A 72,089-nucleotide genomic window follows, 5' to 3' on the forward strand; every position below is an offset into this window, starting at 1 on the left:
TTAAACCTCTATTATCCACAGAAGGATATGTCAGTGACCATCTGTGGATTCAGAGTGAGATTTGTGTCACTTGTTTCAGGACTCTCCCTATTCCTTTCTTGGAGGAGGTGAACTGTTTGTTTTCTATTACTGTGGTACAGACCATGCATGGCCCAAAGCAACTTGGGGAGGAAAGAGAAGGCTCCCATGTCCCAATCACAGGCTATCACTGAGGGAAGTCAAGGTAGAAACTCAAGGAAGGCAAAGAAGTGAAGGCAGGAGCTTCAGCAGAGACCACAAAGGAACACTGCTAACCCTGAGTCTTCATGGTGGCACCTCCCGCATCCATCATTAACAGAGGCCGCAGGTTTGTCCACAGCAATCTGATGGAGGCAATCCCACAGTTGAGATTCTCCCTTCCCAGATGACTCTGGTTTCTGCCAGCACAGTTGGGGAAATCTTTTGGGCAGCAGATTCCACCTTTAACTTCTCTAGTAGCAAAGAGATGGATTCCCCAGAGTGGGAAGGTGTCCTAAGAATGGTGTCCTAGCTTGTCTGGCAGAGTTCAAATATTTATACTTGTGTATAGGGTGCGTTCCCTTTCTCTCCAGAATTGGTTTAGATTATGGTGGGGGATTAGATAATTCTGACAAAGAAAAGGAAGCTGACTGGCTCCTGACACAGGAGCTCCCCTGGCAGGAGACTTGAAAGGTCAAGAGGGAGGGGTGATAAGTCTTTGACTTGGAGAGGGAGAAGCAAAAGGAAGTTGGTCATGCTAAATGTTAATCTACCTAGGGCCTCTTTTCCCTTTCTCTGTCTGCTGTGATCTTCTTGACTCCCAGTCTTTTGAGTATTCTAGAAGTCTTTAGATTTTAGAAGGGGAAATCTAAATCCATACATAAGGATTTGGAGGAAGTGTGGGGAATTTTATGGTCTGTGTTTTCCACGGTAGCTCCTTTGTGTGGATGTGCTATCCATGTGTTGTCTCAGGATGCCTTCCCTATTAGCTGTAGCTGCTCCGGTTTTACAGTCATCCTGTAAATCCCTCACTGATTCAGCATGTCTGGGTGTGGGACGTTTGATTAATGTAGTATGGCTACAGAGAGCCATGTTCTTGTCTGAAACACAGCAATTAGCAATTTCAAAGGATTCATAAAAGTAAAACATACTTAATTCCTTCAGTCAGTAGGGAATGAGAGAAGGTATCATAAAATACTCAGCTGACTCCAAAAAATCCACACAATTTTACATTTGCATTCTTTCTGGGATCTGGCAGTGTTCATGCACATCACCAATGCACCTCAACTCTTGTGAAGACATGAATCGGGATGAGTTGATGCCATGGAAAGCTATACTTTTCACATTCTAAAAAGTCCAGTGGTCACAAAACTCCCCTTTCTTTTTTCCCTACAAAATAATGTAGAACATGGAAGGACATTATCCCATTATCTGAGGCCTCAAAACTTTCAGTTGTTTACATCAAAGGCCAGCACCATTCCTTCTAATGAGGGCCGTGTGTGGAGGTGGGTCTTCAGGCAGACTTTCTTTTTCTGTTTTGTGTGAGAACCTTGGTTGTTAGGACCCAGAAGCCCCTTGAAGCTTCAAGACTCTGTTTATTGACAAGTCCACCTTACAAATCAGCAGCACCAACAGGCAGTCCAGCCAGCCATAACTATAAAAAGATTTAGTGTCTCCAGTATGGAAGAACTTTGTACGGACCATGAACAATTCCAAGAGCATACTTGTACAGGGTCAGCTGACTCCGTTTTTCCTAGTTAAACATAATGTTAACATTTTTAAATTTATTTTTATACTGTTCTTTTTGGTGTCTTTCTCCTGTATATTCATGCCCTCTCCTGTATATTCATGCCCTCAGCTTAAGGTCAACTTGTTATTTTTGTTCCTGTTTTTTTTTTTTTTTAACTTGTTCCTTCTCTATAATCTTGTGATTCAGATGTCATAAACTGTTTCCATTGTTTTTTGGTATGTTACAGGAAGTGTCTGACTATAAACCCATAACATGTACCATTCCTGGGATCATAAAAATAACTGTAAAATTCCACTTTTGCAATTACTTGCTCGCTTGCTAAGAAGAGGTTTCCCTGCCTTTGGGTCTGAGTTGATTCCTTCTCCTACTAAGAGAGACTACATGATTGGCTGGGCCTCAAATAAAATGTTTTTTACCTTGCAATATCTTAGTGTTAGATCCTGGAATTCGGCACCATAGCATGCTGTGCAGTATTTATAAGAAACAAGAAAAGGGCTCCTAATTTTGCTAGTCCTCTTAGCTCAGGTGATCTGTTTGGTTCACTGGGTTATCTAATCTATTGTGAATTTTAAAGTCAGAGTCAAATATAGGAAAATCCATTCTATTTAGTGAATGGAAATGAGAGCATGACCACTCTTAGGTATGGCCGAGGAGGTTTTTTATTGTAGATATGAGGGAGAACAGCCAGGAAAGTCCAGACTGAACGTTGTCAGCAGTAGGTGGTGGGGGAGGGGGGATAAGAAAGGAAGAGAGAGGGAGGAGGAGAGTGGGCAAATGGATGAAGAGAGGAGCTGAGAACCAAGAGAGCATGTGTCCAAAATGGCTGAGTTATATAGGAAAAAGAAGCTAGTTGGGGAGGAAGCAGAAGGCCTGGAGAGGTTTAGGGCAAGGGTCAAAGGTGAGAAGTGCTGAGAGTCAGGACTTTGTAACAGGCACTTGAGATGCTGGGGGAGTCTTTGGTGTGTTAATAGGCTCCTAGGTTAGCCCCTTGTGCTAGGTCTCCTTTCAATCAGTTGCAAGCACTCATCAAAATAATTTATCTTTGTGATAAATATTGGGCAAGAAGTAGAAAACAAGGGAATAATGATCAACTGAATCAGATTCATTGGCTTGAGAAAGTCACATTACCATATTAAATCTCATTTTGAATTTAAGTGTATTTAGTATTTATTATCCTAGAAAATTATTTTAGCACTGATGATTTCCCCTAACATTATAAAGGCAGTTAGTGCTGGCTATTTAACAAGTATCTTGATATAACATGTAAGACAGACTTTTTTTTCCAAGTTGCTTCTACTAAATCCTTGAAAACATAAGTGATAAATCTGTAGTAAATATATAGATCTATTTCTTCCCAGCTGTTAAACAGAGTTTAAGAATAGATTGGTGCAGAAGTCTGAGGACAATTTTATTAGGGAAAATCAAACAAGCAAACAACCCCCACAAACAAACAAACAAACAAACAAAAATACAAATCACTCATGTCAGGCAGGCTTTAAATATCAGCTGCTGACCAAGAAAGGACAGAAGAGGAGAGAAGGTAAAAACCTCACACCATTTAAGCAAGCAATGAGGTCAGACATATATATGTCAGATAAGCACATGGAGACAAATGACAAGAGTTGACCTGACCAGCCAATCAGATGGCACCAGGAAAAGGGGCCAGATGTCACGGACCAATGGGACATGGGTGGAGGGTATAAAAGCACCCCCCAATCCTGCAATAAATGAGTCTGTTTCTACTTCTCACCCAAATCCTGGAGTCTGTGTTGTTGGTTCTGCACCTTCTTACCCCATACCCTCAAGGACCATCCTGAGGGGCCAAGGGCTAGGGTAACACTGGTCAACGTCCAGAAGAGATGTTGTGCCATTCTGACTCAGCCTCCCAGAAGGCAGGCAGACCCAGATGAAGCTCATGGTGGCTTCTCTGGGGTGGGGGTAGGGGTGGGGTGGGAGAATGGGAGAATTCCTGGGAAAAGTATAGCCTCTCATTCAAAGGAAAATTATTCGATCTCTAGCACAGCTTAAGGTGAGTCCTCTTTCTTAGGGGTGGTCTCACGACCAGTGATTGACTGGCCCTAACGGGAATGTAAGGTCTTCACTGTGGTCAGAGATTCTATTCTCTTGTCTAGTTGTTTTAATGGGTTTTCATTGCTACCGGAACTATGGTTTGAATGTAGCTGTGTCCCCCAACATTTCATGCTAGAGGCTTCAACCTCAGTGTGGTGGTAGTGGGACTTCAAAGAGATGGAGCATAGTGGGTCACTGGAGCGTGTATTCTCAGAAGGGGGGAAGGTCCTCCTTGTCTTCTTGTTCTGAGATATGATCTTTCCATCTACAATCCCACCATTGCTATCCATGTGAGAAAGAACAGCCCAGGTGGGTTCTGCATAGACCACTATGCTCTTTCCAGGAGCCAACATTGTGAGCTAACCAAACCTGTTCTTTATAGTTGGCCTGCATCCTCATAGCATGAAAAGCACTAAGAAAAAAAGCCATTCCGGAACTCGCATTCTCCACATGGCACAGCTAATGTAATAGTGTCAGAAGTGCTCAGTCTTTTGTTATAATCCTCTATGTCGTGTGCATTAAATTTGGGTTGTGTTGCCAGTAAAGAAGACAGTTTATTATGGAAGAATCAAGTCATGCTTCCCTCTCAAAGGACCACTGGAGACAAACATTAAAGGTTTTTGACTCAGCACCTAAAAAACAGTAGACTATTTAACTTCGAGGGTAGAGGGTTCTCCCTTGTAATTCCAAGCAGAGAGGAACTATTTGTCAGTGAGGTCCCGGAGAAGACTATATCTGCCAGGCTGTTGCTTGCTTTTCAACTCTCCAACTATATGCTTCTTTGAAAGTCACAAACATTGAACTCAACCATATCCGCTATGAACACAGCATTCCAGAATGTGAAAAAAATATCGTTGGTACTTGTTTGGGTCTTTATGATACAAATCAGCTCAAGTTTACCAGTGCAACCTTTCTCATTTCTCTGCCATTGTGGTGCAGCAGACACTGCGCTCATTAGTGCCAATGTAACTCTCTTAAATCTCTTTGTTGTTCAAGCAAAAGCACAGATGGATGCTATATGCACTGAATCTTGGGTAACACAAATATTGTATCCAGTCTACCTATAGTAGTAATCAGTCTACCTGTAGCAGAACATTCTACTTCTTTTCCACAGTTTTGAATTTTTCTTACTCACCCCACATATCATCAAAAAGCATTGGAGCTTCTGCAGTTTACTTGATCATGAGGGACCTACTCAGTGAGTCTTTGGCATCACCCAGCTCTAGTGGTGTTCAGATGATTCAAAGAATCTCGACTACAGATACATCCTGCCTGTGTGATGTTTGAGTGGTGGGAGTTTCCTGGTCCAAATTAATTCCAGAAGGATTCTCTACTTGATGGTATGGCTAAAATTTATATGGTGGCGATAAGCTGTTCTATAAGTTTGTCAGCATAAAGCTCTGAACTAGGAAACAAATTAATTCACTCTCCACATATCCCAAAAAGCACTGCAGGTGCAAAAAAAAAAAGGTGGGGAAATGGGAACCGATTTCATATTATTTGCAAGGTAATTCAGGTCACACTTAAGTGCTCTTCAGGTAAGATATGACACACACAGCACACACCTGTGTAAACCCTTTATTAAAGCAACAGACTACAGGATGGATCACAAGCCATGGGTTCTTTTTACTACAGTGAGATCAACTCCTATCTTAGTCACTTGTTTATAGCTTTAAATTCTTTCCTATTTCTTCCTGGTAACATCTTCCATCTCATTTCTCATTTCCAGTTTAACAAAGAATGTTCAGAATGAGTGAAGCACAGTAAACCAAAAAGAGATGTGAACATATTCTCTGAAACCAACTCACTGTTCATGGATCTGTAGTATTAGAGATACATTTTGAGGCTTTTATAATTGGTTAAATCATAAAATTATTTTTTCCATAATGTTCTTAGAATTGTTTACTTTCTAGCTTTATTCTAGCTATTTTTAGTGATTGTAGTATTCTCAGTGGTAGCCCACTTTACATGCCCATTTTTAAAGAAAAGAAGTCATTTAAACAGCATCCTTCATACATGAGATTTTCCTTGTATAATAATCAAACACTTGTCTTCTGCAAAATATAATAAATAATTATGTATTATTTGATTATTTTACCCACAAATGATTTGTTTCATCAAAACCTGTTAATCTCTGAAGAAATCATAAAAGGGTCACTAGGAAAATGAACTTAGTTATTGGTTTGAAGGCTTTATTGGTGAAATTATTAAAATCAATATCTTAAAGTTAATAGATGTTCAAAACCGTGTGCATGTGTGTGTGTAAATATGGAGTTTGAGTGGTATTTAAAGACTACCAGTAAGTGTTTAAGAAGCAACAGTAGAAACAGAAACTATGTAGGGGGTTTCTAAGAAGATATGCTAAGACATATGAGGAAAGCAGTTGAATGTACTGAGAAAATATTGTTTTAAAGAGACTTTGATGACCATTTCTTACCAAATGAAAACATTGAAAAGAAATCCCTAGTTCTTGTAACCACTGGGACTGCCATTTAAAAGTTCTAACAGTGATAAACATACTACTTCAAACCATGTAAGAAAAGGTAACTGATTTGATTTTCTAGAACACTTCTTCCAGTGCCACATGGGGATCCCCAAAGACACCAACAGTAGCTACACTAAATGTCCACCGTGTCTGTTCAAAACATGCAAGCATTCATTCATTCCTCATGCCCTACCCTTTGTGTGCAATAGAACTGAGCAGATGCCGCATCCCCAGTGAACGGCACCCGAGCCTGGGATTTAAAGCCCTCAGCCTGTTAACGGGATTTACATCAGCCATAACTAGTTCATTTCTGTGCCTTTCTCACTGGCTCTCTTTTGCCCTTTTGAAGGATGCGCTCAGTTCAAGGACAAACAAGATAACGAAGGGAAAGAGAGTCTGAGAGCCACTGTGTAGGATATCAGGCCTTTCAATCTTCCCTGTGAAAAAGTAATGTTTGTAAGCACCCCAGACATTCTGGCTGTAATGACGAAACAGTGTTTGGCTTGGGTGGGAACATTCAGGTATTTCTAGAGCAATTTATATACATTATGTATCACATATATCACATTTGGTTCCTAGAGATTTTAGTCAAGTATTAGTATTTCTTTTTGCCAACTGTGATGTACAAAAAGATGAGAACAACAGATGTGCTCTAAAGATATGAAAATATAAATATATAAAACAAACCATTATAAATTACATAGATTTTTTTCCCATATAAAATTTTGGGTATTTTTCCCATTCAGAATAAATACCATCCAAGCTTATAGATTATCTAAGAGAATTAAATATGCATATGTATGTGAATCATTTTCAGAATTTCAAGAAAAAAATTGCTAGAGGTATAACCAAGATGAGTCAGAAACCAGAAACTGATTTTTTTTTTTAAAGAATGACTATAACAGATCCAAAGATTGGGATTAAATGTTGAGTGCTGGGACTGAATGTTGCACTTTTAAAACTGCCCAAATGAGTCCGTTTTGCACACACATGCACGTGTGTATGGTCAATGGGACTCCATGAAGAATTCTAATGTGAATGGTTCACTTTGGGGAGAAACTCTCAGTTGAGTTGTTATGAGGTCTTCTACATTTCATATTCTCATAAGAGGCTATTCTCGTTTTGGGAGGTTTTGCAGAGGGATGTACAGAGCATAGAATCTGGATAGAGAAATTCCATGTGAAGCCAAGCTCCCTTTAAGGTAGAACATCTGATGCCTTAAAGAGGGAGGTTTGAAAAAATCATCCCCTTACTCTCCGTCCCACTGCAGGCTAAAGAATCCAAGTCAATCTGGAACATTCTTTGGTCATACCTCTCAGCTCCTGTTTCATAGTAAATATGCGTCCTTTAGCTTACTCTCCTAAATCAGTATCTGTATGGAGTGGGTTCCTTGCCCTGCAGTTTCCATGGGGAATTCTATACATGAGTTTGGATGGGTGAGAGCTGAATAGAACAGAGGTCACATATCATCACAAAACATTCAGTAGTTAGTCCCTGTTGGTACTCTGGGCATATATAGCAAAAGTGAGTATTTGTCACTCTTCATGAAAGTCATAAACTGTATATTCTAAGAGCTGGGAATAAAAGTTTTCCTCAGTGTAACCCTGTAAAGCCCTCATCCAGAGAGCCCCCAAAGAAGTCGTGGCTTCTTATGGCTGCAGGCTACAGGTTTCTTTATGTAACCATTTGAATTAGGAGCCAATAAGGAATTTCTCATAAAGGGTAAATCTGACCAAACTCCAAGTCTTGTCAGATTTCTTTCCATACAAATTGTCGATAATCTTGTCCCGATCACTTCTGCAGACAATCCTACTACCCTCACTTACAGACACACCTGCTGTGAGCTCAGGTCACACAAGCGCCTCACCTAACGTACCCACTTTTGTCCCACTGACTTAAAAGGATCATTACATTTTGAAGACTTCCCACAAAACCCTTAGGGAGCTTCAAGGGCTATCTACTCTACCGACCGGTACCAGCATAGTCTGAGAAAGCAGTCGTCTATGGCCACTTCCTCTGATGGTGATTACCTGGTCATTAAACATCTGGGTCTGTTTTGATAACCCATGCAGCCTCTGAAGTCACAACTCCATCGTGCCCACCATATACTATGCTGCCTCTGATACCTGTTTTAAAGCTTTAGTCTTCCTTGTTTGTATTTAAAAATAAAATAACAGCACTCACCATCCTTACTGAGATTAAATCTAAATCAAAGAAGAGAACCTCGTAATTTATTTTTGGTGGGGAACGATTCTCAGTTTTGGTGAAAATGCTATGCTCCTTCTCATTTGAGTAAGTAACACAGCATTAAAAGTGGCTTGGTAACCCAGAGATGAAAGCAAAAAAGTCTTTAAAATAATCATGATACTCAGAGTTCATTCCACTTTGCCCTGTCTTACAGAGAGGGAAACTGAGGCCCAGACTTACCAAACAATCTGGTTATTGGCACAGTCAAGTATTAAACCTCTGGATGGCTGGTTTGTCTTTTTTCTCTAATATCAAGCTGCCTTACACATACTGCATTTTAGTGGGACAAATAATTCAATCATTTCAGGATAAAAACCATCTATTTTCTTATCCTCATCTTGCAATGACCAACAAGTCAAGTGTGTAGTCTAAAGGGGACCTGGTTATGCTGTTCACAGAGCCTCTAGTTGCTGCCTTAAATCTACTGCAGAGCTGACCATACCCTATGGGTCGTCCAAGGCTTAGTGGGAAGCTGACACACTGTACCTACAGGAAATCACCAGACACCTCTGTCTTTGGAAGCAAATCTTCCAGGGAAAGAACCTGTCTTCGTTTGGTTTTACACCTCCATGTAAACCACTTTCATGAGTGCTGACAGTAGAGTTAAGCGTTTACAATCTTGCTGTACACCACAGCTGAATGCTCTCAGAACTGGACAGGTAAACATTTTTATTTGACTCTTAAAGTGCTATCTAGGGGCAAAGTTTTTCTCAGTTTTACAATAGCAGCTTCGTTGAAAACAAAAAGTATATGAAAAATAGATGTGAGGTTATTAATATTTTTCAAGAGAATATTAAGGAAAAGAAAAAGGAGTGTTGCAACTACTTTGCAGCATTACACATGACTTACAGATGTCAGCCGTGTCAGTGACTGACACCCAGGATTCTGAGGTCAACCTACTAAGGGAAAATAAGGACAAAGGTGACACAGAAGATTCCAGCAGAAAGAGCAATTAATATTAATATAATAACTACTCCATTAGAAAAGAATGGCGAAGATAATGAAAACGAAAAATAAAGTGCAACAAACCCATGGTGAGCATTTGCTACTGTAGCAGACCTGTAATTTTCAAAGGAAAAGCAATGCAGTACGCGTTAGACAGGGTTCCTGAACTCAGAACAGCTTATGACAACAGTGTACTCTTGGCCAAAAGGGCATTACCAATTAAGGAATTTGGCAGAGAATGACCTCTACAACTTAGATCACACGGACAGACCCCTGCTCCGTCTTATCAGTTCTGTACCCCAGCACTCCAGATTTTTTTTCTACCGGGGTGATTCCAGTCACATGAGCTCCATGCAGGTGTCTTCCCTCTCGCTGGGGGAGGGGGCATCACTCTTACCTAAGGGATGAGCGTCTCCTGGTAAGGCTTAGCGGCAAGTGCATACTACATTTGTATTAAGGAGCAGCCCCTGATTTTCTTGATATGCATAGCTTTTCGGAGTTAAGATTAGACATGGCTTTCGTAAATAATGCAGGTGTTTCTGTCACATGTCACTGCTGGTTCTGTTGTTTCTAGGTGTGCTGGTGGCAGTTCTCGTTCTGGTGCCTCTACAGGTGATGCCTCCTCAGATGTCAGCTCTGTGGTCGTTATGTCTGTGGATGGCTCTGCAGTCTCTGGGGAATGTTCCTCCGATGGTTCTGTCTCCTCTTCATCTTTGACCTCAAGGTTTTCTCCCTCCTGATCATCCACATGGTCCTTTTTGGACTGGGGGTGAACTGAAACCTTGATGGCAATCTGCTGAGGCTGTTCATGCAATGACGAAGCATCTGAGTCAGCTGTGGGGGACTCACTTCGCTTCAGAGAGTTGGGGATTGTGTATACCTCATCCCTATCTGGGGCTTCCTGGCCTTCTGGGGTATGCCGCACAAAATTCTGCCCCTGCTCCTCCAGCCCAACCACCTCCATGATCTCCTCCATGATCGTCCTGCAGTTCATGATGAGGGGAGGCAGGGGCACGCTCCTGGCCAGCTCTTCAATGTACCTAGCAAATTCCATGGTCTTGAACTGAGTCACTTTGGCGAGCTCTAGAGTTTTGGCTGAGGTTATGATGGGGATGCGTTTCGCAATCTCGAAAGCCTTCTGCAGCTTCTCTGCGCCTTCTGTCCTAAAGAACTCATTGATGGCTTTCTCAGTCTTCTTCAGGTGGCTGCTCATCATACACAGGCGGGTGATGTTGAGGATCATGACGATGGTGAAGGCCACGAGGCACACAACCATATAGTACACACCCATGTCTCCGGAGGTAAAGATGACCCTCAGGGTCACCGTGTTGTTTATAGTGCCATAGATGTTAGACGCCACACATGTGTATTTGCCTCTGTCTGAGAAAGACACCTTGGTGATGTTCAGGAGGCCGCCATCCAGCATTTGCCATTTTCCTGTCAGGAGGGAGGGAAGAGATTTCAATAACGAGTATATGATTTCCATAGCCACATAATCTTATGCCTATCTAAAAACATCTAAGGGGGCTGATGACAATGTCTCACATGTAACAGACGTGCCTGCGGTATACTTGTGACACCGTCCCATTCATGTCTTCTGGGACATTTTAAGGAAGCACTAATATTGGACCTATATTATGGGCAAGATAACTAAGGCATAGTTGACAAGTTTATGAAGATTACCTATTTAGCAGTAGTATATATAACTAGATCATGGATGTGTACTTGAAAAGCTGTCTTCTTTTTCCTTCCCCTGATTCTTTTTGTGGTGACAAGGTTCAAATTCAGGGACTCAAACATGCTAGGCAAATGCTCTACCAATGGGCTACATCCCTCGTCTCGAGTGCCCCACTGCCCCATATCACTGACAAATTTACGTTCTCCTTTTGTTGTTGCCATCAATAATCCCCTCATTCCAATTAGTTCTGTCTGTATGTGGGTGTGGGGACATTCGCTGGAGTTCGGGCAGTCTACCAGAGGCAAAGTCCCATAAGGAGTGGAACTTCCTTAGTAGACAAGATTACCTATTGCTAACTACAAGCTATAGTGTAGAATTCCAAATCTTGGTAGTAAATAAGAAAAATAATGCTGAAAATGAAGTGATTTTAAGAATGAGTACCGTGAGGCTTTCTACCTGGACTGGGAGCAGATCTTCACTGAATCACACTTTATAGGGGAGGCTGAGGCCTGTTGGAATGGAGAACATTTAGGTTCACCATAAAACCTGGAAAGAATCATTAAATCATAATCGTTTGCTTGGGCAACATATTTGGAATCGATATCATCCTTCTGTGACTTCATAAACATAATTTATGTCATGAATTTTGAGATGAACCAACCAGAGAAGGTGGGATCATTTAACACAGCTTTAAGTTATCTACTGTTACCATGAATCTGACTACTTCTTCTCATCACAGTAGCAGCTTTAACTTGCAATTACGTCTAATGAGGTTGGGACTAGCTCAACTACTTCTAATGGCAGGGCCCATGCCTTATCTTCACAAGTTCAAGTTCATTCTTAACTTCTAGAGCTTGTAAACAGCTGGGGTCTCAGAGGACTACTGTAATCCACAGACCACATGAAGCTCAAGAAGAAGAAGGACCAAAGTGCGGATGCTTCAGTCCTTTTTAAAAAGGGGAACAAAAATATTCATGGGAGGGGATATGGAGGCAAAGTTTGGAGCAGAGACTGAAGGAATGGCCATTCAGAGCCTGCGCCACCTGGGGATCCAGCCCCACCCCCCATCTCCACCAAAACTAGACAATATTGATAAAGCCAAGAAGTGCTTGCTGACAGGAGCTTGATATAGCTATCTCCTGAGAGACTCAGCCAGAGCACGACAAATACAGAGGCGAATGCTAGCAGCAAACCAATGAACTGAGAATAGGGTCCCCATTGGAGGAATTAGAGAAAGGATTGAAGGAGCTGAAAGGGCTTACAATTCCATAAGAACAACAATACCAACCAACCAGAGCTCCCAGGGACTAAACCACTACCCAAAGAGTACACATGGACAGACCCATGGCTCCAGCTGCATATGTAACAGAGGATGGCTTTGTTGGGCACCAATGAGAGAAGCCCTTGGTCCTGCCAAGACTGGACCCGCCCATTGTAGGGGAATGTCAGGGTGGGGAGCTGGGAAGGGGGAGTGATTGGGGAGGGGGAACACCAGTATGAAATAAGGGGGAGGGGGATGGGATAGGGGCCTTATGAATGTGAAACTCGGAAAGGGAATAACATTTAAAATGTAAATAAAAATATCCAATAAGAAAAAAAGGACTGCTGTATGGGGTTTCAGATGATCTGGTGTCTTCTAAGCCAAGGGACATGTATAAAAAGGCTAGATTCACCAATGTGGTTCTTTCCTGGGGTCATAGCACGTCCTGTTGCCCACTGTGATGACTCTGGCAGGAGGCCCCCACTAAGATGCTGTCAATCTTTGCCTTCTGAAAAGACAGGTGCAAAGGTTGGTTCCTGGGGTCCCCAAGTAACCCTGTTTAACAATCCGGCCAGTGAACTTCCCCTAAGAGTAGAAAAGGCTGGCTTAAAACGTCTAGTGATTTCAGTTTCTTGTGAATTCGCACATACAGACAAACCCAGCATGTGGTCCACGATAGCCTGACAGTCGTCTATTCAGATGCAGCTAAGGTAACCTTTCATTCCCCAAGCATGAATTTTAATCTTTCTGCTGAAGATTTAGCTGCATATACAATGACCGGAAACCAGAGAAACTGCTGTATCTATTTATTTTCCTGTAGCATGCATGTTTCATGTGGACTACAGCAGGGACAGGGAAAGAGTACCCTAACATGAACAGTTTATTCAACACGAATGTGCTGGGTTTCAGAGACTAGCCTTGGAAAGTGTTCTTATATCATCTGCCTTCTTTCTGTTGGACATAGGATGGGTGAGGAGAGTCAGAAATGAGTAGGTCAGTCTGCTTGTCTCCACTCCACCACTTTTCTACACCCATTACCTGGAGAAATTATTATAAACACAAAGCTTGCACTTGGGGTAGGAGAAAGCAGGAGTTAGTAAACTAGGGACAGAGATGCCTGATGGAAGTTAAAGCTTTCTTCTCATACTCAATAGGCTCAGTGAAATTCCGTCCACTTTCACAGGAAGAGAAAATGCAAAGATACACAGTAGCTACAAGGGGTGTTTTCCTCTACTGAGTATTTTTAAATGTTCTGAATTTGACCTTTATACTTTTTCCAGACATACTTAAAGTTTTCTACTGACTCCCATTTATCTACTCTTGGGCCAAGCAGTTAAACTCCGACATGCAAACACTTTGAAAGTGTCTTCCTGTGCTGTTAGGAGGAGTGTAGTTTGGTGTCAAAAATAACCTCTTTTGTTGCTCTCTGCAGTTGGTCATGGAGAATGACTGCTTACAAATATATATTATGGTTTGTAACTCAGAACTCTGATTCCTTAAACTAACGTCTCTTAAATAATATGTCCAACATTTAACGATCTCATTTATTCTTTTAAAAAGCATTTATTTATTTATTTATTTATTTATTTATTTATTTATTTATTTGTAGGTATATGAACCTACACGAGTTTATGTGCGCCATATGTACACGCAAGAAAGCCAGAGAAGGGAGTCTAGTCAGGTCTATGGAGCTGGAGGTACAGAGTTATGAGTTACCATGTGGGTTCTGGGAACAAATCTAGCCTCTCTATAGGAGCAGTAAGTGCCCTGAACTGCCAAGCCATCTCTTCCAACCCTGTTTGTCTTCAAACTTTGAAGTCCAAACACATATGTATGAAATGAGCATTATGATTTAACCCTAAGAAACAACAAATAGAAACGCATGTACTGTGATCCCCAAAGAATTTGATATTTCACCATTACTTTAGTTAAATAACAGCTATTTCCTTTCCAACCTAGGACACTGACACATCATTCTAGTTCTTGAAACCAACAGCATGTTTGTTTTATGAAGTCAGGTAATACCAATGCCACTTAGGGTTCCAACCATGTATCATATCATAAAACAAACACATGATCTAGAGTAACATTTTGCCACCAGGCCACAAAGAAAGTCAAAATATCGGGAGCCTATACACACATACACAGGCATGCATGCACACACAAACACTCATGCACACACAATCACATACATACACACAATTAGAGATAAATGAATCTGTATATACACACTTACACATACCACATATGAACACCCATGTATACACATGTACACACACACACCTTCCAATGCTTAAGTAAGATAAACTCAAGTTCTGCTCCTCTGATCTTAAAGGCTCAGTACGTCTTCATTTCTTTCTCTTGCCTGGTGAGTCACTGTTTTCTGGACAGTGTGGCTCCAAACTTCTACTCAACCTTGGTTTACCCTCTGATTAGTGAAAAATAATCTACTTATGATCTACTAACATATCGAGACCTGCAAACCAGAAAGATGCTGTGAATTATGCTTTGTGGTTCTCCTCCATCGGGTTGGACCAGGATCAAGAAACATCTCCACAGGGTAGCTCTGCAGCTGGAGTCATGGTGGGTCTTGTCTCTGTGCCAGAATGTTCCATCCACCTCCGTCTGTGAGAATATCCTCCCTGAGACCTATTCTGGAAGGGCCCCAACTTTGGCTGCCAGACCAAGAAAGTCATAAGAACACCCACAGTGACTGTCACAGGAAGTCCTCGGTACCATGAATACGAAGTAGATGCATGCACCAGGCTGCTGCTGGGTGGTTTAAACTGTAGCTGGTGGGAATGTCAGAGCTATGCACTGAATTTTCATGAAGCGGTGCCACTTCAGTGCAATAAAAACCTGAAGTGTCAGCAGCTGAAGCCAAGACAGCTCCACAGGCAATGCTTTGGGTGGCAATAAAAGGGCAGGCTGTTAACGATTACTTACCTTCTGAAAAGAAAACAGAAGACCTAATGTCAAGCATTTTCCCAGTACTTGTACCGAGTTCCTTCTCTTACCCACTTTCTGTGTCTCGCTCAGGTTGTAGCCCCTACCCTCAAATTCCAAATTCTTTCCCTCCACTGTGTTTCTTCCCAGTGCTGCCTTGCAAAGTGACAGCACCTCTGAGGCTTCAGGCTAAAATACAGACACACTCATTATTATAGATTGGTGGTCACTGAGCAGTCTGTCACTGTCATCCTCCAGGAACTCCCAGTCACACGGACATCTCTCACGCGTGAATGAACGCGTTGTGACAACCTCTCCTTTGCAAAGAGAGGAGCTAACAGATGTGGGGTTTGAGCTGGGCGGAGGGTGTGTGCTGGCCTTCACAAGGATGCTGACATTTTCATAAGGGCGGTGATCTGGTTCATCTTACTCACTCGTTCAGTCAGCGGGATGGATATCACTGAATAAACTGTGTGTGCGCCAGGCTTGGCACTCGGTGAGAATATGAAGATGAGCAAGACACGGATCCTGACTACCAAGATCATCCAGTCCGCATGGGGGAGGGCTCCAACAGACAACTCTAGCACTGAGTGCAGTGCCATACTGAGGATGGAAGGCAGAGGCGGGAGCAGGTAGAACCTGGACGGGGAGAACACAGTGGGCCAGTGGGGGGATGGTGGAGGAAGCAAGAGAGAACACCGTGTGGGTGTTGAGCTCAAAAACCACGTATAAAACCAGAGCAGGGCTTGGATAAAGACAGGTTTGAAAGGAACGCAGGCTAGAGTTCTGGTGCCTGTAATACACAGCAAAGATGACTTTGGACCCATCAGTGTTTGTGTTTCATTTTAGCTGATTTGTTCAGATACAGCACATACACATTTCTTATATTAAAGAAGACCATAAGACATTCCTACTAATTCCTGTCTGCCTACGCCACTCTCCTCCTCACTCGAGTCCACTGGCTGACTCAACCCTTATATCTGGAATCTCAGGCTTCGAGTGGCCATTTTTGACCCCTATTAAATCAGGGAAGACAGCCTGAAATCCCAGATTAGAAGGAACCAGCAGGAGTTTTAAGAATGAGTAAGAAGGCATTTCAAATCGGCGAAGAGAGACCTTTGGGCTAACTGATCAGACATTACATGAAAAAGATGTGCAAATCTCTGTTTTATGTAATAAATAAAAGCTCAATTGCACATTCTTAGTATATGGAATTAATAGAGGACATAAAACTTTGATTAACTTGGGGGATGGAGGTCTTTTCTAGGCATTTTCAAGAATTTCAGAAGCTATAAAGGGAAATGCGGATGGATCACATTTTTCACCAAACGAACATGTTTTGAGTCATAAAAACTTATCCCAGAAAAGTTGAAGGAAGATACATGCTGAGAGAAAACTCTAGAATACGTGACAGACAAATGCTTAACAACTATGAAACATAAAACAACAAAGACACAACAAAACCCCAAACAACGACAACCACCACCATATGAGTTAAGACCCTTATGAATTAAGACAAAATCCAAAAGAAGAATAGGGAAAATATATGAACAGGCAACTTGCAAGAAACAAAATCAGAAACAGTATCAGAATTTTCCAGCCAGGATTAAATAAACCATAATTAAATGTAAAGGGATCAGTCCTATTTTAAAACATTAATGTTCACGTTTCATGTTGCCAAAATGAAGAGGAGGACAAAGACAGTGGATTGCATCATCCAGGATTTGTGGAAGGACATTACCTGCACTCAGGTAGGTCAACCTGGTTGGATAACCTTTGGAAGCATGATTGGAGGTATCTATGATCTTCCTTTAGACCTCTCGAAATTTAGCAAACCAGGCAAGCTCCCCTCCCCCGACCAACAGGCAAACATTAATGGATACAACCAAAATCAAGGCATTGAAAAAAAATTGTCATTCTCAAAACAATTAATCTTGCTTAGATGACATCTCCTCCTGGAATTCTACCCCCTTCCCCCACATACATACACTATGGGATTAGGAACACAGTTCCAGAACTTTCCTTCCCTGACAGCTCTCTCTAGAGGAGGCTGCAACTCAGTTCCAAGGCAGACAGGTAATGACCCTGGGACCATGATCCTGGCATGTTGGCTTGTGCACAACTTACATCATAATGTCACACCAATAGGATGGTGGGACTTCTGCCAAGAGATCAACAGAACTATGTGGTTGGAGTTAAAGGTGGAAGCAATAAGGACCCCTCCAATACGGGCTCTAACATGACTCAGAGTGAACCCAACACATGGTACCATGACAACCATCCAACAGGCTTGCCAACAACTTCTGGTCCAATTACTACTGCCTGGAATGAACGTCATCAATGAGTTTAAGAGCTAAAGAGTCACAAGGAAAGTGAGAACACAACCCACAAAGATCCCCTGGGTGGTCACAGCTTGTCTCTCCAAAAACCTGTATCTTCCCTGCTTTCCTTGAGGCTGAGCACTAAAGAGAAGCATTGTCATTCTAAGAATGTACACAGATGCCTTAAAAGAAAGGCTTTTCCCCTTAGCAGTATCACTCTGCATGCACGTGTAAAGCAGCTGATACTTTACTCCCCTCGATCTCTGGAGAGGTAGGGCAAACAGATTATAACTGCTCCCGGTCTCCTTCGGGTACTTGAACTCTTAAACTTCACAGCCTTGCAAGGAGGAGATCTGACAGAATTAGAACGTTTATTTTTTAAGACATAAAAAATGATCAGGTGGTGAGCATTCCCATGCATGTTTATGCAAATAAAAACAGATGACATCTTGAATGAGTATCACATTACATCAACACTCTTCAAATCAGCATAGAATGTGTGTGTTTCTGTCTATAAATGCGCTACACACTTCCAACTGTGAAACACAGGCTGGTGAGGAGGAAGGATCCCATGCCTCTCTTCAAAATGTAATTGAAAATAAATTTAGTACGGCATGGCTGCACCTGTTCCAGGGGCTTCAGCAGCAGATGACAGCTCCTTGAAGCACTGAAGACTCAGGTTACAAACACTACAAGCTGTAAGCTTGCTGGGGTTCTTATCCCCACCCCTCAACCCTCCTAAGAGTCCTCTTCAGAGAGAGTGCTGGGGTAGTTCTAACAAGCCATTTCCTATGTCCCACGGAGCAAAGGTACCTTGGGATACTAGATCAGCTTTCAGGGTAGGAAGGTCAGGGTGGAAGGATTTGCTCTTCAAATCTGTAGTTCTGTTCTGCTTAGAGGAATTGATATCTGAAAGGAACCTGCTGCCTTTATATCCTGGCAAAGGAAAACAAAAAACAAACAAAACCCCATCCTCTTGATAATTTGATATGATAATCTCAATTTTAAAAAAAGAGACTAGCTCTTCAAAACCATTTGCTTCAGAAAAGTGACTTCCATTTGGGGAATCTCAGCTGTCATTTTCATTTGTGACAAGGCTCTCAAAGGGTCCTTTCACATCTAAGATTGCAGCTATCTGGGCTTACATCCCAAAGCAAGCACAAGTCACTAAAGGAAAACACTCATGGTGGTTATCAGGTTAACTACTATGGGGCGATCTTGAAGATGAACACAAATATCATTAACTGACCTCTGTTATGGGAAAATACATCAAAGGTTTAAAGATATGACTCACAGATCTGCTTCAGAAGGCTTCTTTAGTGAGTATGTGTGTCGGGGGTCGTCTCTTTGTGGAAGACCAGGACTTTTTAATCCTGGCACTTCTGCCTGTGGTGCTGTGGTTGAAAATGGGGATTTTAACACTTTAAATATATTATTGTGAGGACAGAGCAGAAAATTAACAATAGCAGCTGTCATTTACTGTGAGCCATATCTTATGTACACTATACATTATGTATATTATAGGTGTATGTGCATGCATGTGCATGTGTGTGTGCATGAGCGTGTACATGTAAGTTCTAGGTACTGTGCCAAGCATTTAACAGACAAGTATTTAAGACTTGTCATTCACCTTGGTAGTCTGTTTTACAGAAGCGAAAACCTAGGTTACCACTCACCACTTAAATTACAAAAACTTGATTTAATGTCTTTGGGTGAGTGTATTTAATGTACTAAATGAAGAATTTGTGGTGTTTTTACAGATGGATTTCCTACTTTACACTGAAGGTGAAGGGCAATTTATTTTTAACTCAGTGGGAGCTGATCCCCTATCGCTTATGTACATTGTACATTACATATATTATAGGTATGTGTGCATGAGTGTGTATGGGTGTGTTTGTGTGTGTGCATATGCATGAGTGTATGCATATGAGTGTGTGTGTGTGTGTGTGTGTGTGTGTGTGTGTGTGTGTGTGTGCTTGAGAAAGCAGAGAAGAGAGAAATGACCCTCTTGAAACCTGAGTGACTTGCGCCTTGCAGAACTGGTTAAAAGGCATTCTAGTTTATGAAAGGATTCTGTGATACACTGAAGCAAGGGACGGGCAGTTCTGCTCAGTTTTCTCCTATGCTGCTTAGTTAAGAAAGTTATTAAATGATTCGGACAATGGAGTATTATGTAAAATAAATCCACACAGAAAGTAGATTTTTAAGGAAGGGGGTTTAAAGGCAGAATTTGCCACCTCTAACAGTCAGGCATGTTTCCAGGGTCTTGCATGAGTAGACTTTCTTGAAATACTTACTACGTTTATTATATACCCCTCTATGGAGGTGTTAATGTGAATTTAAATGGTTTAACATTGCAGTAAGAAAGCACAGTGAAACATGTTAGAGAATTAGCGTGTCTGAAATAATTGGAGCCTTTTCTTAACCCTTTCCAGTCAAGCAGACTTTCTACTCATCATCTCCAGCAAAAGAAAAACAGAAAGAAGACTGTCCATTTCTGGCCACTGGTGCTCATGCAACTTCGAATTCTGGAGCCCGGTTGGTGAAGCACCTGAAACACTCTTCCATGCACTTCCGAACTGTAATTCTCAGACCGGGATTACACAGCATGCTTTCCTGGTCCTGTGGAAACGAACTGGGGAGAGTCGGGAAAGCCAAACGAGCCAGCTGCTGCTGCTCATGTCAGGACAGGAAATGGTCCCATTCTTTCTAGCACAGATGGGACTGCCACGCAGAACAGCTATCTCACTCTTTCTGCATAAACAAGATACGAAATTGTTTCTTTCCAGGCAAATCACAAAGTCAACGGTTATCAGCTCCTGTGAGCAATCTGACCAATGATTTTTGAACACATAAATGTGTGCATGATATGCACACCCTACAGCAAAAATAATCCTAACTCTAACTGGGATGACAGTCTCTTCCCTGTGGGAATGGTTCTCACGTTCATTCTAGCTGCGTCAGATGTTCCACAGTATTCCTCATCGGTTGAGACCTTAGAGCTAAACAGAGTCTGGTCTGACACAGAGAAAACAACTACTGGCTTTGCTCTGGTTCTATCGTGTTTTCTCCAGCCTTCTGACTTCCCATCTGTATCCCGAGGACCGGCAGCATGCTTACCATAGGACTACAAGTTTTACACACAATTGGCACACTGGCTTATGTGCAGTAGTTGTTACTGAAGATGATCCAAATTTGATCTATCTAGCTTAAACTGTCCCCCTGTAGGTACATAAACTCCTACTAATGGGATATCAACACAATTTTCATCCTGCAGTCAATCACGCGTTTGCTCCGTTACAAATGAAATGTTGTCCAATTTAAACCCCTAGTGTACTGGTTTGAAAACAGACATCTATGTCCGTGCTATAAGATGGACATTTATATAATGAGGAATTAAAAGACTGTGGGCTCTCACAGGCCGCCCCAGTTCCATGGCTGTGCTAACGCTTCCTGAGGAACTCTTTCTGCCACTTCCCACGTGCTGCCTACTTGCTAGGTGTGATGTTTGCTGCATTTCCCCATGTGCCTTGTGCTCTGAAATTACTATTATTATGCCTCGTAATTACAAAAGCTATGCTGGGACATCAAGTACTGGGATCGTGCGTTCTTTTTGAGAAACTGAAAATGCATCTTCTTTTATGAGATTTAAAAGAGCTAGCTGACTTATCGGCAAGTCTACAGAGAAGATGTGAGTACCCCAAGGGCCGCAAATTCTCAAGCTGCTGGGTCGCTCAGAGTCTGCAGACAGGCTATTCTAATCGGCCGCTTGAGCTTCCAGAAGCGAAATAAATGTAAAGCAAATCTGAAAACTGTCTAGTATGGCCCGGTCACTTCACGGGCTGATGAAGGAGGCAACCCAGGGTATCTGCTTGCTGAGACTGACTCCATGCTTCCTAGGACCTTTGCAATGAACACTGTGCATTTCTCTGAAGCAGTGGCTACTATTGTGGGACAACACTCAAAATGATGCAGCAGAATTTTAGGCTCCAGCATTACGTTACTATGGGTTTCTTCCGCTCTAGGACTTGGTAGTTCAGAGCCCAAACTCTTCTTTAAATACCAAGGGGCAAGATTTGCTTCACGGTTCATGTGAAAGGTGGATTCTGGGCTAGAGCTCTTGTTCTCAGTTCCCTCATCCTGATGTCCCTAGGAGTGGCCCACCCCTGCATAGAGACTGGCTAAGGTTACTGAGGTCTGCATGTGTGTCACCATGGCTACTGTCCTCCCTTCTCTAGTGTGATGTCATCCTTTTGACTTATGGTTGTGGAAGAACGGGTGGCATTTCTTATCTCTCCACTGTCAGTGGTGAGGGTTCTGCCAACGATTGATTGACAGCAGCACTTCAGGCAGATTTCAGTACAGGAGATGACTATGATATCTGTAAATTCCCCTGTCCCTTAGAATTTCTATGATAGCACAATTTGAACTGGTGGAGAATGGTGGTCCCTTGTCTACCTTAAACATACATATGATATAAAATATATAATATTTTGATTGAAGAGAAGTGGCTATATGGTATAGTTGTGAGTGGCTAAACAAAACAATGTCAGAAGTCACATGACGGCCAGGGGCACATCCCAGGCAGTTAGGCTTCTAGCAGCTTTCTCCACTGGGAATGTAACAGTGACACGGAAGTGTGCAATTACAAGAACCTCCTAAGGAGATGTAAAGCAGTTGGCTTTCTCCGTTTGCAGAGCAATTAAGATAATACGAGGGAAGAGATTAAATGTGGAGCTCTTTTTTCTGGAGCAGAAACTCTTTTGGGGATTGTTCATTGGTTAGGGGTTAAGGAGTAGGGAGGGCGAAGCAGAAGAAGGGGGTGAGAGGGCCGCCTCTGAACAACAGTCTTTGTATTCAACCTCCAATGCCCTACTTCATTAGTCAAAACCCTAATTAGGCAGATTAACTCTTTCACATCAATCACAGTGTGCTTGGATTTTCACGAAATTACTTCTCACAAGAAGAGTAGATTCTGGATGCTGAGAGGGCCTGTCTCTGGATGCAATCTAGTGAAGGAAGCTCAGGACTCAGGGAGGGATTGATTCACACTTTCTGGTGAGAAGCTCATCATTCAAAGCCAAGTGTCTTATATGTAACCCCAGGCAGGCTCCTCCTTATGCCCCTGAGCCCATCCAGGTCTTCAGGAGCATGGAATGGACTCTGCAGGTGGCCTTGAGCTTGCAGGGACAATTCTGTAAGAAGTTGGTCATTAAATCCATAGTGGGTCAGTTGAACTGACATTGAATGAAAAACCACTGCTCTACTGCTTATGTGAACCATTTCTACTACAGGAAATAGAAGTCTTATAAATGGAACATATAATCTAAGAGAATCCTTCTCTAAACTCTACAATGTCTTGAGTACTTCATAGCGTAACAGTCTAAGAGTTCTTTCTAAAGATCAGTGTTTGCCCTTTGTCTTCCAAGTCAAGGAATGGTAAAAATGAATTAGTTACACCTTCGGGTCCTTAAGAGCATACGGTCTTCTTATGCCTTTGCATAAGAATACAAAGAAGCATCTTTAAGTGACTTGTATGAAGACTACTCACTTTAAGGGTTGGGCTCTTATGTCCCCATTTCTAATTCATGACAATAGAACTTGAAGCCTACCTCCTCCTCTCTCCTTCTCGTCGTCCATTTCTTTCAGCAGCTTGCCAACAGAATTATACCACTTATACTCTAGGTCAGGAATGCCAAAAGCACTGCAATTAATCAAGGCACTGTTCCCCTCTTTGACTATGATATGGTCAGTTCTGGCAATGATTACGGGCACGGAGCCCAAGACCACATCAGTGCCATTTAAAGTGCTGTTGGTCACACTCTTAGCAGTGGCTAGAGTGGATACTAGGATTAAAAAGGGCACAGAAGGTGGTAAACACACAGTCAGATGGCTCTTCAGAAGACCCATCTTCTTTGCTTGTTCCGTAAGGCCAGAGATGGTTTGCCGATGGAATCTTCTATCAGACTGCACACTGTTCAGAGCAGGCCATGGGACAGACCTGTCCTGGATCCATGGAGTTGGTATTTGATCAAGGATCTGTTTAAAAAAACCATACACACAAATATTAACATTAATACCATTAATAAAACTTGTAAACTAACAACAATCCAGCGAAGGTATAAACCTCTATCTTTCTTAACTAAAACACATATTCTGGCACTCCAATACCTTAATAGTACACATTTACCTTTCTGTATTAAAACCATAAGAACAGATAGAGTTCTTATGCTAAATTGATACTATCTTTTTTTTTTTTTTTTTTTTTTTTTTTGTCTTTTTGGTTGTGGTTCTTGAGACGGGAAAGCATCTAGTCCAGTCTGGCTGCAAATTTGCTATGTAACGGAAGATAGCTATGAACTTCAGACTCTCCTGCCTCTACTCTACCTTCTAAGTGCTAGGATTATAGACATGGACCACTATACCTGAATAATACATTACTTGTTAATTTACATTACTTCTTAATTCTATACTCCTTCTTGACTTACAAGGTTCCTTCTACCCAACACCCTGTCTTCATGATAGCCCAAGGGTTCCTTTTTCCTTTTCATAGCTCACATCTTCCAACACATCTCACTGGTCCCGACTCAGACTCTGACAGCATTAGGAAGAACTCCCTCGAATCAATCTGGTGTTCTTGTAACTCATGATACCGTCCATCCCTCCCCAATTTCTCCATCCCTATGAACTGTTCAGACTTACTCCCTCTCATCTCTGTTAGTTACCAACTGACCAACAGCCACTCACCTAAGTTCCTGGTTTTGATCTTCATCTGCCCCCCCAAGGTTGGGTAACATCATCAGGATGTGTAGAGTAACATGATAGCTTCTTCTATGCCTAAGGTCTAACTTTCACTTGTTCCCTTCCTCCCCTCACTCCCCCATTTCATCCACTGCTCCTCTAGCCACACCCAGTGTCCAAATTCTAAATTCTAAAGTTCCATGTAATTCCCAGGTTCTAAATAAACCACCTTTAGCTGATGTTAACCATTTCTGCAAATCTCTTTCTCTTCTCCCTGGGTTCTCTGACCCTTGTTTTTCTCAGTCTCTCTCCCCATATATGACTTCCATGTTTTATTTATGTTTCATTCAGACCCAACCAAATAGACCCCAGTCTACAATGTCTTCTCTCCATATTTTCATGACCCATTTACTCAGCTCATAGATGACCTTGATCAAGCCAACTGTCTTCCTCACTTCTACACCCAGGAGGCAGAACACTGTGGGAAAGAACTGCTCGGCCATGTAATCACTGTGGTAATGAGGAACGAGCACTGACTCTCGCCCGGCATTGGGGACATCTGGCAGTCTACTTGCACTCATTTGCTTTAGGATTGTCTTTCCATAATGCTTATGACATCATCAGCTTGAGAATCAAGTGTCTTAAGCCAGTGCTATTCTAATCTTAAAATAGTAGAGACCATCTTTCTTCCACCAGTGCTTTCGGTTATATAACCCCAGTACTTATTATTCTGCCTTGTGGAAAGCATTTTGCAAAGTACCTCACGCTCAGTTGCTCACACACCATTCCTCCCCCATACTAGCTCGTTCTATATTTTACTTGCTCTTTCATTAAGTAGCCCTTGTTAAGTCCACAATCACTCCTTGTTGCCAAATGGTTGTCTTCCTCTACCCAAACCATTATGCTAATTGGTATCATTAATTATTCTTTTTCAAAATTCTCTTTCCAGGATGGTTATTCCCTTTCCACCTAGTTATTACTGAATTTTTTTAAGGAGGTAGAGCCTCACTTCGTAACCTAGACTGGCTCTGAACTCAGTTTTCCTACTTCTGCATGCTCAGGACAGACATGAGTTACCATGCCCAAGACCTGCTGTCATTCTTGCTTCTTAAACTTTCATTAATTCCCAGGGTTCACCGTTAGCTCTGCCCCCCCTTTTAATTCACAGCCCTTTCTAAGGTTTCATCTAATGTTTTTATTCCCAACCAAACCCTATTGTGTCCAAGGCCATTTATTTAATCCCTTCTCCTGGGTTTCTTCTGGTCAGTGTGATCACATGGTCAACTTCCCACTAGACATCTTTGGCTAGATATTCTTTAGAGACCTCAAATTTAATATTACAGAAGCAAACACATTTTTAAACTCAAAATATGCTTTATTTCTTGCATCCATGATCTCTGCTCAGAGCCCCAGTACCTGGGAAGGTCTGGACATATATTCTTATTTCCTGGAGCTTCAGTAAACACAATGTTGAGTTCACTTCAGGAACCACAATGACCAGCCCAGAAGGATATTCCCAAGTGGTGCAACAGTGGCATTTGCATCTCAGAAGTAACAAACAGCTACCTAATTTGAATTAAGCTCTACTAATTTTGATGGAGTCTATGCCTATGGCCTACTCACGGCTGGAAAGGTCAACAAACCCTAGTAGACAATCAACTACTTGTAACTATATTTGACAGTCTTATTCTTATACCCAGAGATAAGTGGAACTTCTACCCCTTGTTAGATAAGCCTCTTTTGGCAGCAGAGGGAAGACTATAGAGATGCAGTGACTGGTCAAAATGTAGATAATACATGTCCGTGAGGTACCCAACCCTTATTAGTATATCTATACCACAATTCTTACACCAAAGGCTTAGGGAGCATGGTGGAAGAAGGGATGGAAAGATTTCAAGATCCAGAGCACCAGGGTGCCTGATGTGAGAAAGTAAGTGTCTTGTAGACATGCCAGGGAAGCTGCTCCCATGAAATCTTAACAGCATGGCTCCCTAAACAAGACCTTCAAGATAACCACACAAGTAGACATGAAAATAAGGCTGAAGAAATGTTCATGAGGCCCCACCCCTAGATGAAGAACTACAGTAATCACATATGCTCAGGGAGGCAGAGCTGGACTAATCCCACGATAAGTTATCTAGTCCTGAATGGTTGGTTCTACACACAGGGACATACGAACAACAATAAATGGACTCAGTAGATTGTCTACGAGTATGTGACAATAATAGCTCTAGAAGAAGAGGCCATCAACCTGGTAGCCACTCAGTGTGAGGAGAAGTTGGGTGGGGAGAAGGCTGTAATGATTAAAAAAAAAAATCAGTGTACTCATAAGTAACACTCGAGAAAACATTTCAGATGTAATAAATGGATGTGACCCCTGATAGATTGGCCATGGTGAAGTAGGTTGCATATCCAAGAATATATAACAATGCAAATTGTACTTGATGGTTTTAGGGGAAAAAATGGAGAATGAAGCTGTTTGGGTCTGGGAGGAGTTGAGGGAGGGGGATGAACAGGCTCAAAATAAATTATATAAAAAATTCGAAGAACTAATAAGAATAAGAAAATAAATTAATTAAAAAAGCAAAAGTGCAATTAAAACATTGGAACTTTTTCCATCCTTGCTGCTGCGTCTTCCGAGAAACTATGTGGCAGTGAAGTATCTATTCCAACTTTCTATCATCTTGTCAGACGTGCAGCAGTCTTTTGCAGCATTAGTTCATTCTTTCTGTAGCTCCCTGCCCGATTTCTATAAATTTCTATAACTATCTTCCATACCCCAAAACATTTAGTGTTGTTCCTTTGTCTCTCTTCTCCCCATTCCACAAAATCTGACTTCTAACCCTTTCACACATTCAAAAAATATTTATTGAACAAGCACCATGGGTAGACTCTCCTCTCCATCTTGGAGACACAAGAGTGGACAGCGATGGTGGTTTATGGTAAGTGGGGCAGGCTTACAGTCTCCTGGGAGAAGCAGAAAAGAAGTACATATGTGTGAAAATAAGAATATCAATGCATGATGTGGATTTAGAAAACCACGCTGGGATTACTTGGTGCTGAGTTAGCTATTTAGGGAAGACTTCACTGAGAAAGCGACACAGGGCCAGGGCCTTCAGTGCCAAGACCTGGGGAAGAGAACTCTGGGTAAAAAGGAACGGCAGAGGGGGGTCTTGGATGAGGAAGCACCACGGCATGGGTACCGCAGGATGGGTGAGAGTTAGGCAGGTCAGAATAAAGTCTGCATCTTAGCTAATGCTCACCGAGAACATTATGAAAGGGAATTAAAAACAATTTCCAAACTCACTGAAGTGTCATTTCCATACAGTAACCCTTACTCATTTTAGGTATCCACTTTATGCACCTATGCAACTGTCACAATAAATATGACTAAGACACTTTTCTCACCCAAAGTTCCATGTTACCCCCTTCCGAGTTTCAGCATTCTATGATCCAGCGTAGTGATTACTGAGCATAGCTCCAATGGGTTGAGGCTCACTTCCCCGAATGGATACCTAGTTGTTTTAGCACCATCTGTAGAAGACTCTCCTTTCTCCAGTGGATTACCTTGCCTTCCTGTCAAACACGATCATCCGGGGTTGGGTCTATTTCTAAACTTCTTATTCTGTTGCACTGATGTTGAGATCGTCTCCTTATGCCAATACCATAGCAACCATACTTCCTCCCTCATTCATCTGTAGTGCCTGCTATGCCTCTGACACACAGGATGCTCAGTGTATGTTTGACGAATGAACAGAGATGTCTCCGAGGGAAGGATCATGACTCTGGTTTCCAACATAATCCACCCGGAGAGGTAACTATTGATGAGAACATCTTCAAGTCACTTTTTGTTTTAATTTATTTTTTAGAAGAAAGAAAAGAGTTTTCTCCACAGCTTCCTTGGGATTCTAGTGGAATTTAGTTTCCTTGGCCTGCTTGTCTCAGCATAGACAAAACACTCCCCATCTATACAAACCACATGGCCAAGGCAGATAGCATAAGCTATGAGGCATGCTAGACCCTAATGTGACTCTGGCTGAACTTGTGGTTTCCTCTCATCAGGGTGGTTGCAAGTTGACATGTTCAGTGCAGAAGAGTGGCTAGGAGCAGGGCTTCAGCTACGAGTGGGACTTCAGGTTTCACAAAGGTTAGCCTTTCATTGGCTGTGTATATTTTGGGGCAAGTACTTACTGAGCACAGGACAAGTCTAAGTACATGAGCACTGCACTGCACGCTGCCTACCTTGATGAACAGGAATGACTGGCTCCACATACAAAGCTATTTTCTACTGGAGCTGGGCTTTTCCTTTTTAAGTTGTGCTATTTAGAGAATGTAGCTTGGTGGGCTAATGCCAGCCATATTGACTGTCACCCTGGCACAAGAAGTTACTGCAGTAGCTTCTACTTTTGTTTCCTTTGTTTTTTTGACTGATTTTGTCTACATTTATATCTGTGTGAAGGGGTCAGATCCTGCGGAACTGAAATTACAGACAGTTGAGAGCTCTTAATGTGGGTGCTGGCAATTGAACTCAGGACCTCTGGAAGAGCAGCTGGTACTCTTACCTGCTGAGCCATCTCTCCAGCCCTTGGGTCCTTTGTAGTTACTCTAGTGTGAGAATTAAAAGGCTTCCTTCTTTGGGTGCCACACTGAAGTGAACACACTGGATATATTCTCTCATATTCTCTCTCTCTCTCTCTCTCTCTCTCTCTCTCTCTCTCTCTCTCTCTCGCCCTCCCTCTCTCACCGCCCTCCTCCCCTTCTCTCCCCCTCCTCCTTCCCGTCCCCTTCTCCCTCTCCTTTTCTCCTTCTAGGACAGAGTTTAATGCCTTAGGCTAAGAGCAAGATTTAAAAAAAAAAAAAAACCTGGAGAAGGACTTTAGAAAAATAGAAGGAGAAAACAAACCATAGCCCTTTCCACAACTAGGGAAAATACAACAGATATTCATTAAAATAACATGTAGGTCAAGAGCTGTTCCTTCCAGAGGCTGGCCTTGCTGGCACTGCATTCGCAAATGCATGGTTTGTGCTAGCAAGAATGAAGATGACACTGCAGTGCTGTGGTAACCATCTCAGTCTTGGGATAGATAGATGCATTGTGGCTTCTGCGACTGGCTCCTCAGAGTCTCTGAGATGGGCAGACGCGGTCACTTGCATTATAATGTGCGAGTTGCAGTTAGCGGGCTGTCAAATCTCCCTTCTTACTCCTATCCTATCTCATTGTGAAGTTAACTAATGGCAAAACAACTCAAAGACCATACGGAAGATTTGTTTTATTTGAAGGGAAAAAAAAATCATGAAAATTTAGTTTGGAAAAAAAAAAGGCACCAGCCTCATGGAGTTATTAGTTAGCTGTTATTTTAGGAAGTCAGGCTACTGCATGCCACGCTCTTTCACTTACATAGCATTTGTGAAGTGGTTGATATGTGGCCAGGCACATGGGGGGTGAACAGTGCTATAAGCTAAATAAATCAGAGGCCATGTCTGCTCACGGTCTAGCTGGTGGGAGGGACAGCTGCTTCTAGGTAAGGGACAGCTGGAGAGGGACAACTAGGTCGTGTTTGTTGAATGCTCCCCAGAGCTTTGCTATCTTCCACCTTTCCCTTGTGGCACATCCCAGGGCTCACACGGTCCCTGTGGCATCTGCTATTCATGTGGAACTTCTGATACTCTTCCTACCCCGACATCTTGTTCTCTTTCATGGTGAGGAATCGTCACATACAGACCCATAGGATTTCCTTAGTAAAAGGCACTAGGAATCACATTTACACACATAACTTCTGAAGCTAGACTTCTGTGGAAACTTGTCATGATTGTTCATGAGTAAACTGCAATGCTCAAAGCACAGAAGATGTCAGGATGTTGAGGAGATAGTCTACAAATGAATTTTCTAAAGAAGAACCTATCAGACTGGGATCTGACAGCATCATGAAAAGCTTAGTTAATAACACTCTAACTTTGTGAAAAGACAACTGAGGTGGCAAAGCATAAATGTGAGTTCTGTAATCCAGCAGCTTAAGATGCAGCCCTTTAAAATGCAAGGACAAAGAGCGTGCGTTTCCAAGGCAGGGCTTAACAGAGGCTACAATGGGCAAATTGTTATGCTCCATGCATTTGCTGGGGGCCTCTGGGAAGACTTTTATAGTATACTTTATGCTCTATAAATATGAAAAACAAGAAAATGTGTGGCAAACATCAAATGTTCTTTTGTTAATTTGACCTTTCCCCCCTATTTCCCAACTCTTATATTTTACCTACAAGTATTGAATAGGACGCTCTGTTGAATCCTGCTTCTTTACTCTCCATCTAGAGCCTGCAGGATTATAGATGATGTGTTTATGGAGTTGGGGGAAAGGGGCATCTTGTTAAGAGTTTTTTAAACTAAATGAATATACATTATTGTTTTTTTTCTTGGCTGCATTATTGCTGGCACCTTTCCATCAATGGGGACAAATACTCTGTTTAGTCACACAATGAGTTTTTGTCACAACATCTGAGTCAGCACTGTTTTCGATGGTGCACAGGTGATTCAGTGAGCCTAACGAAACATTCCATGCATACACAAAGGAGGAGCCTGGGGAGGCTTGTCCAGACGGTGTGGGTGGTGGTATGGAATGCCAAAGACAGAAGCACTCTGTTTACAAAGGTTACCCTGCTCAGAACTCAGCGGCTGCTGATGCAGAGGTCTCTAGGAGACTGCCACACTATCCAAGGGGAGAAGGAAGAGTCAAGAGTCTGAATGAAAGGGCACGTCAGAAAGGAGGGGCATTAGGATTAGAATGTGTTAGCAGGTTAAGGTAATATCAGACCTCCTGAGCAATGGAGTCTCCAGTTAAACTTTTAAAAATCTCTCATTTGCCAAAACCAATGCAGCACTGTTGGTAGACACATACATACACACAAATTATGGATCTCGGCTAACACACCCTTGGGCATACTATCGCACCACTGTCTGCTAGGCAGGGCTCAGGAGAGTCTACAGTAGTTCTGGCCTGGTCCTCTCACTTCTCCTTCTAGCTCCACTGGTCCTGTCACTGACAGATGTTTCAAGGACAAGCAACAGTGACACCATCCAAAGGGATAAGCTGTCATAAACCAAGGTACATGGCATTGTGTCTTCAGAAGAGTAGAGGTTGTGATTGATCCCTACAAAGAGAAAGACTAGAGGAGACCTCACATAACTGTGGGGATGCCTTGGACTTAATGTAGAATAGTCTTAGGACTATTTCTAGCTACTCACTGGACAGAACAAAATATACACCCGACTTACTGGATTGCCGTAGATGACCACTAGACACAACTGAGAAGACACACTGCATAAATATCTATCCATCACTATTCTGGGCTGTAAGACTGTCTCAAGAGAAAGAGTCCAGCTTAAAAAAACATGTTTAAATTGCCTTGCCCCATGACCATAAAATCATTTTAAAAGTCCATTTAATGCACAGGTATGATACCGTTGGCAACTTATTAAATACAAGTGCTTATGAAGCTTGTTCATCGGAAAGGACGCAGTCCAGGGATTTGTTACTACGGTCTTTTAAAGAGAAAAAAAAGACAAAGCTGTACAAAGGAAGACAAACACTATTAAGGGTTTCCTCCGTAGATATAATTGCTAGACAAGTTGGAAACAGGTCTATTATATGAATTTGCTCATTGAATTAGAACATTAGTCCTGGAAAGCCTTAGATGTTGCTCATAAAACTATTTCTTTACACAAGACACAAAAGGGAATCTAAGAGAAGGCACCCATTGACAAGGATTAGTGGCTTAGAACCAATATGAAGAGCCAATGGCTGTTCCTGCCTAGATGGCACCAGTTAGAATCTCTTGTCACTAGAAAGGCTGTGTTGAACTTGTTCCAGTAGGTAGGGCATGAAGTGAAGCCCGTAACCATGGTTATGTCCTTCAGTGGAGCTTACAATTCTTTTTTTTTTTTCATTAACCTGAGTATTTCTTATTTACATTTCAAGTGTTATTCCCTTTCCCGGTTTAAGGGCCAACATCCCCCCTCCCCCTCCCCTTCTTTATGGATGTTCCCCTCCCCATCCTCTCCCCATTGCTACCCTCCGCCCAACAATCACGTTCACTGGGGGTTCAGTCTTAGCAGGACCCAGGGCTTCCCCTTCCACTGGTGCTCTTACTAGGATATTCATTGCTACCTATGAGGTCAGAGTCCAGGGTCAGTCCATGTATAGTCTTTAGGTAGTGGCTTAATTACTGGAAGCTCTGGTTGCTTGGCATTGTTGTTCATATGGGGTCTCAAGCCCCTTCAAGCTTTCCAGTTCTTTCTCTGATTCCTTCAACGGGGGTCCTATTCTCAGTTCAGTGGTTTGCTGCTGGCATTCGCCTCTGTATTTGCTGTATTCTGGCTGTGTCTCTCAGGAGCGATCTACATCTGGCTCCTGTCTGCCTGCACTTCTTTGCTTCATCCATCTTGTCTAATTGGGTGGCTGTATATGTATGGGCCACATGTGGGGCAGGCTCTGAATGGGTGTTCCTTCTGTCTCTGTTTTAATCTTTGCCTCTCTATTCCCTGCCAAGGATATTCTTGTTCCCCTTTTAAAGAAGGAGTGAAGCATTCCCATTTTGATCATCCATCTTGAGTTTCATGTGTTCTAGGCATCTAGGGTAATTCAAGCATTTGGGCTAATAGCCACTTATCAATGAGTGCATACCATGTGTGTTTTTCTGTGATTGGGTTACCTCACTCAGGATGATATTTTCCAGTTCCAACCATTTGCCTACGAATTTCATAAAGTCATTGTTTTTGATAGCTGAGTAATATTCCATTGTGTAGATGTACCACATTTTCTGTATCCATTCCTCTGTTGAAGGGCATCTGGGTTCTTTCCAGCTTCTGGCTATTATAAATAAGGCTTCTATGAACATAGTGGAGCATGTGTCTTTTTTAATATGTTGGGGCATCTTTTGGGTATATGCCCAAGAGAGGTATAGCTGGGTCCTCAGGTAGTTCAATGTCCAATTTTCTGAGGAACCTCCAGACTGATTTCCAGAATGGTTGTACCAGTCTGCAATCCCACCAACAATGGAGGAGTGTTCCTCTTTCTCCACATCCTCGCCAGCATTTGCTGTCACCTGAGTTTTTGATCTTAGCCATTCTCACTGGTGTGAGGTGAAATCTCAGGGTTGTTTTGATTTGCATTTCCCTTATGACTAAAGATGTTGAACATTTCTTTAGGTGTTTCTCAGCCATTTGGCATTCCTCAGCTGTGAATTCTTTGTTTAGCTCTGAACCCCATTTTTTAATAGGGTTATTTGTCTTCCTGTGGTCTAACTTCTTGAGTTCTTTCGGACAATTCTTGTAGCACATATTTAATGTCTACTAGTTCTCATACTAAAGTAATGGCCCAAAATAATTTGGGTCTCAATCAATGTAAACCTTTAACTGAACACAGGGGAACCTCCTTAAATGCATGCCGACAGGGAGGAAACCTGGGAACAGAACACACACGGGAAAGGTGTACTACCGTAATGCCTTCATGCTGCCAAGCCAGATTTTTAAAGGTTCCCGTGAAGTATATCAGAGCATACACTATAATACCTGTGTAGGTTGATGTCATTATGCAGGTGAAGGTAGGTACAAGATAAAACAAGGTCTGTCATTGGACAAGAAGGAAGGGAGACAGGAACAGGTTTTAGAAGGAGAGGCAGAAAGGAGGAGAGACGACATGGAGGCAGGCATAACCCATCCTCGCCATGTCTCTACATAGACACAGGTTGTTATGTTAAGGGATGGATTCCCATAGGTCAATTTATCTTATGTAGGTGGGCAGTTTATAACTTTATCAACTGGTTGTGAGTTTATTGTGTGGATTCATTGGATTGAGAATTTAACATATAAATTAGTTTATTGAGTCCTAATTTCACCGGGTGGTTGGGAGTGTGGGCAGAGTTTGTGGCAGGGAGCTGTGACAGGCCAAGCCCATGCTGGACTTCTAGAGCCCTGATTTAACCAGGTAGCCAGAACCAGAGAGTCCGTGGCTAGCAGAAAGCTTCTGGGAGAGATACTAGCCAGAGATAAATTAGTGCTAGTTCCAATAGCCCGTTGGAGCCAGAACTATTGACTGCCAGGGTATGCGTGGGAACTGGTTCCACAGCTTTTTTATTTTGGTCACAACATACCTGCACTCTGGAGGCTAGGCAGAAGGAATGCTGTTACTTTGAGGCTATCCTGGGCTATACCGTGAGATACTGTGCCAAAAAAGCAAACAGGAGAAGACATGATTGCAATGGTCAGGATGCTTATTTTGGCATTTATTACCTCTTACATCATCCTTCCTAGAGCTCGCAGTCCACCTAAGGCTGGTCCAGAAGCACGTCTGCCTTCTATGCTCCTAGCATTAGAATATGTATTTCCCCAGCACTTTACTCTTAATAAAAGCAAAACATCCTCCCTATTCATTTGTAGTATACATAGAGGGTTCTTTCTAGCACTAGTATCTTTCTCTCTGTGTATGTAGTATATACCTATGTGTACATATGCCTGTGTGGGTGGACACACCCACCTTGCACCTGTGGAGGCCAGAGGTTGACACTGGATGTCTCTGCCTTAACTTTTGAGACAGTCTCTCAGTGGGTGGCTGACATCTTCCTGTCTCTGTTGTCAAGTGCTGAGATTACAAGCTCAGACCAGCACACCCAGCTTTCTACATGGGTTCTGATTCTCAAAGTTAGCTCCTCCCATTAATTTTTATGTATATATAAATCATATATAAATCATATATGTACACACACACACACACACACACACACACACACACGATTTAGAGAAACCTCAAGTCAGAGTAAAGCCACCAGGATGTATTAGTGAGTTAGAACTCTTCCCAGAACCTAGTAAGAAATGTTCAGAGGATCCCACAGAACATGGAGGAGTTTTATTGGAGTATTAACTCCTAGCTGTCTACAAGTTGAGTTGGTACCATGCCCGTGTTCCTGTGCTAACTTCAAGGTCTATAAACCAGGGAGTGACATGATAATCTTTTACAAAAGAATTTAACTATTTTTATGTGCATGCATGAGTGCGTGCATGCATGTTAGTGTACTGTCTATGTGCTGGTGTCCAAGGAGCGCAGAAGGGGCCTTAGATCTCCTGGAACTGGAGTTACCAGCAGTTGTGCTCCACCTGATGTGGGTTCTGGGAAACAAAGCTGACAACAAAGCTGGGAAACAAAACTTGGTCCCTCTGCAAGAGTGACAAGTACTCCTAACTCTCCTGTCCCATTATTAAAAAATTATTATTTTTTGTGCGTATGCACATGAGAACCAGAGATGGATATGGAGGTAAGAGGTCTGAATGCAATATCTGGGAGCTGGTCCTCTCTTTCCGTTGTTGGGATACAGAGATGAAATTCAGGTTGGGGACTCAACTCGGGTCGTCTAGTATGCTTAGCAAGTGTTTTTATCTGTGAGCTATCTTGCCAGCTCAGGGAATAATATTCTCAACACACTTTCTTAATTGTAAAACAGGCTAGAACCAATTTTGAGTTCAGATTTTCTTGCTAGTTCTGGGAACTCCACAAAGTCTCGAGGCTGGCACAGTGAATGAATCTTTGTGCATACACAGCTTCCCAACCGACCAAATGCAATTAACTCACTGCTCTGGTGTTGAGAGAGCAGTTTTTCCCATGCACTCTTTCAGAGGGCGGCTGATTATTTTGCAAGGGTACAGCCTGTAATAAAACTATCAAACTCATTATGAGCCTCAGGATATTAGTAGCTCTCAATAAAGCAAAGAATAACTGAATAACATCCAATAGGGGCGTGCACTGTACTCTAGGCTAGCTAGAATTATGCACACAATGAGAGCCTTCCTGCAGCCAAGAAGCTGACATTATAGGAGGGCAGAGGACTGGCAGGGTTTCTGGGAGGAGAAATGGGGTGCACTCCGAAGTTAAGGTGGAAGACAGAAATTCTAGGGAGAGATGTGAGGAGGAAAGAACTAGGGAATTTTAAGATGAAGGTCTACAATCTCGGATGAAGATTGAGACTCATTTCCTTACTTGCACAATTCTCTTGATGACACCAGGGGGTCATCCAGTGCCTCTGAACTGTGGCCTTTTCTCTTAGGTTTCCCCCAAACTCACCATTCTCTCTCTAAGCATAGCAATCAAGGCTGTGGCTGGCCCAGGGAAGAAATGAGAAGAATAGGGGGAGACAAGAGAACTGTTAGTACACAGATAATAAATAAATACTACCCAGGGTTAATCTTCACTGTTAGCTTGATTTGGTTTGGGATCGCCATAGAAGGGCATATCCAGATGTTAACATGGTGTTTCTAGAGTTTCTAGAGTTCTAAGTTTAATGAAGAAAGGGCGATCTGCTTTGAATGTGGGCTGTGCCATCCCATGGGCTCCGCGTTCAGACTGAATAAAAAGAGGAAAGTAGTTGAGCCCCGGCATCCATCTTCCTGCTGCCTGACTGCAAATGCTTCCTCACACTCCTGAAACCATGTTTTCCCTGCCACTATAGGCTGTCCCCTCAACCTGTAAGCCCAAAGAAACCCTTCCTTCCTTAAAAAGGAAAAACAAAATCATGCCGGTATCAATAGGTCAAACTGTGACCATAAGCCATTTGAGACTTGAAGGAGGGCTCACAGGAACTGCAGGTGTGCCATAAGGCATGTGATAACTTTCCTCGGCAGGGAAAAACAGAACTTCCTGTGCACACAGGGAACATGGACTCAGCAAGACTGCCCACTCACACCCTCTTTGGGACTCAATCCTGATCCCAGCAGGGACAAAGCACAAGTCTGGCAGGGACTATCCTTCTGGGTACAACACAGGCTCCAATCTATCCTCTGAAACAGAGAAGACCAACGGCTGAATCCCACTGACTATAGAGCTATATTTGAGGCCTGAAATACATACTCTTAATCAGTCTTCCCAAACATCCAAGCACTCTTCACTCCTGTGCCTCTGAGCATTTGATTAAAGCCATTTGAATTCACAGCCAACGATATGGACCAAGCATGGCTTTGTTCTTCATTGGAATAAGACTTTATCCATTTGAAAAGGAAAATGCACTTAACTGGAGCGAGTTAAACAGCTTTTTCTCTTTCCTGGTTCACCAGCCCATTTGCACAAAGTGGAGTTGCATAACCAACATTCCCCATGTGAAGTGGTTTGGCCACTCATGCTAACACAACTGGACCTCTGCGACACAGATCAGAAGGGATTCTGTAATTCAAACTCCGCCTGACTTAATTCGTATTAAGGGAGTAACAATGACTTCCTTCATCATCGACAACATTTACGGCTTATAAAACATTCATCCCTCAGAAGCCCCCTGTGCTCTGGGGGTGGGGGCAGGCCTGTGTGATTCTGTCCATGTGACCCTGGAAGAAGCAATTTGAAGCTCCTGGCTCGAGCCCAGTAAGCCTCTTACTGGACTCAGTCCTTCAGATTCCCAGTCCGGGGCCCCTGCAATGTGTTCACAGTGATCACTGAGGACACGCCTTGGCTTAGGTAAGCTGTCCAAATGACAGACATATTTAAATTTAATACATTTGCATAAATTTCTTAGTAATCATTCTTTTAATGGTTTGGGGCCAGTGACTGACTCTTTTCAGGACTAGACCTGAATTATTGCATTACTATCTAGGTTAAGATCATTTCCCAGCAAGCCTACATGTCTTGCAATGTGGCAATACAGCAAACTGTTAGAAACAAACGAAATCAATTTGCAGTTGAGGTAGCTCAGTGGTTAGAGCACCGGGCACTCCTCCGAAGGGCACAGGTTTGATTCTCAGCACCCACGCGGCTGGCAGTTCTCTACCATTTGTAACTCTGCAGAGCATCTGATGCTCTCTTCTGGCCTCAGCCATCACCAGGCACACAAGTAGATACATAGAAAACATAGGCAAAACACCAATATGCATAAAATAAAATCAATGATTAAAGACTATAACCAGTTGAAAATAGGAATTCCCTGGTTTCCACAGTTTCTCCCTACTGTGGTGGGCAAAGGCCTTGTAGGCCCGGAACAAGCACCAGGTGCCTTTAGTGATTACCTGGGCAGTCAGGCCTAGCTAAGGGAGAAAAGCAACGGAGAGCTGATTCTATTAACTAACTGAACACATTCTTTACAAGGCGATTAGTGTCCGTTTAATACCAATTGCTCTGGTAGAAAAAGTTGAAGACCGGGTTTCTACCTTCCAGGTGCCTAGCAGTGCAAGGCACAGAAATATGAGGCAAAATGGAAAGGGCATAGACTATTTCCTGGGCTTGGCCAAGACGTGGAAGATGAATAAAAGAGACAGCATAGTTTTCTCAGCAGGAATAATGGCTTTGCTGTGGAAAGTGAGAGTAGAAGTAAATTGTCATGGTGAGGAACAGAAGCCTGTGTTGTGATCCGTTTTCACAAAGCTCTTCTACCCTGTCTGCTGTGAGTACCATCCCGAGGACTCTGGGATGCTGGGTACACTCCAAAAACTCAGTTTAACGAATGGGCTGCTAGAGCTTCCAGACCCTAGAATCTCCAGAGAAATGTGGAGAGCCCTTTGGAATGGATGGTCCATTACTTAGGAAGCAAAACCGAGCACTCCTGTGAAAGGAAGGGAGGTGACAGACCACGGCCTTAAAGTTGATATGAGATGTCCATCAAAGGCAAGAGTGAGCTAAAAGCCTAAAGCAGCACTGTGTGCAAACATCCACGGAGAAATGTTGGGCCCCCATGAAGGCAAAGATGGGTGCAAGGCCAATGCTTTCTGGACATGAATCTCAGGCTTCTGGAAAGAATACCGGAATCGAGAGAAATTGGTTACTTCTGAGACATCTACGTAGAGTCCAAGTCAGAGATGAGGGCACCTAGGGTTGTCCAAAAGCTTGTGATAAGCCCCTGACTTCTAACACGTACTCTTTCTGCTTTGTTCTCACTGCTATGTTTGAATGAGCCAATTGTATGTAACCATGCCAAAACCCCCTAGCCTTCTCTATATAACCCTCTGACTTTTGAGTTTCGGGGCCGACACCTCTGTCTCCTGCTCGGGATACGTGTCGGCCCGGAGATCTCTGTAATAGGTCTCCCTAATAAACCTCGCCTTTGCTTATTACATCCAAAATGGTCTCTCTGTGTCTGGGGTCCGCGATTTCCCAAGACTTGAGTAAGGGTCTCTCTGCGTGGGATTTTTCACTTGAAGTTAAAAATAAGAAAATAAAAAATAATTAGCACACACACACAGAGGCAGAGTGGGATGAGGGGGATGGAAAGGGAGGGAGAGAAGGAGAGAGGGGGAGAGAGGGAGAGGGAGAGGGAGAGGGAGAGCAAACAAGGACAACAAAGCCTTTTTTTCCCCTCTAAATTGGACTACCAGAAGACGTGGCAGGAGACTGGATGGGCCATTCCAGTGCTTGCACTTAGAATAACACAGAAATATAGAACCTGAGATGAGTCACGACAGTCAACAAACAGGAAACGGAATAGTTTCTGGAAGTTTAAGCTGCCCACTATCATCCCATGAGCACGCCCTTGGTAAAGCCTGGAGAGAGTCAAGTACCTTCCTCTGCTAATGATACAGAAGATGGCTTTGCATCTGTCCCAGGGTAGATGTCTGTGCATCTGTCCCCATGGTGGATGTGTGAGCATCTGTCCCCACAGTGATATGTGTGCATTTGTCCCAAGGGTAGATGTGTGAGCATCTGTTCCCACGGTGGCTGTGTGTGCATTTGTCCTAAGGGTAGATGTGTGAGCATCTGTTCCCACGGTGGCTGTGTGTGCATTTGTCCCAAGAGTAGATGTGTGAGCATCTGTCCCCATGGTAGCTGTGTGTCTACCTTCCTTGCAGAGGAACAAGACCTTTGTAGAAGAGGCATCAGTCAGAATCAGTGCAGTACCCATGGCCACAAGTAATGCCTATGCTAGTTCAAAGAGGTACAGCTCTGTGTGTGTGTGTGTGTGTGTGTGTGTGTGTGTGTGCGCGCGCGCGCGCATGCGCATACATGTATATATTCTTTTTTTTTTTCGGGGCTGGGGACCGAACCCAGGACCTTGTGCTTCCTAGGTAAGCGCTCTACCACTGAGCCAAATCCCCAACCCCTACATGTATATATTCTTAAATGTGTAGGATACTCCTTTAATGAGTCCAGGAGGACCATCTGAAGTAGTCAAATCTCCAGACTCTGACCCTGTGTGCACTGGGTGAGCCTCATCAACGAACGATTCTGGAGCCCACTGCTCCAACCCATTTATTTCTTCAAGAAACAGTCCTTTCCCCTTTGCTGTCTCTCTGACCATCAAGCAGCCTCTAGTCCTCAATGGAAGGAAAGGGCTAGGATTACACTTAGGGATCTGTTCAGGAATTATTCTTTTCACTGGTCACAAGGTCCACTGTAGCAGCCCATCCTTTAAGATACCCTCTCGGTGCAGGATCCACACACTCCCATCTAGAGGTGGTGAAGGACTAGAGAATGGAGTCCTTTTATTTACATCTCTTACAGTGTCCATGCCCTCCATGATAAATAAGGCTCACAGGCTTGGGCTTGGGCATTACTTCCTCTTCCCGCTTTAAGTGTATACAGTGGAATTTAATCTCTCTGGAGCTTCCAGTCCTGCCCTGGGATAGAGCTAGGAAGAGCTGCCGCAAGCAGGTGTGCCTCCATTTATATGCAACGCCTGACAATCTAATTAATTGCATGGGACTTGTTTTAAATGCCTCCCTTCTCTTCCTGCCCAGCTATATAAATCGATCACCGAGTTCTAGCAAGTCTTGCTCCTAGGCATTTGGCCACCACCCTGCTTCTTCTGCCCCGGTGATCATCACCTCCTCAGGCACCACCTAAGGGAGTCCTTCCTCCTTGATTTGCTTCCAACCGGAGTGCTGTAATCAGCTGACTCTCCAAAAGCTGACTGAAAACATACTCCAGAGGCTGGGAATACAGCTCAGTTCACAGAGTGTTTGCCTGGGTTCTAATCCCTAGGACTGCAACCAAAACAAAATGAACAAATAAAACATTGTTTTGTTTAGAGTGATTCTGAACTAAGCTAAGTATGCACTTAGCTTTTCATGATGTTCTTTATTCTGAGTCCCCAATTTACTGACATCTTGGATTCCTCTCCTGCTGCGCTCTCCCATTACATCCCTTACTGACTTCTCGCTGTTCTCATAGAACCTCTGCAGCTTCCAATGCTATCTTCCTTCCATTGTCCATCTGGAAAGGCCCCGCCTACCTAGGAAGTCTTGGTTGAAAGACCCCAACTTCACTCCAAACCCCATTATCTCAGGTGATTGCCTTTTGTGTATGCCCATCCCTCGATTGAATGATGACATCTCAGGCTGTCAGCTTTTATTGAACAAATCGATGAGTTAATGCATGGATAGAAGATGTACCTGAGAGGTGTTGGTTTGAAATACAGACATTGTGGGAACATTGGGGTATGGTGACTGACTGATGCAGTCACAGGGAACCCCAGTTACTCAGAAAGAACACAGTAGCTTACAGATCAGAAGACCAAGGCTGGAGGCTGGAAAACCAAGAAATTATAGGACAAGCACTCCGAGAAAGAACGAAAAGAAAAGAAAGGTCCAGGAACTGGAGAGAAGATCAGTGGTTAAGAGCACAGGCAACAGAGAAGCTGTGTTGGGTTCCCAGCACCCACATGGTGGCTAACAACCATGTATAGCTCCAGTTCCAGAGGATCTGAAACCTTCTGATCTCCTTAGGCACAGCATGCATGTGATACAGACATGTATGAAGGCAAAACACTCATGCACACGAAATAAAGACGAATAAGTCTTAAGAGAAGAGAGGTATAACTAAAGGCATACTATTCCAAAGATTAATAAACGCAGGAAAACTTCTGAAAGGAGGAAAAGAAACGTAAAGGTTGTCGGAATCAAAATGGAGTTGCTTGATCAACCCTAACGAAATGAACACTGCTGGGAAGTCATAAAGGGCAGGTTCTTGACACATGGTCACCTGAGAACTACTATTGCACAAACGTCTAAAATTGCATACAAAGTATATAATAAGGATGTTTACCCAGTATAAACTCTGGGGAATCTTAGATGGAAGCCACTCCTGTCAGTAGTGACTGTGATCAAGGATTATGGTCTCTGAGCACCCGGTGTAGTCCTTCCAATCTGGGGTTTTAAACCTCCTCTTACCCTCAACCTCTTTGAATATGCTCATTGTTTAATATTCCCAGTGAAACACTGTCAGTTCCAAATAAATATCACTTTTTCCTTTGTAGAATCTCTCCGTGGTTGCTTTTTCTTTTGATTGACAAGTCTGTTCTGAGCTAGGAATACCACAATGGAAAGGAATCACTTCATCATTGTGAAATGACATTTGGGTAGAAGCAACAAAACAACAGAATGGCATTATGGCGCCTATACAATATACATACATATATACATACATACACTTTTTATTAAGATAAATTTTTATAAAGCCCCATGGCTGTTGTTTTTAATAATAGATACTGATCACCTAGGGCATCCTCTGCTACACTGTCTGAAAAAAAAATACTTTTTGAGTCATTCTTCTAATAAGATAGCTTTTTCCAGTTTAGATTTTCAAGGCACAGAGCAATACCAACTCAGTAAGTCTGTAGGTTTTTATAGGACAGGAATTGAGGCCTTGTCCAGAAAAGAGAGTAGATATGTTGGGAAAAGAGTAGGTGAATTTCTTACATCTAAGCATGAGGCTTTGTGATCCCATACTAGCAGCTGCCCCAGATCTCCCCACAAGAAGGAAGCCAACAGCAAACATGGCTGACAGATGATAGCAGTCTTCAGATGAATCAGCACAAGTACTTGTACGTACAATACTTCTTTCTATAAGGACACTTACCCAGCAACTCTGTGGAACCTCAGACTGAAGCCACCCCTGTCAGTAATAACTGTGACCTGAACAGCCAGTGTAATCCATGTAGCCACAGCATTGTAAGCAGCGGCCAGCTGGGCAGAGGAGGCAAAATCTCATCACTCTCAGCCAAAGGATCCCAAGTTTGTGTTCTCACAGCTCCCTGCTCAAATGCATTTGGTGTGGAGACAGCAGAATACTGCTAAGATGGCACTAAGCATAAATAAGTGAAGCTGTGTCCCAAGCGGCCACTGTAAAATCAGAACACACTAGGTTGAACCACCCTGAACCAGGAGTTGTGTTTTGGATCAAAACATCCCCCATAAGTTTATGTGTTTGAATACTCGCTTCATAGCTGGATGCTACTCTGAGAAGTTGTGGAACTTTTGAGAAGTCTAGCTGGAGGAAGTGGGTTCCTTGTGAGGAGGGAGGACAGCACTAGGTGCTACAGGGAGGCCGTACCTCTGAGCCAATCCACTCTGCTTCCTACCCTTGGCTGAGATTTCAGCATGTGGCCTCGTGATCTCATTGCTGGGCCCTAAAGACTGGACTTTCTCAAACCAGGAGCCAAAACAAACACTTTTCCACTAGGTTGTTTCTGTCAGCTGTTTGGTTTCAATCCACGAGAAGTGTGATTAACACTGAAGACTTCTCTAAGCTCTAATCAACATGTGACTTTGCTTTTATTTTCATAACTTTCTATAAGGAATTGTGCATAAAGGTTTTCTTAAACAGTGGGTTGCATAAATACATGTGAATGATGCCATTTTGGAGATCTCTACTGGCCCTGACTACTCTGGGGTTGATTCCCTCATCAAAATGATCTGTGAAATTTGGGGCTTAACCATTGTGGTGGTTTTAGCTATTAGCTTGGTTAGTTGAACACTTGGTCTCTAACTGGTTTGAACAACCTTTAAGAGGTAGAGCCTTGCTGGAGGATGAGCATCACTGGGAGAGGCCTTTAGAGTTTGTAGTTAAGTGTGCGGCTAAAGATGGAACCCCAGCAGGCTTCGTCCTCCAGCTGCCTGCGCCATGCCTCCTCTGTCATTATGGAGTCTCACTCTGAGACCATAATCCAAAATCAATTCTTCCTTCCATACGTCACTTTTTGTCACAGTGGTTTATCATAGCAAGGACAGTTAACTAATACAGCTACACCTTGCTATTTTAAAGGAGAACAAACCTGGTAGAAATATTTCTGTTTTAGTTTCATATCTGTTGATGTGACAGATGCCCAGACAAAAAGAAGAATAGAGGAGGAAAGGGTTATTTACTCACGGTCAGCTAGTTTCCTCCTTTTTTATATTGCTCAGTACTCCCTACCTAGGGAGTGGTGCCACCCACAGTGGGCTGTGTCTTCCTACACCAATTAACAAATTAGACAATTCCCCACAGACATGCCCAGCGACTCACATGATCTAGATATTCCTCATTAAGGCTCTCTTCCAGGGTTACTCCAGGCTGTGTCAGGCTGGCAGCTAAAATCAGCCAACAAACCGTTTTGCTTCACATTGCTGTTTCAAGCCCTACGCTCATTTCCTATTGTTTACCTATAATGGGCTAGAGTCAAATCTCCTTTGTACATAGTTTAATTCATTGCTGCGAAGGGACTACTTTGTGTCCCTTATGCTGCCTTTGCCCATTATCTCCTACACCAAATCTCCCTTTAAATAAGACTGCATAAGACTTTCTACAGCGTCCATAAGAGATTATCACACTTTTAGGGACTTTATACAACAATCATTATCTTATTGTTCTGTGGTTTGGAAATCCACCACATGTTCTAATTCCCTTTCTGTTGTAAACTATTCTGACCAGAAGCAACATGGAGAGGAACAGTTCATTTCGCTTTGACTCCCAGGCCACAGTCTATCATCACGGGGCAGGAACTCAATCAGAAGCTTAAAGCAGAAACCGTGGGGGACCATGCTGGCTGGCTGGATGGCTGGCTTATTCTCTGACTCACTCAGCTACCTTTTTATACAGTCAGGCCCTCTTGGCTGAGGAATAGCGCCTCCCACAGTGGACTTGGCCCTCCTATATCAATTAGTAATCAAGAAAATGCCCCCATTAACGAGACCAGAAGTCTGTCTTTTCTATATAATTAAATTGCATTTAGAATAAAGGCTGTTACCATTCAATTTTACACTTTGAGTTTAGAATATATTTTATGTACTTATGGCTAATTAGAGTGTGTGATGCTTTTCTTCATTTGCAATGTTTTCTTAATAACAAAATTCATAAGTTATTTAAAGGTCAATGCTCCACAGACATGCCCAGAAGGCCAATCTTCTCTGGGCAATTCTTCAATCACTATTTCCTCTTAGGACACGTAAGTTAACAAAAAAAACTAATGTGACTAGGCACACATGTATCTTAGTGGGCTACACTGGGACACTGGTGGAGGAAGAATCTTCCTTCTTGCTTTTGCAACTGTGCACACTGGCTTGTGAAACCCTTTCATCTTCAAAGCTGGCAGCAGCCCATGGAGTCTTTCTCCTGACAGCGCCACAGAATTCTCCCGTAGCCACTAAGAGCCACGGGACACACATGGGTGATTCGGAATTATCTTCCTATCTCAAGGTCTTTTCTTCAGCACATCCAGAAAGTCTCACCATGACCATGCATCGAGGCACTTTCCTGCCCAGCATAATAGGTTCTGTCTGGATGGAGGACCCACTTCTCTACTTAATAGACTCTGAACAGGTTCTCAGAGAGTCTGTGCAAAGTCAACACTTCCACAAGGGCCTCTCCTCCTCTGAACCCAAGGAGGCCATCTTTCTCTGTTTCTTTCACCCTCCCCCCCCCACACACACGCACTGCAACTATTTTGTGCTCTAATTGATTTGTCTTCGGGCGCATCGCTCCAACTAGATGGCGTGAGTCATGATGCCTTACTCATCCTTGCAGCTTTAGAAGCCTGGCCATAAAAGTTTGTGGGGAAGAAAATTTAATGTGATATTTTAATGCATGAAGAGACCTCAGGTGGAGGCAGAGGCAAGACCAATAAATTTACAGAGCCTCTGTTTGGAGCATAAGTGTTAAATGGCTCTGTCTGCCTTTAATTACTTATAACCACATAACCAACTAAGCCCTATTCTTTTAACCATTCCACGGAGGGATCACAGCAAATTTAAAACCAACAAGTTGCACCTCAATGCTGATTTTAACCATAGTGTGATTGGCCGTGGAAACTGTCAGAATTGTAACTGTTCCCTTGGGTTTTGCTAGAAAAGACAACGTGTGCCCCAAATGCTAGGATGGATTCTAAGTTAGGCAAACACTACTATCTACATATTTTCTGAACTCATACAAACACGCTTGCCTGATGAAGCTAATTGAATTGGTCTAAGACTGAAAACAATTGGGTTGCTGAAAGTGGCCACTTGGTATTTAAGGGTTTGGAAATTCTTGAAAAAAAATTATTGAAAGTTCAAATTAAACAATAGCTGTGTAAAATAAATAGTCTTAAATTTTTCAATTGTTAGCCAAAAGGGGTGAGGAGTAGGATTTGAATAAGGTCATATGAGTGTGGGGAGATTTATTTTTTAAAATAAATGGCCTTTTATGTACATCTAGTGTCACTAACAAAACCATGGGGCCCAGAAATACAATCCCAGGAACACTCCTAAGACCTGTGTGCTCAGCTCCCTGCTAGGAGTCAGAAAGGAAAGATCCTACTTGTCTCTTTCTTAACAGTGTGAGGCGTAGCTATCTGGAGCAATCATGCCAGATTTTAACTGTGCTGCATCACACAGAACCAGGAAACGTAAGCAGCCATGTGCTGGGCTCCTCAAGCTTGTAAATATTTTAATAGATGTATATGGGTAGCTGTAGGGGAAATAGTAACAATGCCTTTGAAGGTACAGTTTGCATTTTTGTGCATTAGCTCAATGTCTGCAAGCTACCTTGCTCTAATTTAGTCTCGCCTGAAAATAATTCTTTTTCCATCTTGCATATTTCATCCTGAACATTTTTACTATGTTGAGTATAGTAGCAGCTTAGAAAAAAAGTGTTTCATCTAGAAAAAAAAGTGAGAAAACTTCAAAAACCACTGTTTCTGCAGTGCTGTTTCCAAGTTCTTAATATAAAGCTAGTGCAAATAAAGATTGCTACAGTAACCACACTTTGAACAAGTGTCTTTCAAAACAATGGCAACTGAGCCATAATATTTTCTACAGGGTGAGCAGCTAATGCACCTGCAAACATTTTCTTTTCTTTTTTTCCGGTTTGCTTGATAAACCTTGGAATTTGTGGTTCCAGGCTATTTTAAAGAGGGAGACGAGCAATGCTCGGGCTTAAAAAGGATTGACTCTGCATTTACTTTTTTAGCCAAAGAAGCACGTCCCCCCATTCCAGGTCACGAGACAATTCGTGTCAACTTGCTATGGTGGGAAATGCGACAAACTCTAACAGCTCCCCTGACTAGGAGGCAGCTCTTAGCACCCGCTGCTTCCCACACTCCTGCTGCAGCATCAGGACACGGCGCCTCAGCTCCCCACGCCGCCTTCCGGGCAAAGGCCAGTACACCCCTTTCTCTGTCTGGGGAAACTGAGGCACCGTGACAAGAACGATCCACAGCCCGGTGAAGAGCCCTGTTTGCGTGGCTTCCTCCTTCTCCCGGGAGATCGGGGAAGCGCAGTGGACAGCGCACTCCTGGCCCTTAGAAGGTTGTGGCACGAGCCTGGGACACGGCTGTCCCCAACCCGCCAGTCCCCGCCCTGCCTGTATTTCCAGCATCCTGCGACCAGCCAGGAGCTGGGAGCGCAGGGCACCTCCAGGCGCGTAGCCTTCGTCAGCCCAGGCGTCCGAAAGTTCTGCAGCTCCGGCGGCCGCTGAACACAAACCCTGCGCTGGGCTCCCTCCTACCGTAGCCCGCCGCCCAGTCTCGCACGCCCAGTGCCCTCACTGACCTGACACCACTGCGCCACTCGGGTGGTCGCCGTGCGCCGCTCGCCATGGCCACCCGGGGAACTCTGCAGCACCGAGCGCGTACCAACCTCCGCCTCCGCCCGCGCCTCTTCTCGTTGCGGGTTAAGAGCTCCGCCGCCGGGAGCCGGAGCTTCCCACCTACGGGCGCCAGAGCCGGCGAGAGCCGAGCATGCCCAGTGCGGCTCCCGGCGGCGCCGAGGTCTGGTGCGCTCTGCAGAACCGGGTTTTCGCGGCAGCCGAGGGCGGGGGCGGGCCGCTGCGGGCGGTGGGCTCCGCCCACCCGGATGAGCCCGCAGCTGCGGGGGAGCATCACACTCAGCCAGCTCCGCCTCTGGGCGGGGCCGGGCAGTCACTGGGCGGGGCTGGTGCGAGCCACCGTGACTCTACCACCAGACTCTGGTGCTGGGTCGATGAGACTGGTAATTGTCGGGGCAGGGCGCTGCAGGCGTTGTCACCGCAACTTTCCAGAGCGTCGCGTCCCAGTAGCGTTCAAGGATACGCAGGCAAAGGCGTCTTCGAGTGTCATCCCGGATGCCACTGGCAACCAGGCCACCCACATATTAACCTATCTAGTATCTAAGGCTGACTTGTCACACCACCTCGGAAGCAGGAGCATCTGGGGCCCCCTAGGCGGCCGCGCTGTCACAGCAAAAGCACAGTGGACACGGATAAGACACAGCAGGGTGTTCGCGGTGGATTCTGAGTGGTGGGGTTCCGCGAGAATTTATAAAACTGCCCCTTAAAATTATTTACAGTTTCGACGTCCTCGCTAATAAGTTGTTGTTTTGATGGGAAAAATAAGTATTCTAAAAATATTTTTAACATCTACTAAGTTTATAGTGAACAGTCCTGCAATATTAGTGGATTTCTCCCCCACCGTCCCACACTCATTTAAATATTATCTCTTTCTATCATTTTCTACCATCTTTCTATCTAATCTATCATCTATCTACCTATCTCTCTCTCTCTCTCTCTCTCTCTCTCTCTCTCTCTCTCTCTCTCTCTCTCTCTCTCGCTCTCTCTCTCATTTATCAATCAATCCATCTATCTATCATTTATTTTGGAGAGATCTTGATCGTTTCTGGGACAGTGTCAGGCTCCTCCTCCTGGGCTCTTCTATCCTGATCCTCCCCCACTTCGGCCACGCCCCACGCCGTGGTTTCTTTTTTTTAAACTCCAGTAGCTCCGCCCCCCCCTCGTGTTGGTCATAGGCTGCTGGAAAAACACGGAGAGTTGGATTGAGCAAATTAAGGCTTCTGAAGTGGCTCGGGCTGTCAGACCCGGTGTATTCCACTCTGAATCAGGGACAGCTGTCCAGAAGACAGGAAGCTATTTACGCGATAGCAATCCACCCGCTTCTCTGTGACTGACAAACCCAGAGGCAAAGTGTTGCCTGTGACCCCAAGTCCAGAGCCTGGATCGCAGAAGTGGCTGCAGGTAACTGAGCATGCTCCGGACAGTGCCAGACAGCTGCACGTGGTTGCCTTTGGCATCTGGCTGCCCAAGGTTGAAGAGCATCAAGACATCAGGGCTCAAGAGACCAGAGGGAGCTGGGCTTGCAGCAAGCATTATTAGCATGAGCACGTGGGAAGACCGCTGGTGCTGAGAGTCTTATGTGCCAATGGATTCATGCACTCTAAGCGTATCAAAACCAAGTCCTTCCCTAAAAGGCTGAAAAACTGAAATCATACTTGAATATTAGTTTCCATAGCATCTTAGCTCAAAGGACCTCCCTGCCTCTTTCAAAAAAAACTAATCCTTTCAAGTTATTCACTAAGCATTCTGTACAAATGTAGCTGAGAACCACATAGAATCTGTCTCCCTTTGTTCAACTTAGTCATGTGTATTCTTGTAAAGTATTTTGGAATTCACTTTGGCCCTATTCTTTTCCTCCCCATTCCTTTTTGGTCTGTCACAGAACCTGCAGAATACTCCCGTTCTATCTTAGAAATACTCGGTGCAGCGTCTTGTGTGTGAGAGGGGGTTTGTTTAAACCTCAGTGACGAAAGACTCAAGTGGGAAAGGCTGTAAGAAGAGGGAGTGCAGATTTAAATGAGTAAACTCAGCAAGAAGGAAGGGACGGGGTTGGGGGTGGCGAGAGGTGAAGGAAGACAGTCTGTGTCTCACTGAGTTAGAAAAGTTGAATGACCAGTGAGGCTCGTTTAGATTCTAGGAAACAGCCCAAAGAATTGTGGCCCTTGATGTCAACCTCTTGACTGAACGAGCTCAGTGTGGTTCAGTGTGGTTGGGGTCACCATGTCTAGTGGAACTTTATCTCCTTGGTAATATGCTTCTGTGCTTCTTTGAATCTGGGGCCATTTTAATTCACCCCGTGGGTTTCTAGAATCTGATATTGCTTAGGTCTAGAACACTGCACTGGATCTTGCTTGGATCTCCGCAGACTTGAGTGTCACAAAGAGAGCACAGATCTGGAGATTTCTAGATCTAGTCCCCCCACTCACCCCATCCCACCCCTACCCCCAGCTTTCTTCTGCCATCCTTCTGGTCACGGACACTATCCACCTGCCTGTAGGGATCTCTGCATAGCTCCTGTCCCTTGTGTCCCTACCTATCCTGCTCTTGTCAGCCCTCCTCATCATCAGTAGACATCCTTAAGCATAGTCCCCTCTATACCCTCAACACACCCTCCTCTGTGCCTCCTTGGGTTTTCTTTCTCAGCAAATTATGTTACAGTATGTGTAAGCCTCATCCCTGAGGTAAGTTTGCAGTCGGTGTTCCCTAGCATGCAGTATCCTAGCCAATTCAAAGGACCCGTTGTGCAAACCGACACTGCCATATGCTTGTCACTTATTTTTAATCTTAATTCACTGGCCAAATAGTAAGCATTGTTTGTCACTTCTTTTGTTCCTCTGTCACCTTAATTCACCGGCCAAATATTAAGCATTCAAGAGCGAGTTCAGACTGAGCACACTCGGTCTTCCTCTGACTTCCGCTTGGATACGTCACCTGTGCCTTGTCTCCTGTCTCCGTTTTTGACATCTGACCTTGCACTGTCTTTTCCTTGTCTTCACTGCACTTTGGGGAAGTTGATGCCAGGGCTGCATCTCAACCATGTATGTCTCTAGTATCAACACAAACTACCTGATGGATGATAGATGGATGTATTGATATGATATTGAAAGTTTGTTTCTTTTTTAAAAAAATTCTTCTCACAGTGTTTATGTAGATTGCAAATGGATGTCAGAGCAAAGTCACACCCAGTGCAGCCAGAGGAACCTAAGTGAGATCTCAGATCTGGCCTCCTTACACCCCACCCGGGGATATTCTTCACCTTCGGAAGTCAGGAATGCTTTGCGAGCCATCTGGTGCCCTTCTTTCACTGGCACGAAATGGCACAGCATTACTAATTAATCCTCAAACTCCATTGTTTTTCATTACCCTGTTTCCTTCTGGCAGTGTACTTACAACCCTCTCATTGTCTGAAGGTCATTATTCTACCCCCTAGAGTAGATCTTCTTTTTCCTGTTTAAAGCATGGTGCCCCAAACAGGCAAACTAGCCGTTTGGGAATTAATATGATTTTAATACTTCTCTCAACTTCCAGTGTCCACTGATAGATACCTAGAACTACATCCCGGGTGTGGGGACAGCCACCTGCTTCTGAATCAACTGGGGGAAGTTTGATGGTGTTAGTTTGTGTCAACTTGATACAGACTTCAGTCTTCACACAAGAACTACCTCCATCAGACTGGCCTGTAGGTGCATATGTGGGGCGTTTTCTTGATTAGTGATTGATGTGCGAGGGCCCAGCCCACTGTAGGCCGCCCTATTCCTCTGAAGGTGCTCCTGTTTTGTACAAGAAAGCAAGACAATCAAACTGTGGAGAGCAAGCCAGGAAACAAGGTTCCTCTGTGGTCAACGCTGTAGTAAGTGCCTTCATACCTCTGCCTCGAGTTCATCTTGCCTTTGGCCTCCCTCATTGATGTACAGTAGCCTGGAAGCCAAATCAATCTTTTCCTCCCCTCGAAGGCACCTGAATACTGCATGGTGCTCCTCTCTGGATCCCAGATTACTCACAGACCACACCTAAATACTACTTTCCAAGCACAGACAAACTTCAAAGAGATCCTTTATTGAACAAGGCAAATAGACAAAGTCACTGAATCTGAATTGGACAAAAACAGAAGCAGAGAGCTTTGTAGGTGTTGGTTTTAAGAGGGAAAAGTGAGAGACCTGTGTTAGAATGAGCTAGAGTATGTTGGTAAATTCTGACTGGGTGTTAGGATAGTCAAAGCAATGGATTTCGATTGCTGGACCTTGATGTCTTGATAGGTGGGCCTTGGTGACCAGTCTCCAGAATGAGTCAGCATCCAAATAAGGCAATAGACCTCGAAGGCAAGCTTTAGGAACGTAGTCCAACAATTTAGCAAGGGAAAGAAGGGTAAAGGACAAAACCTGTGGGTGTCATGGTTATCATGCTCAGGCCTGCTACAGCCTTTGCCCCTAAGTTAATTTTTCATCAGTGTCTCTCCTGGAAAGATCATTCAAAGCCTTTAACAATCCCTCTAGGAGATTCTGCACAGTATATTGGAGAGATAGTTCTCACCCTTGTAGGTAAGAGGGGAAAGGTAATAGACCTGTGGTTTTTCTTGCCTTGCAGTATGGTAAATAAACTTGTTTTCTTTAAACTAAAGAGGTGAAAAGAAAAGAAAGGAAAAAAACCATCCAAACAAGATTAAAAAGACATTAGTGCCAAACTTTAATTGGCTCCCTTTTTTGAGGGGTAGGTTCACATGGATAAGGGGACCATCAGTTAATTTTAAAAAGTATTCTGCATGTTTATGTTCATTCAATAGCCCAAGCCATATCAGAGAGTCTGGAGAATGGGGAAGAGCAATCTACGTAAGGAGCTAGCTTGTTTTCGTCATCGTTGAGTCTTGTGCTTGGTGACTGACGAGGGACAGATGTCATTCTCCATCACCATCTTTCCTAACTTCATCCTCCTAGAGCAGTAGATGTTTCAACTTTATACTCTTCATAGAGGCAGCAGTAAGAGGCTACGTTATTATTAATATACTATATACATTTCTACATCTATATATTTTAGTGAGAAGTTTGGTTTCTTTTAAAAGACAGGAATATTATAAGAATGTGCTTTCATTTTAATCCCCGATGTGGGATGCAGGGCTGCTTCAGACTCCACAGCAACTGACTATGATTTGGCTTGTGCTCTAGCAGGGGTGCGATTTTGCCAGCTGCAGGTAGTTTCTGTGATTGTGGGACTTTTGGAAGTCTGAGGACTTTTCAGGGGGTATATAAATGCCAGAGCCCCAAGGGTTTGTTGGTTGTTCATTTGCTGTTGGTCTCGGTTTGTTAAGTAGTCCTGTGCAAAGAAGAAACAACAAGAAATTAGATACCCTGACAGCTACAGCCACAATCAGCAATAAGTAGTCTAACGATAACACTGCCTTTCCCCTTCTCTCTATTTTTTTCTCCTATCTAGTGTTGGGCAGTTGAAAGAGTGGAAGAAAAAAAGAACCCACAATGTAATAGACAAAAGTCTGGCTATAATACGCAATTCTAATTTAGGCTCCTCTTTGTTCCTGGGAGTTTGAAACAGCATGCTTGGGACGGTGGGATGTGTGTGGAGGGAGTGAAAGGAAACAAGGGTTTCTCTGAAATCTTGGTCGCTGAGGAGAGTGAAGCCACTTGGAAGTCTGAATCGGTGTTAGGAAAATATTCTCTTCCTCCTTCGAGTCGAGCCTGTGCGCTGAGGTGGCTGAACCTTTGGAGGTGTGTGAGCATGTGTGTGGTCTAACCAGTTATCCAGCTGGAATAATCTAGATATCAAGTGGCATGCTTGAAACTAAAAGGAGGGAGAGGGCCCAGCTGAAACCACACCTTTCCGGACCTCCTTCCACACAACACCAAAGCCTTTCCCTCCTGGAAGGTTTGCCAGCCTATGATACAAATAGGTATTACAAATGATCACTCCTTATTCTAAATCTCTCCCAAGGCTTCGTTTACTTAGGATCAGATTATTGGCAGGGAGAAAAGAAAAGAATGCACTCAGGATTCTGCCTCCTACAGGCGGGTTTCCTGAAAGCTGGGTAGATGTTTAAATGGGATGGTTAGAAGCCACCAGGTTTATGGGTGCACTCAATGAGACCCCTTGGCAACAATTTTGACTTTGTAGATGTTTTGGCTTGGATTCTGGGAGAGTTTTGTCTTGTATATAGTTGGGAGTTTTGTTACCCACATAATCAAACAAACCAAATCAGACAAAGACATTCTTCAGGAGTATGGCCCACAAGCTGGCTTCTTTGTCCTCAGACTTGACAGGGAGACCACATTGTTCATTTCAGAATGTTGCTCAGAACAAAGGGTCTCTCATGCCCAGAAGTCTGGCCTCTTTACGGAGACCTCTGTGGGAGCAGCTATGGCTTTGTGCCTGCCTAACATGAAATCCAAAAGTAAATGTAGCAATTCTCACCACTCTTTTCCTTTCTGCGGGATTTTCAAGCCTTACTCACTGATGTAGTTGCTTATTAAAACTAAGAGGAAAGGGAAGAGAATTCTATACTTTATCCTTTGAGTAGATATAACACCAAATTTTTGGAGTGGGCACAGAACTCCCATGGGGAGAAAGATGAGAAGCCCTGAGGGTGCATAAGGTCCTCTGGGAATCCCAGAGACTTGCAGTGATAAGGATGGGAAACATGTAAAGAGCTAGTGACATCTGTTCTTATAGGTGGCACTAAGAATACAGGGTAGCTTAGTGGATGTCTGGCTCCCTTTCTGGGGACCAACTAAGTAAAGTATGGACATATCTGGAAGTCAGGTAGCCAAAGCCTAGTCCCACCTTAGGGCTTCTATATGGGAAACTCCAAGACTCAGGGAATGCATTACTTGTCAGAATTCGAAAGATGGTTTGACACTTACTTTTACTTTGGATAAAGTGACTATTCCAACTTGATCCAATCCTGGAAAAGAAGTTTCTCAACAAATAGAAAAGTCTGTTCCTTCTCACAGTAAACAGCAGAATCCAAATGGTAACCTTCAGGACGGGGCCCACTTTCTTTCCCACTTGTAGTTACAGGACTGTTTGGCTCGATTGGTTTTTGTCGAAGATACATTTTCTTATGAATAGCAGACTTTTTCTTTAAAATCTAGGGATCACATGGGGACTGTATAATAATTACAATTATTGGGCTGCAGACCACAGGTGATTTTCCAGACAGATATCAAATGCAGCTTCTCTTTAGGCTTCTTTTTTATCTAATCTCACACAGTTTCTTGTACAATGTAGATTCCAGTAAGTTCTGTTGAGCTGTGTCGACTGTCGTTCCCAGGAAGAAGCTGTGCACGTATTAGCCATTCTTCAAATCTGGTTAGAAGGCCAGTGGTTGTGGGAATTATAAAGTATTGCAGATCTAGGGGCAAATTACCTTGAATTATCTCAGCCCCTTAGACAGCCACTTACTACCTACACCTGTGTCTGAAGTGGCGTCCTTGTGGTTTTAGGTAAATCCTTTTGGAATGTATGAATGGACACCAATCCAAGAGATGACAATGCCATCAGGTGGCATTTGAGGCTGATAGCAGAGCTTTCTCTAGTTTGCTAGAACATGACAAGATAGGATGTCTCCACCATTGTATTTTAAAAGTGTCTTGATCTATGTTGGTTTTTTGTTTCGATGCCATAAACACCTAACTGTTAAATTGTTGGAACATAGCATTTGGAGGAAAAAAACTACATCTGAGTTCTCGGACCACAGTTCCCCTTACTTGGTTCCAGAATAAACTACTTTTTACTCTCTTCGAGATGAGAGGTGTGGTTTTGTGTTATTACCTACGTGTTATAGGAAGAGAACCTCTGCTCCCTTGGTGGGTCTGAAATGCCATTCAGACTTCACTGACTCTGTTTTTCTCTTTATTGAGAGTGTTTCGGGTCTGTTATGCACATGTTTCTCTTTGTTCCGGGTTAGTAGATAAAAACCTAGGCTACTCACAAGCCAGGGATGATGAGTGTGTAAGCAGATATGTGAATAACGCACGTAATACCCAAGCCAGCCAAGGAATACTTAGCAGCTTTTTCTTTCGGTGCGATAATCTATAGGCTTCCTGTTGTAATAGGTTAGCTATGATAATCTATAGGCTTCTTGTTGTAATTATAATCTATAATCTATAGGCTTCTTGTTGTAATAGGTTAGCTATAATAATCTATAGGCTTCTTGTGCTAGGTTAGCTTTTCTGTTATTACTGTTATTATTGCAGTACCAGGGATTGAACTCAGGACCTTATGCATGCTAGGCAAGTGTTCTACCACTGAGCTATGCCACCAGACTCGGTTATTCATGTTAATGAGCCTTCCAAATTGCTTCAATTTTAAAGACATTTTTAAGTTAGCCACATCCAAAACCAGAGGAACATGGTAATTGTATTCAAGGAATGAAATGAGGCTATTTTCTCAAGCTGTATAGAAATTACAGCTTCCTTCTCACATGTATAGGACGTAGGGTAAAAGATGTTTCTGAGAATTAACCAATAAGCAAGATGACATGGGCTGGCACTGTGAGGGGGAAAACGGAAGGAAGGTCCGGGAACTCTGTAGGTCTCTCTCACTGTGACTGACAACAATGATTTCAAGTGCCATGCATAAGCTTTGGCCTGTGACTCTTAATTACTGAAAATGGACCAGCCATCTTCAAGAATCTTTCACTGCTCCTTGAATATCACATTTAATTACATTAAAAGCCCACTATTGCTCACTGCTTGAGGAAGACACAGTCAGGAATGAGTTCATTCTGAGTCAAACTGCTTCTCATCTCCTAGCCGTTTACTTACCCAAACATAATTCACCGGGAGCTGGACCTCCATCCGGGGAACACCAGAATCTCCAGAGACTCAAAAATAGCTCTGAAGGTTTATTGCAGAACATCAAAACAGCCACCCACAGAGTAAAACACAGTGTTCTGTTTTGCCCTATATGTGCCTGACAGCTTGGTGTGGTTTGCATTTTTCTGTGCTCTCCTTGGTTCTTGGTGTTAGGAGGCCTAACGGCCTCAGGCTGATTGTGTCAGCTTCTTGCTTCGTTTCTTCTGCTATTTGTTTTCCTTGGCTGTGTCATTGGATTTCCTTTCAGAGTATTATGGAGAATCTGGATAGAGGCGTGAGGAATTGCATTCATTCAGAGAAGAATGGGAAATACTTCTCAGATCCAAACCAGCATCCGCTCTGCCCGAAGTAGCTCTCCTATGGCTGAATGTTGGTGTTCCAAGTCCACGTGCTGAAGTGGCTACGTTTGTTTTCTAAGGTACCAGTTCAGATGAAAGATTCCTTTAGACAGTTGTTGTCTAAGTTAAGATTGAAACTATGATGAATAAAAAAAGAACACATACATTATAGAATTCAGGGGCCTCTGGACCCTTCTCTTCCTCCCTTCCTACCTTCCTGATCCCTCCTTCCCTCCCTCCCACCCTTCCTTCCTTCCTTTTCCAATTCCTTCCCTTTCCCTTAGCTTCCTTTCTCCCTACCTCCCACTTCCTCCCTTCCTCCTTCCTTTCTCCTTTCCTTTGTTTTTGTGTGCTATATGTGTCTTTACAAAAGAAAAAGACAGAAGTCCATGGAGCCCCAAAGAACCCCACTCCCACCTCAGCACTGAAGTTGCAGGCATAAGCCAGCTTTTGACATGGGGTCTGTGGATCTGAACTCAGTCACTCACTCGTTTTTTTCCAGGCAAGTGCTTACTGATGGAGTCGTCTTCCCATTCCTTTCTGTGAAACCTGTTTATAGGATGCACTGAACTCTCAGGAAATCATTTTAAGGAGACAGCATTGCCAGCTTCAAAGCCACTATCGGGTCATTGTCTCCTTATGCTGCTTCCTGCATTCCCCTCAGTGTTCTGCCCTAGCTTCAGCAGGGACTCATGTCCTCTAGGAAAAGGCCATATCTAATTGTCCCTATCTAAAGGCCATGCCCTGTGGGATGGAGGGAGACTGGAAACTTAAACACAGGCTCATGGACACTTCTAGATGCTCAGGACTGCTTCTGGGTACAAGCTGCTCCTTTGACCCTATCCTCTGCCATCAGGGTTGAAAGGAATGTCGTGGTCATGCCTTTAAAGATCTACGACCTCCCAGATGCTCCTGATGGCTTCAGAGGCAGAAGCCTAGAGCTGCGGCTGAAGGAACTCCTCTCCTACTGCTCGTAAATGCCCCGATTCCCTGAACCTGCTCGGACGCTCTGCTGCCTTTCAGCTGTTGTGCCTGCTTCCGTCTTGGTTGGTGTATAACCTCTGAGGATGCCCCAAGTGGACTGGCCAGTTCTGTGTGTCAACTTGACACAAGCTGGAGTTATCACAGAGAAAGGCGCCTCCCCTGAGGAAATGCCTCTATGAGATCCAGCTGTAAGGCATTTTCTCAATTAGTGATCAATATGGAAGGGCCCAGTGTGGCTGGTAGTCTTGGGTTCTATAAGAAAGCAAGCTTAGCAAGTCAAGGGAAGCAAACCAGTAAGCAGCAGTCTTCCAGGAACTCTGTTTAGCTCCTGCTTCCAAGTTCCTGCCCTGTGTGAGTTCCTGTTCTGACTTCCTTTGCTGATGAACAGCAATGTGGAAGTGAAGGCTGAATAATCCCTTTCCTCCCCAACTTGCTTCTTGGTCACGATGTTTTGTGCAGGAAGAGAAAACAATGACTTCATGAAATTCATAGGCAAATGGATGGAACTAGAAAATATCATCTTGAGTGAGGTAACCCAATCACAAAAGAGCACACATGGTGTGGACTCATTGATAAGTGGGTATTAGCCCCAAAGCTCTCTGAATACCCAAGATACAATTCACAGATCACATGAAGCTTAAGAAGAAGAAGAAGATCAAAGTGCAGGTGCTTCAGTCCTTCCTAGAAGGAGGAACAAAATACTCACGAGAGGGACTACAGGGACAAAGAATGGAGCAGGTACTGAAGGAAAGGCCACCCAGAGACTGCTCCACCTGCGTATCCCACATGCAGCCACCGAACCCAGTCACTATTGCTGATGCCAAGAAGTGCTTGCTGACTGGAGCCTGATATGGATGTCTCCTGAGAGGCTCTGCCAGAACCTCACCGATACAGGTGAGGAGGCTCCCAGCTAACCATCAGACTGAGCATGGGGACCCCAATGGAGGAGTGAGAGAAAGGACTAAAGGAGCCGAAGGGGTTTGCAACCCCACAGGAAGAACAACAATATCAACCAACCAGACACCCCAGAGCTTCCAGGGACTAAACCACCAACCAAAGAGCACACATGGAGGGACCCATGGCTCCAGCTGCATATGTAGCAGAGGATGGCCTCATCTGGCATTGATGGGAGGAGAGGCCCTTGGTCCTGTGAAGGCTCGCTGTCCCAGTGTAGGGCAATGCCAGGGTGGAGGTTGGGAGGGAGTGGATGGGTGGGTGGGGGAGCACCCTCATAGAAGCAGGGGGTGGGGGATGGGAAAGGGGCTTTCTGGAGGGGAAACCAGGAAAGGGGATAACATTTGAAATGTAAAAAAAAAATATCCAACAAAAGAAAAAAGAAAAAGAAACCGTGACTAAGATGCCAAGTGTCCTTCATACTCCACCCAGCTCTGAGCTACATTCCTTCTGGAATTGCCTATTCTGTTAGGCAGCCATTTAAAAGTGGCCCAGGGGGTGGGGCTGTGGAAGAACACAACAATTGTGGAGAGAACATTTTTCTCTTGTTATACAGATTGTTAAAGTGACATTAAAATGCCCATGGGTAGCTGCCAGATTAGCCATGATAGGTAAGCTTCTGCATGGTTCCCTGTTGATGCCATCACATGAAATTCACCATATAATTCATGAGGCTTTGGAATGGACCAGATGCAATATGTTGGAGAAGTGAAACCAGTATTGGGAGTAAGTGGGAAAATTAAGTCTGATGCATACCTTTTAATCTATTATAAAATACATGTGTCATATTTGTCTAATGATTTAGGGACACTGCATAATTTATAGTGACAATTCATTTAAAATAGAACCAGGGTATCTTTTTTGAAAGCCATAAAGCTAATTAGAGAGTGACTCTCATCCCATGATTTAATTATGGCAGGAGGGCTAGAAGATTAATAAAAATATTAAGCACCATAAATGCAATTTCAATGACTGGATTACAACAAGGAAAATATCAGCAATCATAAAATAAAATAAATTTTACATTTTAATCAGTCTGCATAATTTTGTTAAATATCAAATTATGTAATTTTATTTTTCTGATACAACATAGAACTTGTTTGATTGTACAAACCACATTTAGTGTGTATTGTTCTTTACCACTTAGGGTTAAAAACCCCTTGAAACAGAAGTAATATCTGATTTTACAGTCTTGGCAACCAGGTTGGGTCCTGGTTCTAAGGCAGATTGCTAAGTGTCTGTTAATGAGAATATTAATTTGTTATTGATTTGTGTAGCTTTCTGTTAAAATGGTCTATATTGGGAAATTTAGCATATGAAAGCAAGCCAATGACTTCATTTTGAATAGTTACTCATTTGAAAAAAGAGACTATGATTATTTGGTTATTAGCAGTCGAGTATTTGGGGAAAGATTTCTCAGGTGGGAATAGGTTCCATAGTTAGTAAATAGTAAAAACAAATGTGGAAGATTCCTTAAGGTGACCACAAAGTTTAACATACTATTTACATGTATGTTCCTAATACTAGTTCTTGTCTGTTGTTTTTTGTTTTTTGTTTTTTTTTGAGACAATGTCTTGCTAGCACAGGCTAGTCACAGCGCCTTATAGCACAGACTGGTCATGAACTATATTTTTTTTCTCCGCCTACTATCCCTTAGTCAGTTCCCTGTGATAGGAAAGGAAAGGTCTTTTCTAATCGAGTTTCATTGTTCCAGAGTTGTCCTCGATCTTCGTTCTTGCCATCCAGAAGTGAGCTTGAAAAAAGCATGAGGACTTTGGTGGACTGGAACAGTAGCTCAGTGGAAGAGTGCTTGCCTATCATCACCAAGGCCCCCAGTTCCTTCCAGCACAGAAGAAAACGCTAAAGCATTGCTTCTGGAACTCTCACTCTTTTGTTTATTGCCCTCAGGTCATAATGTGCACATTGTACCACAGTGTGGCAGTAAAACTCACACATCACTTACACTTAATATCTGGTTTTACTCTGCTCCAGGCTTTAGGAAGACTCTGTTTGGCCATCCTAAAGTTTTCAAAAGAGATATTATATGAGGTATACCACACTAGTGCACCACTGTATTACCATTCTAAGCAAATACGTGTGAAACCTGAGGGTCAGTCTAAAGTTGATTATGTGTCTTGAGTGTTTCTGGGAGCTGGAGAGATGGCATAGTCTATAAAGTATGAGGATCCGAGTTCAGACTCCCTGTACTTATGTAAAATCTGGGCCTAGCAGCACATAAGTCTAGCACTGAGTGGGAGAAGGGTATCTGTGAACCTAAAACTGGGGTATTTGTGGAGATAGGCGGCCAGGTAGCTTAGCTGAATCAATGGAATCTCATTCAAGAAAACAGTTACCATCCCCTCTGGCTTCTATATGCACACACACATGCATGTGCACCTTGCACACATGTACACGTGGGTACACACACACAAATTTTGTACAAAGGCTTCTATTCTAAAGGTATGACTGCATGGTACTCACTCAAGCCTTTCTTTTGACAACATCTTTACTAGTTTAAGTACCAGGACCTCCTTGTTAATGCTGATTAAGAGCCAGGATGCCAAGGCTTATGAGAACTTCATTGTGATAAAACGTGATTCTTTAGATGCCAAGAATGCAGAATTGAGTTCAGCTTCCAATAATGACTATGAAGGTTTAACTCAGCAGAAAGATGCATTTCTGGCCATTCTACAGAGGTTTTAAGCTCTAATTGGTTTTTTGGAGGTCAAGCGGACACTTACACTTACCATTCTGTGGTATGCAGCCTGAACAACGAACAGCTTGGATTCTGTGGACATCGTGGATTCTTGAACAATCAGGGTTATCGAGCTGGACAAGTTTGCTTTGATTATTTGCTCCATGGAAAGGGTAATATGGCTGACCTGGCAATAGTTTGGTTTCAAAAGCCCAGCCTGCTGACAGCGTGGATAAAGCACACATTGCCATTTAGTAACTGAGTAGATTTTATAATGCTATAAAAGGTGATCTGGTTCTTTCAGAGCACACATTTCACAATGAACATGGTGGGCAGCATTTTTCTGCCTTGCACCCCAATCACCTGACGAAAGTGGAGCTGTCAATTAAATAAGTGAAGCAAATGAGCATGGAGATAAGGAAACCTTTGCTGCTGCTGCTGTTGTTGTTGCTGTTGTATTTCATTTTTAGAATCAGCACAGTGTTTACACTGAAGAAGGAAAATCCCAAGTTCGAGGACCAAGAGATAGGAGCATCTCAAAAAGATGCTCTTTTGGGTTGGCATTCAGAACTGAAAGGTCAGCTCTGTCACACGAAGGGTACAGACAATGCCCTCTTTGACCAAGAAAGATAAAAGGGACTAAGAAAAGCCAACAGGACAGCCCAACGTGCAGCAATGCTAGCTGTTCCTGAGGTAATGCCCTGTGAGCCTCCCCAGTGACGGAGCACTGGAGCCTCCTCAGAGCCCATTGCCTTTGTTTTCATCCATCTTCGGCCAATCACAGTTAATTTTAAATTGGCAAAAGCTTTGCCCAGAATCTTTGAATTTATACAGCTTCCTCATAAGATAGTTTTTTTCTTCAAGTGGCTTTTCTTCCTTCCTTCCTTCCTTCCTTCCTTCCTTCCTTCCTTCCTTCCTTCCTTCCTTCCTTCCTTTCTCTCTCTCTCTCTCTCTCTCTCTCTCTCTCTCTTTCTTTCTTTCTTTCTTTCTTTCTTTCTTTCTTTTTCGGAGCTGGGGACCAAACCCAGGGCCTTGTGCTTGCTAGGCAAGCACTCTACCACTGAGCTAAATCCCCAACCCCTCAAGTGGCTTTTCTAACGTATGTGTGAACAGTTATGGCAGATTTCCCTGCATTTATGAATGTATGTATATAGGAAATTGCAATAAAGGCAGTGTACCGTGCTAGTTGGCTAGCGCTGTTGGAACAGAGTACCACACATCCGAGTATGATGTAATCCTAACCCGTGCTGCAATTCTAATTTCCAAGTAAGATCGGATTCCGAGATATTGGGAATTAGGAATTTGCTATAAGAACAAATATAGGACCCAGTTCACTTTCTGGAAGTGTGGTTTCCTGTAAGTGACCCAGCAAATATTTGGAGAGTAAATATTCATTTGCCATGACTACCAAGTAGAATTTGCCATTTTCTTTTGGTTCTTTTTTTTTTCTTTTGGTTCTTTCTTTTCGGAGCTGGGGACCGAACCCAGGGCCTTGTGCTTCCTAGGCAAGCACTCTACCACTGAGCTAAATCCCCAACCCCAGAATTTGCCATTTTAACTTTGAATATGCTGAATGCAATTTGAAGAATTATAACCAGTGTATGTTTACCTTCCTAAGAAATATATATATATATATATATACATATACACACACATATATAAAGATAGTCTTTTTAAAAAGCCATAAAAACAAGACTTCAAGGATATGTAATATTCTGCTAGTCTTACATAAGACGACAGATTATATTAAGTGCGTTAATTGTAAAAATTAATATTTAAACTGATTCTGTTCCTCACCATTCATTAAAATTGTTTCAACCTTGTATCTTTATCTAGTATGTACCAGGACACCTTGTTGATGGAATCACTTAATGCCTGTCTTCAGTGGCTTGTAATTTTGAAGTTAATTGAATGGACAAGTTTAGTTGGCGTTGTTCATAAAACTTCAGGCTAGATAGTATGATTCACTCATACTGGATGCATAATTCTTTCTAAAACCTGAATTTTATTTTATTTTATTTATTTATTTTTTTTTTTGGTAATATCAGAATTCCCAAACTGATCTTTTCTGCAAGGCTGCCACCTGCTGGTAAAGGTTTGTTACTTTAAATGGAAAACAATTGCATATTTTACTCAATGTACACAGAATGCATTGCAATTTGAAACACACCCAGGCTTTGAGGTTTCCTAGGTTGTCACAAATGGCTGAAACTTAGAAGTCCCAACAGTCAGAGTTTCTACAAGGCTTCCTGTGTATTCTTTCCTGCTGGCTGTTAATAACAAACTCTGAATAGATACCTCTGCGTCTTCAAAAGGCAGGCCAGTTGTGACTCAGGCTCACTTTTTTTGAATTATTGTGAAATAAATATAGGGCTGTAGGTGAGAGCATTGTTGAATATATGAATCTTTGAAGTTAGTTTCTAAGCACAAACTTTCTAACATACTGGGATTGTAGCTTTGTGCTCTGCTAGGACTGCCACAAGAGGCTGTCTTACTCCCCTGGCTGGCAGTGGCAGCCCGGCGAATGTCCCTCACTAAGCATTCCTCGGATCTTCATAAAGTGACACAACTTTGCACTGTGACTACAGGGACTGTTTTCCATGTGAGTTTGCAAGTCTGCTTTACAGCAATCTCCTCTTTCCTTGTCTGCAACAGGGCTAATAATTCTGTTGTGATAGGGCTAACGATTTCCAGGTGTCTTGAGGTTTAAATTAGATTTCAATATATACATGAAAACTGTTAACTTTGTTATTGGCATCTGAGGGCCAGATATGGTACCGATACACAACTCTATCACCAGTCTCTAGAACATTGACCAAGATAAGACAATGGTCTTCCCCCTTATCTATGGTGACAAATCCATGTGTCATATGTAATCACTCCCCTCCCTTACTTGAAAGTATCCCTTCACTGGTAGACAGAATTTGAAGTTTCTTGAACCTGTACATCACTAAGATCATGACAGGTGCCTGGAGAGATGCCTCCCAGAGTCATTAAAGTTCCTTTAGGTTTGTTGGTCTGCACCCTAGCCTTCGTTTATTAAGCCTAACTGTGTATTTGTTAGAAAGAAAGGTTAATGATGAAGACAGTTGCATGGGCAAGAGCAAGCGAGGCAATTAGTTCAATGACATGATTCAACTCTACTGTGAGAAGGGAAAAGAGCCCTCACCTTGAAAGACAATAATCTTCTCTGCTAATTCCCCCAGTGAGGCAACATTTTAGGTACTAGATCATATTATGACTGGATTTTTCCAGCTTTTGTTTTGTTTTGTTTTCCATTCTTGCTCTTCTCAGCTTCTAGCGCTTGAGATTCCTCTTATTTGCCTGTATCCCTAAGAGATTTGAACAAATACAGCTGCTGGATAGGTCTCCTGGTTACCCAGAACAAACAGTGCCCGCTGTGTGAATTGAATTAGGTGTTCAGGGTGAGCGTTCATCTTTTTGAAGGCAGTGTTGATCAAATCCTTGTTTCTTGGAAAGTGTCCCATAAACACTTGCTTCAGTGACTGGCAAAGATTTCCAAGTTGTCAGGGTGACATTTAACTTCAGCACATTTGGTGACTGGATTTGGGGACATCAGATGGGGTGCACACAATACAGTACTCGGAATACAAAGAAGGTAGAACGTTGCCATGAGTGGAAACTGGCACCCCCGCACTCCAGTCTGTGCTGCCTGTTTCTGAGGCCTACCTGGAACTCCAGCATCAACCTCAGGTCAGGGCAGGTAGGGGATGAAGGATTTAGGAAGGAATGCTCATAAGGACCTTGAGTTTCTGTTTGTCATAAAAGGACTGTGTGTTCTAATCAATCAGTTAATCAGTAAAAAGATACAGAGAATAGAAGGTGTTGGTATCCATGCCTCATTGATACTACTTGTCCACCTGTTCATGGACAGCACCAGATGTTTTCGCTTTGAATATAACTCTGCACAGCTCCTTTCCTCCTTCTATGCTAAACCCTCTGTGGTCAGCTTTTCTTCATGTTTTTTTAAACAGTGCTTTTGGGAGACCAAAATTTTTCAGGTTCAGACTCCATCTCAGAAAACGTGACCTAGGTTTAAACTCAAGTAAACTAACAGGCTGATACCTGGCTTCACTTTCCAAGTTACCCTCCCCCCAACAAATCCAGCATCTAGCACCAGTTTTCAGATTATACCCCAACAAATCTGCACCTTCAAGTTACAAGCCCACCCCTGCCTAACAACCACCAATCAGGAGGAAAGCAGAAGTTAAGTTTATGGTTTATCTCCCAGCACCAGCCAGTTATGCTAAAGGCTACTGTAGCTACCCCCTCCCCAATTAGATGCTTGCTAGGCTAGAAACACTCACTCCTTGGTTATTTCTTTCTATAAAACTTTGTCCCTATGATTGTTGCACTGGAACGGTTCTGTGGGTTGGCAGTGAGTTAAGCACAAGTTCGAGCTTCTGAATAAGGACCCTGGTGTGATTGCATCAGTTGGTTCTTTCAGGGGTTCAGGAATGTTGTAAAATTATAAAAAATAAAATGCTGTCTTTTAATCCCCTACTAGGTATGGCACCGCAGTGCCCCAAGATATCTGCTAGGTATCTTAATTCTCAGTCAGCAAAGCCTCTCACCCGCTTTGCTCCATCCCATATCACACTGCCGAAGGCCTCTCTCTGAGCCTGGCAACAATCTCTCTACCTATCTAGTTCCCAAGGCAGGTTTCCATGCCAGAAGCACACATCCCAACTCCCTAGTGGCCCAGACTAGCCGCACCACACTCCTTTACAGTTAAATCTACACATGAAAGAACACACAACACAATAACCTTTGATCCAATTGATGAGATATAATTGCCCACCTAAACATACAAAGCCCTGTACACATCCATTCCTTAAGAACATTCATAACAACCTGTAAAGGTACAGCATGGAATTTTAACGTCAGCTGCCATATTGTTCCCAGACACTCTCTCTCTTTTCCTCTTCCGTTCCCATCTCCTCTTCTTCCTTCAAACTTTTCTGCTGCCCATCCTTCCTTCTCATCCAATGACAGGCCTTATTCTATCTTGTACCCGCCTCACCTGTGACATCATCCCACACATGAACACTTCCTTGGTACTACATTTTGGTGCATTGGTCAGGAAGTTCCCCATGACCTTCAGGACTACCAATCTGTAGTGTCTTGATGCCAGCAAATTCAGTCTAGATCTGTGTGTGTGTGTGTGTGTGTGTGTGTGTGTGTGTGTGTGTGTGTAGTGCTATGATAAACGTCCTGTCTGTCCACACACTAAATCTGTCCATATAGTCTGCAGTTTGGTTCTGCAAGCACCTGGTCTATGCCACTCTTTGTTTATAAACTCTGAGTGGTGCCACATCTATAATTCTGTTCTAAAAAAAAAAAGGCCTTGAATCTGTATTCTTGTCTGGGATGCAGTTAAGATAAACATATCAGGTGTCAGTGGCCACATAGGGCCAGGAGATATTCTGAGCCACAATCTGGAGTGGGCATAAGCTCAAAGAGACATGGGCACAGGACCAATCTGATTGCCTTTGTCTCTTTCTGACAAGAAGGAAGGGGTGAGTTTCTTTTTTCTGTATGAGTGCCACTTTCTGGTTGTTGCTTGTTTCTGCCTGATAGAGAGGAAAGATTGAATTTGTGGTTTTGTGTGTTATACTTGTGTTTCTCGTTGTGAGGTGACTTTGACAGACTTATTAACTTCAACCCCATTAGAATTGCTCCTTAGCAATTTTAAGGATGTTAAAGCTACTGAGGAGAATCTCTTGGTCATTATTAAGAAAGATAAATTGACCACATTCTGCAGGCCAGAATGGCCCTCTTTAACACTGACTGACCTACAGAAGAATACTTTGATCTGAGATTGGTCCAACTGTTAGCATTCTGTCTAAGTTCTACCCACAGTTACGTGGCAACAGCTAGGTATGCCTGACATTATAAAAGGGGCTGCTTGCCCCCTCCACAGTCTCTTGCTCTCTTGTGCTCTCTTGCTCTGACCTTCTTTCCCCTTTGTTCCTTCTCTCCCCATTCCCTTCCTCCCCTCTCTCCACGTGCTCATGGCTGGCCTCTATTTCTCTTCCTCTCCCTCTCCCTCTCCCTCCCCCTCTCCCTCTCCCTCTCCTCCCTCTCCCTCTTCTGTCCCCACCCACCTCTGCCTTTCTCTGCCCTTACTGCCCTCTTAACTCTCCTCATAGCGCCTTGAATAAACTCTGTTCTATACTAAACAGTTGTGTGGCTGGTCCCTCGGTGGGTGGGGGGAGAGATGCCTCAGCATTGGCCCACTGAGGCACCCCCTTCCCCCACACTTCACCACACTTCCATAGAACATAATCCCCTGCTCTTTATCTTTTTATAAACACGTCACCAACAGATCAAGAAGGTAATTTTCAAACCCAAATTTGATCACCCAGACCAAATATCAAATGTGGTTTGGCAAGACCTCCTAGAGGACCTCTTGGCTTAAACCTTTTCTCTCCAGACAATAGGCAGAAGATCTTGCCTTGCTACTCCAAACCCCAAGGGTACAAAGGAGGAGATACCGGACCGTCCATCTCCTTCTGCACCACGCCTCTAACCCTGTCCTCCAAGGAGGAATGGAAGAGGTTGCTATCTTTCCACCTACAACTTATTCTACCCCTCAGGCGGGACAGCAGCTGCCACAGGCAGTCCCACTGCAGGCAGGGGGAAGGGAACCTGCTACCGGGACCTGAAGCTGATGGGGGGCTGCCTCCTGAGCCAGAATCTGTGTTCCTGTCCTTGAGTGCCACTGGGCTGGTCAATGACCAGGGGAACCAACTTATCAGTACTACCTCTTTGCCATTAGTGTGACCTTTACTGTCAACAATGTTTTCAGGCTCCTTGCACCACAGAAGAGAGGGAGAGAAGTCAGGCAGAGGTCAGGAACCTGGTTCCCTCTTAGGGGAGCACCCCCCTGCCCCTCACCAAGAACAACCAAGCAGCTATTAGTGCATGCTTTCCCTACTCACTCAGACGGGACTTTAATGCCATTGAAGGTAAGAGAAGGCTCTTGGTTTACTGTCAGGCCCTGCAGGCTGGTCTCAGAGCCATTGAATCTGGCCAGAGTATGTGACATTGGGCAGGAGAGAAGTTAGGAGAAGAATCTAGTGGATGACATAGAAGTAGTCAAATGGCAGAAGAGAAGCAGATGAGAGGACAGAGGCAACAGACACCCAACCTGGCAAAGATCCAATTGGCAGCCATGGCCAAAGGAGATGCCTAAACCAGATGGCTTCTGAAGGAAGAGTTAAGGGGGAGGGGTCCTAAGGATGGAGAATGCCCCCACTTAAGAAAGAACCAAATGCACTTATTGTAAGGAGGAGGGACACTGGGTCAGGGAATGTCCCCGAAAGAAGAAGCCTATTCACACCCTGGCCTTAGAAGATAAAGAATAGAGGGGATGGGATTCAGATCACCTTCCCAAGTCCAGAGTAACCCTAAAAATGGAGGGGAAACCCACCAGCTTCCTTGTTGATAATTAATAGAGCTCAACATCCTGTCTTGCTGAAACCTGAAGATAAGGTCCTTTCAACAGTTTATAAATGCCCTCCTCCTGGCAGCAGAAATAAAACAAAAATGTCTAAAAGAGACCCAGGATCCCTTGGAGGCCCTGGGGAATTTAGATTATCAAGCCTCAGCTAAGATGGCCCTACTCTGCCAACCACAGGTGATCTCCCTAGATCTGGGGGATGCACACTCAGACTCTGGGCCTTGACACCAGCCACTGGCCTACCTGTCAAAGAAATTAGATCCAGTTGCCAGAAGCTGGCATCCTCTACACATCATTGCAGCACTGATCTCCTGGTTATGGATGATTCCAGAATGGCTCATTCAGTCTCTTCTCTTAAATGTCCCCAGGATAACTTCTCAGGCCCCAGCTGCCCCAAGCCCAGCTACCCTGCTGCTTGATTCAGACCTTGACCAGCCATTGCACAACTTCCGATAATTTGGCCCACATCCGTGGGACCAGCCCAGATCGTTAGGAAACCCCCTTGATGGATGCAGGGGTAACATGGTTCATCATTGGCAACAGCTTCACTCAGGATGAACAGAGGTTTGGTGGGGCAGCAGTGTTCTCAAACACTGAGACCATATGGGAGGAGCCACTCCTGACAGGAATGCCACCCCGAAGGCTAAATTGGTAGCTCCAACCAAGGCATTAATGCTGAGGAAAGACAAGAGACGTAGATAGCCAGTGTGGCTTTGCTACTGCTCATGACCATGGGGCTATTTATAGGGAGAGCCCTTCTGATGGCAGAAGGAAAGACTATCAGAAATAAAGAGGAAGTCCTCTCTCTACTAAGGGTTCCAGGGGGCCCTAAAAAGCTGGCCATCAAACATGGCTTGGGACACCAGAAAGGAAAAGACACAGTCTCAGAAGGCAACAACAAAGCAGATAAAACAGCTCAGTGGGTGGCCCTAGAAATTGGGCCCCTCATGTCGTTATTTGCCCTGGACCACATCTCCTGATCCACCTACAGAAGACATATTCTGGGCCAGAAACCTGCCCACATCTCAGTGTCATAAAGGATGGTGGAGGACAGCAGACTGCAAACTAATTGTACCAGAAGATGGGTCTACAAATACTGAAAAAAAAATGCATCATTCTTCACACATGAAGAGCCTGAAGAATGTAAGACTTAGTCAGCCAGTCCCACATCAGAATTAGAGATGCTAATTTGAAAATAACTGAAATTGTTAAGAACTGTAAGGCCTGTCAATTGACCAATGTGAGAAGAACCCTGGTACTGGACACAGGGGCAAGAGCCTATTGGAAAACCGACTTCATGGAGATAAAGCAGAAAAATTTGGATACAGATATTTACTGGTGTTCATAGCTATCTTTTCAGGATGGACTGAGGCTTTCCCAACTAAGCACGAGACTGCACAGATGGTAACAAAGAAACTACTAGAAGAGACTCTTCCAAGGTATGGTTTTCCTAGGCTTACAGGGTCAGACAATGGACCTACATTTTTTCCCAGGTAAGTTAAGGATCAGCTAATATTCTGGGGATTGACTGGAAACTTCATTGTGCTTACAGACCCCAGAGTTCAAGACGGGTAGAGAGGATGAATAGAACCTTAAAAGAGACCTTAACTAAATTGACCTTAAAGACTGGCAGTGACTGGGTGACTCCCCCCTTCGCCCTTTACAGAGTGCCAAACTCCCCATACCAGATGTGACTCACCCCTTTAGACACTATGTTCACCTCCCTCCATTATCCCCAACCTACAGGCAGAAGTTACTGCAGAAGCAGACGATTGCCAGTTATTGGTCAATCTCAAGGGTGTCCAATAGATACACAAACATATCTGGCCTAAACTTTGCACTCTCAAGGAAACAGTTCCACCTCTGGAGTTCCACCAATTCCATCCCAGAAATTGGGTCCTAGTCAAAAGACACTACCAGGGCTCACTAGAGCCTTGCTGGAAGGACCTCTATGTCATTCTTCTGACCATGCCTACTGTCCTGAAGGTTGCCATAATTGCAATGTGGATTCACTATATTTGTGCTCAAATTGCAGATCCATTTGCAGTTGAGGAAACCAGACCAGCAACAAAAGAAATGGAAGGCTATCAAGCACTCTTCTAATCCTCTCAAGCTCAAGTTACAGCAATCCTGATGAGCCTCCTCACTGCATGTACTGAAGAACCCAAACACTACACACCCCATAATCTTTCCTGGGCCCTCATCAATATGGCCACAGGAAGGATTGTCAGTTCCACTTCCTAGGTTAAGCCTCTGGGTATCTGGTTCTCTAATCTCCATGTCAACCTATGTGATCTCATAGGTAAAGAATGGCACCCCCCCCCACATCCCCATCTAGTGCAACAACACAAGAGTACCTGCCAGCTTATGGCCAAAACACACACATGGTGCATTGGGAGACTAAACACCAAGCTTCCCAGAGCCATAACCAGTTTAACAAAAGCAGAGGCCCCGAGGTCCTCTTCTGTGCAGCCTGGGGATGCAAATCCACTGGATGGATACACTGGAAGCTCTCCATAAGGACCTCATCACCATGGCTAGGCTCAAGACCCAGGGCTGTGGGGAGAAATACAATTTGTT

At 43.5% G+C, this 72,089-nt stretch overlaps 1 protein-coding gene across 3 annotated transcripts; it reads right to left on the minus strand.

Annotated features, from left to right (window-relative positions):
* Positions 1 to 5,379: 5,379 nt before the first annotated feature.
* Positions 5,380 to 48,434, minus strand: Mfap3l (microfibril associated protein 3 like). 3 transcript variants are annotated; one of them, XM_017600107.3, is made up of 3 exons: positions 48,176 to 48,434; positions 23,313 to 23,739; positions 5,380 to 10,931 (listed from the first exon to the last, which is right to left on the minus strand). In XM_017600107.3, the coding sequence occupies exons 2-3, from the start codon at positions 23,608 to 23,610 to the stop codon at positions 10,000 to 10,002; spliced, it is 1,230 nt and encodes a 409-aa protein (XP_017455596.1). In that variant the 5' UTR covers positions 23,611 to 23,739; positions 48,176 to 48,434; the 3' UTR covers positions 5,380 to 9,999. The 3 variants fall into 3 exon arrangements, with proteins under 3 accessions (XP_017455596.1, XP_038950426.1, NP_001012049.1); XM_039094498.2 differs by lacking the exon at positions 48,176 to 48,434 and adding an exon at positions 11,629 to 11,681 and having other exon boundaries at positions 23,313 to 23,444; NM_001012049.1 differs by lacking the exon at positions 48,176 to 48,434 and adding an exon at positions 24,448 to 24,599 and having other exon boundaries at positions 9,585 to 10,931.
* Between the last annotated feature and the right edge of the window lie 23,655 nt (positions 48,435 to 72,089).

The sequence above is a fragment of the Rattus norvegicus genome, chromosome 16, assembly GCF_036323735.1.
Source record: "Rattus norvegicus strain BN/NHsdMcwi chromosome 16, GRCr8, whole genome shotgun sequence".
Taxonomy (NCBI): domain Eukaryota; kingdom Metazoa; phylum Chordata; class Mammalia; order Rodentia; family Muridae; genus Rattus; species Rattus norvegicus.

Coding starts and splice junctions, on each gene's coding strand:
- Mfap3l (XM_017600107.3), bottom strand. CDS start 23,610: ATGGGTCTTCTGAAGAGCCATCTGACTGTGTGTTTACCACCTTCTGTG. Junction 10,932..23,312: donor CGAGAAGGAGAGAGGAGGAG/GTAGGCTTCAAG, acceptor CCCTCCTGACAG/GAAAATGGCAAATGCTGGAT.